The sequence below is a fragment of the Simochromis diagramma genome, unplaced genomic scaffold (genome assembly GCF_900408965.1).
Source record: "Simochromis diagramma unplaced genomic scaffold, fSimDia1.1 OVJJ01000753.1, whole genome shotgun sequence".
Taxonomy (NCBI): Eukaryota; Metazoa; Chordata; class Actinopteri; order Cichliformes; family Cichlidae; genus Simochromis; species Simochromis diagramma.
Window position 1 is genome coordinate 12,049,104 of NW_024387523.1, and position 67,987 is coordinate 12,117,090.

At 42.8% G+C, this 67,987-nt stretch overlaps 7 protein-coding genes across 13 annotated transcripts in view; 4 read left to right on the forward strand and 3 right to left on the reverse strand.

Moving 5' to 3' along the window:
* The first annotated feature begins 6,615 nt into the window (after window positions 1-6,615).
* Window positions 6,616-16,160, forward strand: arpp21 (cAMP-regulated phosphoprotein, 21). Of its 4 annotated transcripts, none has more exons than XM_040020198.1 (20): window positions 6,616-6,858; window positions 10,355-10,522; window positions 10,677-10,839; window positions 10,932-10,970; window positions 11,087-11,152; window positions 11,237-11,351; window positions 11,539-11,677; window positions 11,879-12,016; window positions 12,102-12,201; window positions 12,308-12,403; window positions 12,494-12,531; window positions 12,628-12,678; window positions 12,923-13,113; window positions 13,603-13,734; window positions 13,836-13,954; window positions 14,093-14,167; window positions 14,248-14,409; window positions 14,529-14,622; window positions 15,429-15,535; window positions 15,670-16,160. In XM_040020198.1, exons 3-20 carry the CDS (start codon window positions 10,681-10,683, stop codon window positions 15,826-15,828), a joined length of 1,980 nt encoding a protein of 659 aa, XP_039876132.1. In that variant the 5' UTR covers window positions 6,616-6,858; window positions 10,355-10,522; window positions 10,677-10,680; the 3' UTR covers window positions 15,829-16,160. The 4 variants fall into 4 exon arrangements, with proteins under 4 accessions (XP_039876132.1, XP_039876130.1, XP_039876133.1 ...); XM_040020196.1 differs by having other exon boundaries at window positions 6,617-6,858; window positions 12,305-12,403; XM_040020199.1 differs by lacking the exon at window positions 14,093-14,167 and having other exon boundaries at window positions 6,617-6,858; window positions 12,305-12,403.
* Window positions 16,161-17,319: 1,159 nt separating this feature from the next.
* Window positions 17,320-25,192, reverse strand: cyhr1 (cysteine/histidine-rich 1). 3 transcript variants are annotated; one of them, XM_040020203.1, is made up of 7 exons: window positions 24,651-25,192; window positions 24,047-24,381; window positions 22,877-22,971; window positions 22,055-22,198; window positions 20,798-21,009; window positions 20,459-20,637; window positions 19,217-19,429 (listed from the first exon to the last, which is right to left on the reverse strand). In XM_040020203.1, exons 2-7 carry the CDS (start codon window positions 24,332-24,334, stop codon window positions 19,217-19,219), a joined length of 1,131 nt encoding a protein of 376 aa, XP_039876137.1. In that variant the 5' UTR covers window positions 24,335-24,381; window positions 24,651-25,192. The 3 variants fall into 3 exon arrangements, with proteins under 3 accessions (XP_039876135.1, XP_039876137.1, XP_039876136.1); XM_040020202.1 differs by having other exon boundaries at window positions 24,047-24,396; XM_040020201.1 differs by having other exon boundaries at window positions 17,320-19,429; window positions 24,047-25,191.
* Window positions 25,193-26,052: 860 nt separating this feature from the next.
* Window positions 26,053-34,321, reverse strand: dclk3 (doublecortin-like kinase 3). Its single transcript, XM_040020195.1, has 7 exons — window positions 34,025-34,321; window positions 32,726-32,937; window positions 32,113-32,244; window positions 28,928-30,112; window positions 27,694-27,826; window positions 27,442-27,609; window positions 26,053-27,320 (listed from the first exon to the last, which is right to left on the reverse strand). Exons 1-7 carry the CDS (start codon window positions 34,089-34,091, stop codon window positions 26,623-26,625), a joined length of 2,595 nt encoding a protein of 864 aa, XP_039876129.1. The 5' UTR covers window positions 34,092-34,321; the 3' UTR covers window positions 26,053-26,622.
* A 9,574-nt stretch (window positions 34,322-43,895) lies between these two features.
* On the forward strand, window positions 43,896-46,991 carry fabp3 (fatty acid binding protein 3, muscle and heart). Its single transcript, XM_040020208.1, has 4 exons — window positions 43,896-44,092; window positions 45,495-45,667; window positions 46,315-46,416; window positions 46,506-46,991. Exons 1-4 carry the CDS (start codon window positions 44,020-44,022, stop codon window positions 46,557-46,559), a joined length of 402 nt encoding a protein of 133 aa, XP_039876142.1. The 5' UTR covers window positions 43,896-44,019; the 3' UTR covers window positions 46,560-46,991.
* A 2,190-nt stretch (window positions 46,992-49,181) lies between these two features.
* zcchc17 (zinc finger, CCHC domain containing 17) lies at window positions 49,182-54,661 on the reverse strand. Its single transcript, XM_040020205.1, has 7 exons — window positions 54,554-54,661; window positions 53,201-53,392; window positions 50,953-51,053; window positions 50,636-50,727; window positions 50,445-50,545; window positions 50,192-50,328; window positions 49,182-49,919 (listed from the first exon to the last, which is right to left on the reverse strand). The coding sequence occupies exons 2-7, from the start codon at window positions 53,337-53,339 to the stop codon at window positions 49,746-49,748; spliced, it is 744 nt and encodes a 247-aa protein (XP_039876139.1). The 5' UTR covers window positions 53,340-53,392; window positions 54,554-54,661; the 3' UTR covers window positions 49,182-49,745.
* Window positions 54,662-54,694: 33 nt separating this feature from the next.
* snrnp40 (small nuclear ribonucleoprotein 40 (U5)) lies at window positions 54,695-59,959 on the forward strand. The gene is made up of 10 exons (XM_040020204.1): window positions 54,695-54,919; window positions 56,782-56,911; window positions 57,025-57,118; window positions 57,241-57,406; window positions 57,529-57,651; window positions 58,477-58,597; window positions 58,683-58,765; window positions 58,890-58,951; window positions 59,334-59,437; window positions 59,674-59,959. Exons 1-10 carry the CDS (start codon window positions 54,809-54,811, stop codon window positions 59,721-59,723), a joined length of 1,044 nt encoding a protein of 347 aa, XP_039876138.1. The 5' UTR covers window positions 54,695-54,808; the 3' UTR covers window positions 59,724-59,959.
* Window positions 59,960-65,160: 5,201 nt separating this feature from the next.
* The window catches only part of nkain1 (sodium/potassium transporting ATPase interacting 1), an 8,758-nt gene continuing 5,931 nt past the window's right edge, over window positions 65,161-67,987 (forward strand). Inside the window, exons 1-5 of one of the 2 annotated variants that reach the window (XM_040020206.1) lie at window positions 65,161-65,438; window positions 65,765-66,159; window positions 66,985-67,122; window positions 67,230-67,310; window positions 67,850-67,987. The exon at window positions 67,850-67,987 is cut by the window's right edge and continues 60 nt beyond it. In XM_040020206.1, coding sequence (XP_039876140.1) covers window positions 66,106-66,159; window positions 66,985-67,122; window positions 67,230-67,310; window positions 67,850-67,987 — 411 coding nt within the window. In that variant the 5' untranslated portion in view covers window positions 65,161-65,438; window positions 65,765-66,105. The other variant, XM_040020207.1, reaches the window with a different exon arrangement.

Sequence of the window (67,987 nt, forward strand, 5' to 3'; positions counted from 1 at the left end):
AGCAGTAAGCAGCAGGTGTGTGGCTCTATATGTGTGTGTGTGTGTGCGCGCGCGCCTGCCAGGCTCGTTTACAAAGCAAATTTTAGATGATACACACACCAGCTGTCTGTGGATGAAATCTTGAAGTGGACAAAAAAACTGACCTTAAATTCTAATGTAAAGTCATCCTCTCTGTGTCATCAAAGTGACATGCAAATATGACAGACCTGTATAGATGTGTAAGAGTGTTTGAATGCCTGCTAGCTTTCATATGACGCACATCCTGAGGCTCTTGCACAGTCATTTCTGTAGCTTGTGGTTGTAACTGTGAGTCTAAACTTCTCTTTTGCCCCCACAGTTCTTCAATAAGTGTAGTCTATCATCTGTACTGTAAGCAAAACATCACAGAGGCCATACTGAATCTAGATATCAAACAAAGTAAATACACTACTTTTTGTTAATTAGACGTGGGCATGGTTATATATTTTTTTGAAGTGGCACATTATTCAGATTATTAATAAAAATCAAAAGAATAAAAATTCCACTTAAATTCTCTTCCCACCAGTGATGGATTAATAGTATCAAAGTTAATTCTTATTAATTAACAGCGCCATCATTTGTGGGAACCTCCTCTTTGTTCTGAATACTCTCCTTACCTGTGATTATGTGTTAAGAGGGAACTTGCTGTTTAATTCAGCTCAGAGACTCTCCCAAATAATAACATAGAGATCGGCTCAGCAGCGATGGCTTCAGATAATGCGTTTAAAAAGTTCAGACCAGTAATTTTCTATTTCAGGACAAAGCTGTGAAGTATTTTTTTTTTATCCTCCGAGCTACATTTATCACATATCGGACCGAGGGATCTACTTGTGTAATTTTCTCTTTGAATAATGGAGTCTGTGAATGACTTTGAACTGAAAGAGACTAGAATTAATGGAAAGCGAACGAGCAGACTCAGGACTCCATAATCCCATCTTCGCACGGATCTGTGTTTTCAGTTGATTCTTCCATTTGGTCCTGATTGCTTTTTCAACAGGACCTGTGAGATAAGATGCATAAAAAACAACAACAACAACAACAACAAAAAACCGGAAGATGAATCTCTTTCTAAAATCAGCTGCATGGATGTGCACATAGATCTGCATCTGCAGGAAGATGAGCATGTTATTCCAGTGTGCAGGAAGTCCACATTTCTCTTCCAGCAGGGCAAAGAAGGAAAAAAAACGTTCATAAGTGATATCGACCATATGCACCAGTTCAGTTCATATTCACTGCTGGGAGATCATAGAGAAGTGTAGAGCTGTGTATGTTAACACCATTACCACAGAATAATTTCTAATGATGAGGAATGCATCAAGAATCTAGAATGCATCAGCAAGACCACAAGGGTCAAAACATTTATAGTAGCAAGAAGAGGTGGTCAACCACATTATAACAGGGTGTTAGTGCAGATGGTTATCTTATTGAGTCTAGTCCCAAACAAAAACACATCTACACTCATGTTAAAAGAAAGATTTTGAAGGATTTTTTGCGGTGAGACATTAAATACTTCCGTAAGAAGGCAGGGGAACTATCAGCCAGGTGCTGCTAATTAAATCCACTTGATTAAGTGATCATCAGAGAGTGTGAGCACCTCTATAAAAGCTCATGTTGTGGCAGTTTGCTGGTCTGGAGCATTCAGGTGTGTGTTACCACAATGCCACACTCTTCCCAGGAGTGGGCATCCCCGTAAATTCCCCCAAGCTCAGACTCAAAAAAGTCCCAAGAGCTACATCTCGTGCTCTACAGGCCTCAGTTAGCATGTTGAATGTTAAAGGTCATGCCAGTACAGTATGGCTTGGAGAGTTGCCAGGAGAAATTATTTTCTCTCTAAAAAGAAAGTAGTAGCACAGCTTAGGTTTGCAAAGTTGCATCTGAAAAAACTGCAAGACCTCTGGAACAATGTCGTTTGGATGGAGAAGATGGAGAAGTGGAGAAGTCTGGCCATAATGGAGAAACACTTCATGTCTAAGGCTAGCACGGTGGTGGAGGGGTGATGGTTTGGGCTTGATTTGCAGCCACTGCACTTGGGCAGCTTGAATCAACCATGAACTCTGTATAAAAGTGTTATAGAGTCAAACGTGAGGCCATCTGTTTGACAGCTGACGCTTGACCCCAAGTGAGTAACGCAACAGAACAATGATCTTTGCACAAAGCTGCACGGCTACTCGTCTGCAACAGAATGACAGAAAAAGATAAGAATCAAGAGGTTGCAGTGGCTCAAATGAAATGATGTGGCGGGATTTTAAGATAGCTGTGGATAAATCAATGCACACAGACCTCAATGAACTGAAGCAACTGATAACATGGGCTTTGATCAGTAGTTGTTTATCAATGATCATGAGAATTTGCATATTAATGATCAAGGAACTGACTTTACAGCCCATTGTTCATTCAGTGGCGCTAGTTTCAGTCATTGTGCAATGTACTGGTTTAAAGGTTGGGGAAACCTGCAGTCAGCTCAGACTGAAGAAGTCACTTGGGTGAGTGACGAAACGTTTCTCGCACTGAAAACGCTACGTCCAGATGAACAGAATCAACCTTTCCTGGATGATTGAGCATGCATCAAGCCATGCAGAAAATGATTACTTCAAGTTGTCGCTGCTAAAGGTGATTAAATATGCTGAATCACGGGGTGTACTGTAGTTATTTTCAACCTTATAAGGTGGGAAAATACCTTTAAGACCAAAACTCCTCAGTCTAATTTGAAGAGCTTTTCATTTCAGTCCTTTGTGAGTTTACAGATTGTAATTTCCTAATGAATTTTCAGTCATGAGCTCTACAAACGATCAATCGGTTCACGCAGCACGAAAAATACAGGGTGTTTGACAGGGGAACTCAGGGACTCTTTTTTTGTCCTGGGAAACTAGCAGGCGGGGTCATCCCCCCAGTTCATTATGTTTGCAAAGATGACCTCAGTATCACTAAAACAGACCTGGGTGTGATATAAAGCTAGATGTCATCCACGTACAAAGATACCTTTTAACTTGCGTATCTTGTGGTGAAACCTTAGAAGGAGATGAGTCAGCCTGAAAGGTCCTCTGTGGTTAGCGCACACTGACATGTTGATAAAGTATACAAGCCTCCTGCAGCTAAGGCCTGTAAGGTCATATCTGCTGTGATGGCCAAACCATTTTATTATAAATACACAAATATAACTAGGGGTTGGTTTTCAGCGGCAGGTTCAGCTCATTTGGACATGTTATATTCAAATTTATTGTAATTTGCAGTTGACAAAACAGACATACCTGGGGAAAAGTGCAAAGGTGGTTTTAAAACACTTACACTAAACACAGGTGAACTTTTAAATGCATAAATAATAATGTGAAATGTTTGTTTACTTGTAGTTGCCATAGTTTATCTCATCTACATCATGTTTATTAGGTTTTTCACTCACTTGACATGTCAGGATTGTTATACGTCTAAAAGTGCAACAGTCAGACAAGTTAATGTCACGTGTCTGCAGAATCTCTATTAGATTGAGATCTGGTGACTCTGGAGGCCATTTGAGTACAATGAGCTCACTGGTTCAAAAAATCAGTTTGAGATGATCTGAGCTTTGTGACATGGTTTGTTAACCTGCTGCAAGCGGCCATCAGACGACGGGTACACTGCGGTCATAAAGGGATGGACAAAGTCTGCAACAATACTCAGGTAGGCTGTGGCATTTAAATTACACTTAGTTGGCACAAGGGGTCCAAGGTGTGCCAAGAAAATATCCTCCACACAATTGTACCACCGCCAGCAGCTTGAACTATTGATGGAAATAGATGGATCAATGCTTTCATGGTGCTTACTGCCAATTCTGACCTTCCCATCTTAATGTTGCAGATGGATACCTCGGTTGTACCAAGTGGTTATTTGGGTTATTTTGACTTCTTGTTGCCTTCCTATCAGCTTGAAGCAGCTCTGACCTCTGATATCAACAAGGCATGTTCACCCTGAGAACTGGATATTTTCCCTTTTTCAGACCATTGTAGAGATGGTTGTGTGAGAAAATCCCAGTAGATGACCAGTTCGAAACTATGAGTTTCTATGATGTGAGTGGCTGATTAGTTTTTTGTGTTAACAAACAGTCTAACAGGTTTAGCTAATTAAGTGGCTAGTTAGTGTAGCTCTCCTCTGTAAAACTCAAGTAATAACCATTTTTTTAAATACACCATTAGTTTTATGAAATGAAGATTTTGTATGAATGGAAACATATGAATTCATCCAGCTGGCTATCATGTTAAAAGGTTAAAACTATCAATAGTTCATGAATAAACCAAAATCACCCCCATTTGAACGAATTCAAACATCTGACTGAATCATCCAAGTACGGACACTCACTTTTGATTGAAGTACATGCTCTTGATAATAATTCAAGTATCAGTCTGAATTCACTTTTTTTTCTCGTAACAACCCACTTTTTGACATTTTTACTTGAGTAAATGCCATGAGTAGCACTAATGGTTAGTCCCAACGGACATGGTTGGGTAAAAGATACTCCAGTCTTCGGCTCCTGAACAGAAAACAAAAAGGAGGCAGCGATTTATTTGCTATTCATCAAGGTAAACTAACCAACGTGTGATATAACAGGCTGTCTAATTATTCTCACACAATAGGCCGTGCACACGCAGCTCTTGTCTCTGTAATTAAATGCTGTTTTGAATGGTCTAACATTGTACCGTGGCAGATTTTTAATTAACTGCACAATTCATAGGCCATATACCGTACGTGTAGAATATTTAAATTGCCCTACATACTGTAAACGCTCGTTATTGCAGGAGCTAAAACATACAGTCTGAATAATATACCACAATTGTTTTAATGCTTGTAATTAATGAAATTCTATTTAAATGTAACTGCTAAAAAAAATCTAAACAGATTGGAAGCTGAAGTGAAAGTGACATTCATACTTTCTTCTTAATAAAGAGCACAAGTAACACAGTTCAAATTTAAAAACAGATCCCCCCCATTCCTCACATTAACGCCAGTCTCCAAGTGACAGATGAGACGCTACCAGATCTGCTATGCAAATCTGTTCTGTACTCATGCTTGGAGATGTTGGGTCATTTATTAAGAAAGCATTTGCCAGTGTGAACTTCCTTTCAATGCATATCCAGTACGTATTTAGAGTCTGCAGTTAAAATGTTCTCTTAAACTGGACCCATTATGCTCATTTCCAGCCCCACATTTGTATCAGTAGACCCCAGTATGGTAGCTTTGCATTATTCATAGTAGTCCTTATTCATCTTATACTGGGCCTCAGTTAATCCTCTGTATGAACCAAGATGTCTTACCTCTATTTTCTGTTCGCCCAGGCCAACTTTCTTCCAATTGGCTGTCAGTTGCAAACAGAAGGTCTAAATGATCATCTATGAATTTCCTCTTTCTTTAAAAAATACTTTCCCCTACAGATTCAAGAGCAGAAAAAAAACTGCCTATAATTGAGTTTTTAGAGTTGTTGTGTATGTACATAGATGTTTAATACGAGCACCCATAACTGTAACAGCGTGCAGAGTGCAGTTATTTTATTTTAATTACAGCACTGTATGTTCTTTATATTTTGGTTTCAAAAAGCCAGACTTTCTTGTATTTTTTTAAACTGGTCTTGAGCAATAGTTCTGCAGGATTTCTTAAGGTCTCCCAGAGTTTTTCATTGGACATTTGCTGATTTTTTACGCAAACTGAGTCCAGGGCTTCTACCTGACCATTTTCAAACATTTTGTTCCTTGTTTATTAAGCTACCTAATGCTGAACCATGAATCAGAAGCGGTGTTGTGTTTACACATGACAGAAAGCTTAGCAAAGACCAATATTTAAATCGAATCTTTAGGCACTTTGTCACAAATCACAAATCAAATCCAGTGCCTGGACTGGATTGGACTGGACTGTGCCTGCAGTGTGGGATCATCTTGATAGAGAACAGAACAAAAGGCAGCAAACATCCAAAGAAGATCTTTGAATGTCCTTTAAGAAGCCTGGGGAACTATTTCTGATGATGACTAAAAGAAATTACAAAAAAGCTGCTTAAGTGAGTTTAGCGTGTGTTGAAAAGCAAAGATGGTCACACCAAATATTGCATTTCAGGCTTGTTAGAACTGTACAAACTCTGTTTGGTTTATATAATGTATTTACATGTATATTTGCATATTTCAGTAAGTTCCTGCACCTGTTTCCAATTTCCCTGGCAAAAAGAAATGAGGGGTGTCTCAAAAGTTTTGCACAGTAATGGCTATTATTTGGAAATGTACTATTAGCATAATATTATTAAGACTACACGAGCTTTAATGGAAGTAAGTTATCTTAACTATAAATAAATTATATGAAAAGCACAATCTCTTTTTTTCCTTGCTGTGATGGAGCAGCTTGGCCCAAAACGCTGGCTAATACTCAGCCAAAGTAGGCTACATGAGGTAACAGGGTACATGAGGCATATTTTTAGCTCCGATAGAAGAGAATTCAAGTGTAGTTAGTGATTATTGCGGTAGTTGTAAAGGAGGCTGAGCCGAGTTGAAAAGAGAAACAGCCGCTCCTGCAGCGAGGGAGACGCAGGGACCGAGATGGAGATGAGTGGGCTGTTGGAGGGCCGGCTCTCGTGTATTCCTTGCGCGTGTGTGTGGGCGCGTGGCTCAGGGTTCAGAGCTGTCGGCCCTCCTCCTCTCTCTCTCTCTCTCTCTCTCTCTCTCCCTCCCTTCATCCCTCCCTGCTCCTCTGCTCCGACAGAGACAGGCAAAAGGCGGAGGAGGAGCAACGGAGCTCACAATCAGCAGAGGCAGGGTGTACGGCGGACCGACGGTCTGTAAGCTGCTCCGGCAGAAGCACCGCGGAGGGAGTGAAGACATCAGCCTGCACACGGTAAGCTAACTGACGCCGTCACCGCGGCAACAATTGTACATCTCCGCGGTTAGCTCGATTAACGGTCACTCCGCCGGCAGACAGTGACGCTCCCCTCTCTCTTTTGATGCTGTTATGTCACCTCCGTTTCCTCTTTGTATCACTTACTTTTTTTTTTAAATCACACCGACTCATCTACTTGGGTTGAACATTGTTTTGTAATTTGGCTCTCCTTTTTGACAGCGGCTAACACCGGTAATCTGACAAGCTAACTGCGCCCCGGGGCGCACCTATCAGCCGCATTTCCCCCTGTAGCGACAGGGGGAAATGTTAGCGACACCGCGGATTGATAACCGCCGATAAAAGCCTCTTATTGTCAACTCAGTATGCGTATTATTACTTTAGTAAAGAGGTCCGTTATGCTCTAACAAAGGAATATCCGCCACTTTGTTAATATTTCTTATTTCCTCGTGTGTGTTTTTAAGTGTACAAATGTTAGTTTAAGTTGCCCCTCCTCTGTAACATCCACATTATTCCTCCTGCTTTACATCCGCCATCCTTCCGATTCACGCTGACAGCACGGTGAAGTCCCGGAGCAGGAGGTCCACTCCCTGCCCCTGGTGTAAAAATAGCCCCGGTGTGTCAGCTTAATGCGACACACGCTCCCACCGGCTTTCTAGCTTCCAGGACCGAGAGAGAGAGAGCGAGCCGCAACCCGAAAGTAGACCGCACATGCCCTATCAAACACCGGCCCGTCCCGCTATATGGGTCAACAGGATGCTTCGAAGTTGTGCATGAAGATGCCACCTGTTTCTTGCAGCCTACTTTTTTTCTTTTTTTTTAATGTGTGTTTGTTTTAACCCTCTATCGCCAGCCCTTTCCTCCCTGATGAGCTGCATGTATGTGTGTTTGTATCTGCATGTATGCACAGTAGGTGTTTTCCTCGCCTTTCCTTCGACTTCAGCTGCAGACCAGTGCAGCTGTCGTACCCGCAAGATACTTAAGTGATAAGACTGCTGTGGCCGCCCAGGTGCTGTAACCTAAATCTCACATGTGTAGCCTAGTTTCCTATGCATCTCTCACTGTCTTAAAGTGGAGGGTGCAGCAGCAAGGAGATGAAGTAAAAACCTGCAAGCAAGATGGAATGAATATATACTGTATGTCTAAACCAAAAAAAAGAGGCACCTTTATATTATGCAAGAGGGGAAACAAAAACAGCCCAATTAGGAGCTTGTGGGGGCAGAGGCTGTACACATTATGGATGAACAAAGCGGCGAGTTTGCCTCGAAATTTCTCAGTTATTGTTTTAACACCAGAGAGACTTGCTCTCTCATTTTCAGTCTGTCACTGAGCCATTTCCTAATGAGCTCCCGGGCTGAGGGAGAAAACATATGAAATCTTGTTTTAGATTCAGCTGCAGCCTTTAGAGACAAAACACAAACAGCAGCAGCAGCTCCTGTGGCCAGAGGCAGCGAGGATTTTTATTTTTTATTTTAGTTTTTGTAGGTTTTCTTGAGATGGAGGGATGCGAATGAATTCCTCGGAGGTGGTAAAATGTAAAGATAAATGTCTACAAGTGTAAAGAGCACACAAGCAATGATGTGGATCTCTGTGTTAAACGATGCATGGCAATTATAGCCCTGCTATTCAAAGGCAGATTTCTTTTCTCTCTTTCTCTCTTTCTCTTCATTGGCCTTAATTACAAACATGGCTGCAGCAGGCTTGAGGACTTAATATAACCCGCTTTAGCTGACAGTGGCCATCTAAAGTAGTTTCTGGACATTTTCCCCCTGGTCCGCCTGTGTCTCAGTGTGTATAAGCCAGGCAGCTTTTGGCTGGAGAAGAAAGGTGTCCTGGTGAGTAAGTGGCTCCGAGGTTGGAGGCTTCGGGGAGAGCAGCAGATGGATGATGATGTAGCGGGTACTGGCGCTCCCTGCCTCCCGCTGCCATCCGTCACACGCTAATGATCGTGTCACACCTTCTCCCCGGGCGGCCGGCCACTTTCTGCAGTGCTCAGCGCAAAAAACCTGGTAGCTCCACTCAAATCCTCTCTTCACGGCCGTCGGCTGAAAAGCCCGGAGACAGACTGCACGGCGAGCCTCTCCCTCGTTAATTCTTCACTCTTCTCGCTCGCTCTCCATCGCCTCCCGTCACCCCTCTTCACCTTTAAAATCTCCACAGACTGCTTCCTCATCTCTCTTCATCCCCTGCTTCCTGCACCTCCCATTCGTCTTGTTTTCCTTGTAGTGCATATCCTTCCCCAGTCCCGCTCTGTCTTTCCATTTCTCCTCTCAACGGTTGAGGTATAACGCAGCTCAACAGCAGCTTGCTCCCTCTCATTTAATACTCAGTTTGTCTTTGATTGTATGTCGTTTACTGCTCGCCGCCCCTCCCCTCTCCGAGGTGCAAGGTCAGGGTCGGCCTCAGGCAGCGCTCATGAAACTGGTCTGTTTTGGCTGAAGGACAGTTCAGCAGCAACTGGCCAACATCACGCTGGGGAGTCTCTGAAATGATGTCTGTTTGAGAGTGTGTGTGTCTCTGAAGTGCTTCTTCTTTCTTAGGATCACAATGCCAAGACAGAGAAGCGGCTTTTTTCCAGCTTTGTGTTAAGACATCAAAACTAATATCAGCAGATGGTCATATCAGTATATTTGGAACTATAATCAATACACATCAGTACATTATGATTCACCTTCTTTAAGTAGTACGTAAAATGTTAGACCAACACACACACGTTTAGTCTCCTGTGTGCCATACTGAGAATAATTCCCTTTCTTTTGCTGTCATGTACAGTGTTTCATTTCACTGGAGCATAAACACCACTTTGGTTGCACATGGACTGACAGACGATTTTTCTTTTTCTTTTTTTTTTTTTAACAAAAAAATCTGCCATCATCTCCAGTCGGGTGTTAAATAAGCATGCTGTGGGACTCTGCATCCTCTGAGCTCGTTATTCTGTCCCGGGTGTTACAGGAGTAAGTGTCCCCTTGAGCTGTGTCTTACAGCAGAATTCGGCCCTGTTGGGAAATGATGGAGGAATGCCACTGCGTCGTGCCCGTCTGTCTATCTCTTTGGTCTCAGCTATGTTCTCACCACTGGGATCAGAGACTCAGCTTGGTATTCTAGGAATATCAGAGCGGGCCGGATCGGGTGATACTCTCCACAGCTGCTGCTTCTAAGAAAAGCTCGCAGACATGCTCGAACGCAGACACGCGCACACACGTAAATACACACAGCGAATGCAGCTTCCGAGCACAGGGCTGCGCGTTACCGTCACGATACACAAGCGTGTTTACTGTAAAATGCTCGCTGGTGTTAGGCAGTGATTAACTGTGACGCCAGGAGAACATTTTGGAAGCAGAGACACACAAGCTCAGCTACTTGATCGTCTTGATGTCATTTCCAGCAGCTTTATGCTCCGAGTGTGTTCGTCAAACTGTGTAGTGCAGTTTCTGCTGTTAAATGACCACTAACAGTTTTTTTTCTCCTCCCCTCCTGTGTTATTTGAACTCTTCAGGCTATTTCCCCCTCTCCAGTAAAGTGCCGGCAGAGAGAGAGAGAAGAACAGTAGAGGAGGCGAGCAGAGGCGGAGACGATAATTGTGTTTCTGGCTGCCCCGTGGGAACATGGGATATATGACCTCATCATTCACCTGTGAGGCTCAACAGTAAACAACTCCACATAGGTAGGAAAAATGTGCCCCCACACACACAGACACACAAACAGAGACTCATGCAAATGCAGGCAAAATATCTTTAAATAGCAGTAAAATATACAAATGCAGACACCCACTTGGTAAACAGGCTCAGAGTGGAAGTTGTTTTTTTTTTCTGTTTTAGAAGGATGACTGAAGCAGTTGTAGCAAGTACAGATGTCCTCCTAAAGCCCTCCGTTGTCACGTCATGTGACGTCGTCAGCTGCCCCTCCCCTACGTCATGCTTGCCCCCGTGCAATCAGGAGGGCGTGGAGTGTCAGAGTGACTTTAAGAAGCTCGAGCAGCAGGTAAGCAACACTAAGCGTGGATCCACTGAAAATTATGCGTTCCCTCCGATGCCCGTTCACGCTGTTATAATAAATTGTATCCTTACTTGCAGAAACAGTGCAGCCAGGTTCAACCAAAGAAAAAAGTCAAGGTAAGCTAAAATAATTCTGCCTCACATTATTCATTCTTTCTAAAATATTGATTGCATTGGACTCTATGAATTCATAATATTGCTTGTGTGTGTGTGTGTGTCTGTGTGTGTTTCAGGCTAGACCAAAGTTAGTGCGTGCTGAAGCTGTCTGTGAGGACTGCCCACCATTTGAAGAAACCCAGGTAACACACATACACACATAAGCATCCACCTTCTCCTCATCACCATCACCACCACACTCAACTTATTCTTTCTTTCTTTTTCAGGCACCTCCAGACGCAAACATCTCATCGAGCTGCCATGACAACAGGAGAACTTCCTGTAAAGAGGAAGAGCAGGAGAAGAGCAGCACAGATCCAAAGAAACCTTCACTGTCCAAAGGTATGTGTGTGTTTTCTGAAATATCTCATAAAAGAAAGAAAAGAAGGAAGCAAATAAAATGTAATAAAATTGGACTCTGTGCCGCTATTTACATGTGGCTCTCCTGGGGTGTTTAATATTGCGGTGTAATTTTGGATTGTGTTTGTTGTCTTATAACACATCCTGCCTGTGCCCGTGTCGCTCTCAGAGTCCAGTGTGGAGTACACCGACTCCACCGGCATAGACCTGCACCAGTTTATCGTCGACACCCTCAACAGCAACCCCAGGGACCGCATGATGCTGCTTAAACTGGAGCAGGACATGATTGACTTCATCACCAGCAATAGGTGTGTGTGTGTCTGTGAAAGGACACCTTCACTGAGCTTTAAAAAAAACAACAACTCACGTTTTAAAGATTAGGTGAATATGTTATGATAGCGCTGGAGTGTTAAAGTCTATTCGTTTCTCTTTCACTTTCACCTTCCCACTCGCTTTCCCTCTTCCTCTGTTATTCCCGTATCTCTCCTTTTGTTTTCCCCCTCTCTCAGTCCCTTTAAAAAATTCCCTCACATGTCATCCTACCACCGCATGCTGGTCCATCGGGTGGCGGCCTACTTTGGCATGGAGCACAATGTAGACCAGACAGGCAAATCTGTCATCATCAACCGGACCAGCAGCACACGCATGTAAGCAAGCACAATGTGCATTTCTCCCGTAGTGCGCTACTTTTCAGTGCAAACTTAACAGCAGTCCTAACTTCTTTTGTTATAGACCCGAGGAGCGTTTTGTGGACAAGGTGCATAAGGACAAGACAGAGGAGATCCAGCAGTGGAAAATAATCCTAAAGAGAGACAACAGCTCAGATGACCAGGTCTGTCTGACCTCCTATATTGCAGTTCATTTGGGAAATTTCCATCCTAAGTGACTTTGATCCCATTGATGATTTCACCTGGCCTCTCTTTGCTTCCTCACAGCAGAGACGTCTCCACCCTTTCCAAGAGAGGCAAAGCAAGTCGGTGGAGGAGAGAGAGGAAGAGTACCAAAGAGCACGGGAGCGCATTTTCAACAAAGAGGTGAGAGAAAGAGAGCAAGGAGGACAAAACCGACACAGCGGCACGGGCACAGAAAGGATTTTCACTAATTTCTCTGCCATACTTTTACAGCCGTTCTGCACCCCAGAGAGCGCCCATGCAGAAACCAGGTAACCTTGCCTGCAGTGCAATTTTTCCATTTCAGCCTTTCAGCTTTTATATTTAGATGAGAACATTTATATATGTCTGTGTGTGTGTGTGTGCAGGCATGTGGACGAGTACTATCCAGATGCTGAGGCCCGGAGGAGACTCTTCAGGTAGAGCTTTGTCGGCACAGATGCACAGTCATTTATCATCTTAATTTGGTCAGCCTGGCTGGCACACAGCTTTTCAGCAGAAACAGGAATAAGACCCAGATTTTATTTTCATGAGTTTGTGGGAATCAGGGTTTAGGAATCTTGGCACAAACGAAAGGTTTTAGAGATCATTTCAGTGGCTTTTTAATGGTGCACCTCTCATGCAGTAATAAGACGGTAGGATAATTCTGGATGTGCCTCACAGGGGGAGCCGTGACAGCTCAGGCTCCAGCTGGACAGGCAGCAGCAGGCAGAGCAGCACAGAGACTGACTGTCGCTATAGCAACGACCCCCGACCTTGGAGCAGCACAGAGTCAGATTCCTCCTACCAATGGACAAGTGCCGCCCAGAAGACCCGCCAACCTACTAACAACGTCTGGGACGCACGAGGTGCAGGTGTGTCTTTTTTTTTTTTTTTTTTTTTTTTTTTTTTTGTACTTCGTCTCAGCGTAACATTTAATGACTTTGTGACACTTCCTGTGTCACACGTTCAAGGTGTAAATTCACTCATCAAAGGGTGAGACGTGTCGGTTCATCCGCACCTGAGCACTCGTGTTTGCATGCACAGATATCGGCGCGATCGCCGCACTTGGGAAAAATCACTGTTTATAAATTAGTGGTTGCATCTAATTAGCGAAAAGCGGTGGAAGTTGTGGTGTGAACATTTTTAACTCGGTCCATGAGCGCTCGCACACCATAGCTGTAAATTTTCACACAACACCTCCAGCCTTCTTCACATCTTCAGGAAGAACAAAACGTCACTGAGACTGCGCCGAGGGGCCGCGCGCTATGTCTGTAGCACAGACAGGTGGGGTGTGGAAATGTGGTATCTGTTAAGTGGTGTTATAATAAAACTCCCTCCTCTCTTCTTTCGAACGCTCCCAGGCTCCATCTCTCTGTACAGACTGCCATCCACTTGTCCTCACTCTTCTCCTCCCATCATGGAGGAGCAGGCACCCAGCTACATTATTGAGAATGGGATCCCGCCGGGAAGCATTTTAGTGAACCCACATACTGGTAATTGACACAAACGCAGGCTCACACACACGCACACACGCACACAGATATTATTTTAAAGAAGACAAGCACATTTTCATACCCAACCTTTGACCTCTCAGGGCAGCCTTTCCTCAACCCTGATGGAACCCCGGTTGTGTACAACCCTCCAGAGAATCAACAGCCAATCAGGAGCCAAACTCAGCTGCAGGGCTCCCCCCCTCAGCAGCCGCAGCAGCAGGTAGCACACATACACACACAAACATGCACACACGCACAGCAAGATGTGCTTTACATGCAAGATACGGTCTAGCTGACACTCAAGCACATGCCACTGTTTGTGCCTTTATCTCTGTCTCCATATGTGTGTCTCTCTCAGGTGCTTCAGTACTCGTCTGTCTCTTACACAGCTCCACAGATGTTACCTGTCACCCCCCCACAGCCATACTCTACAGTATGTATCGCAGCGCGGCACCTCCACTGCTGTGCGTTTGAAGTATTGTGCGCATTGACCTCCTTTCTTTTGACCTACAGATTGAAGAGCTCTCCTCACAGTTTGCTCATGTGAGCTGTCAGTCAGCGGGTGAAGCCCCGCCCCTCTACCCTTCCAGTCAGGGTTACATCTATGCAGCGCCTCCCCTTCATCCTCCTCCCCCTCCTCCCAACCCTGCCAACTACTGCCAGCCCTCACCTCAGGTAAGGATACACCAGCGCTTTATATCTCAGGTCTCTTCTTAGTTAAATACAGACATTTTAAAGGAATAATTACAGACAATCATACACCGAATAAAGCTACTCTTATAAATGTCCTATAGGTGCCTGTGTATTATTACCCTACCTCAGCTCAGCATGGATGCAGGCCTGCCTCACCCACTCAGCAAGTCCACAGCCAAGCTGTTCAGCCAACAGGTACATTCTTCCTGTGTGTGTGTGCGCGCGCGTGTGTGTGTGTGTGTGTGTGTGTGTGTGTGTGAGTGAGTGAGTGAGAGAAAGAGAGAAAACAAGCTGTGGCAGTAGAGGAGGGGGCCGTTACACTGTCAGAGATGTAGTCTGAGGGTCTCACAGTGAACCGGTCTCTTTTCCTGCTGCTTCTATTCATCACAGTGACAAAGAGCAAGAAGACACAATTCAGTCCCGTCATCTGTGGCAATTTACGAAATAAATTATTGTATAAAGTTGGCAGGAAATTTAAATGACTCCATCAGCCAGACTGAGTGAAGGATGGAGAACATGCAAGTGTAATTTCCCAAGCAGCACCAAGTGGAATAACCTGCATCCCACCAAATTTACCACAGATAAAACTGAGGAACAAATTAGATATTATTTTTAATTTGCTCTTCTCAAAAAGAGAAAACAGAATAATGAATGAGTGTCAAATAGAGGATATAGCTCCACTCACTATAATAAAACTCTTGTTTTCCATGAAAGTCATATTCAATCAGTTTAATTTCTTTATAATGACCACATTCTGAGAACCACTGATCTACACATTCAAGACTAATTATGTTCTATGTGTATTTTTATGGTTTCTTAAAGCCGTATCGAAGCCTCAAACCAGATCTTGCATTTCCTCTGACGTGTTCTTAAATATTTATAATGGTCTTATATGGTTAATTTCTTTCATTAATCCCAGTATCATATAATTAATAATGTTCTTTTTTATGTGTGTGTGTGTGTGTGTGTGTGTGTGTGTGTGTGTGTGTGTGTGTGTCTAGGAGGTTATGCCCCTGCTGTGAGGGTGCAGCAGTCTTCCCACACCCAGCCCCAGGCTGTTCTGGGCACCTACTCACCGGTTGCCTCCCATCAGTGTAGCATGGTTCAGGTAAACACCAGAAAGGTCTCATTGGGCATCAGTCTGAAGCTGCTTGAGCCCAGAGAAGAAACCCTCTCACTAAATGCTTCTTGTAGCTGTTCCCAGCACCAACTTTGCTTCTTTCTCTCCCTGTCTCTCTGCAGGGAGGCGTTCCGGTGTCGTTTCCCCAAAGTAAAGCTGTGACCGGGGTAGGTGGGGAGACTGGTTACTGCTGCGTGGTGCCCCAGCCCTCCCACCTCAGCGGCTGCCAACCTTCTACCTGCGCTAACCTCAGCACGCCTGCCTGGAGTGCACAGTACTGATCGAGCACTGATACATTAGTCAATGCGTGAACTCGCTCGCACGCACACATGGTTAACACATAAACACCTTTTTTCACACAACCTCCTGCCCCCCTTTCCTGCTAATGCCCCCTGGATATGCTGTATGCACACATGCACTCACAGAGATAAATGTTCCACTGTACCAAAGCTTAAAAGTATATATAAGAGCTGCTGTATTGAATGCATAATTTATATACACAAATGGAGTTTTATATTGATATTAAATTATATATATTGTGTTTTAAGCAAATGCACTGTGTGAAGAGAATAAAGTGCTGTGGCTGGACTGATGAGGTCACATTTCTATATCATCCTGACTCTCTGTTTCCTCTGAACTCGATGATGATGATGATCATGCTAATGACATTAGATGGAGCTGAGATGAGACGAGACACCAGGAAATAAAGCTCAGTGTAGGAGGACAGCCAAACGTACCACACACCCAGACATAAACAGTCTTGATCAGTGCGCTGTGGAAAAGTCCAGAGTTTAGAAATAAGAGACTGATGGCAAGCAAGTAAAGGATTTACATAAAGCATATTGACTGGTATGATCAATCAGGATATTGGCTTTTAGATCAAAAGGGCATTGGTGTTACTAGGAGACTAAAATGATCATGCAGTAACAGAAGAGCAGCTTACAGGGCGCAAATTATACCATTTTCCACACACTATTAAGCAAATGAAGGATCCCCAGTGTAAGACTTAGGCGCCCCCTCCTGTTTAAATACCCTCATTACACATCTTCAACAGTAAATTCTGTCTATTCAGGCCTTACAACAGCTGACTTACTCTTAGAAACCTGTGCAATAAAAAAGAGAATAGTGTTTGTTTTTACCTTAATCACAGAAGACAAATGTTATCATTTCAGAATGTGGGAAAACAGCAAAATTATCAAAAACAAATACAGATTGTTAATTAAGCAATAAAACAAACAACTACTTATTTCAGCTTTGTAAATAATCGCAGCAAGAGCCGCTCCACTCTATTCAAGTGTCCCAGTAAATCAGTGGCACAGCAGCAGTGCCCTGAATGTGAAGCAGCTAAATGGGATTCAGCTGTCGTTTATTATTTTTACACCCGTGCTTTTCCTGCAGCATCAAGTCAAATAAACAAATCAGAACCCAACTAATTACAGCCCAGAAATCAAACTAGTTTTCACAGACACACAGCACTCCTCTCTTTTTAAGTCTTCAGACAGCTGACATCTCGCTGTGATGTAGCCACTTGCATGCAGCCAATAACTGCCAATGTGTTATTGTTCAGGAGCTGAACAAGCCATTTTGTACTCAAAGTTATTCATATCTCCCCCCCCCTTTCAAATTCAATGAAACATATCCATCATCCACACCGGGCCTTAAAATTAAATTTAGCTTTCATCTCTGCGGTGCTGAATGCATAATTTATACGGGCTGACGCCTTCGCCGAGCCGGGCCTATTTTTTTGCCCCCAACATTCAGACACGCAGAAGCAGGTTCCATGATCTTTAATAAAAGGCACATGTACAGCCATAGTGAGATGAGTGAGTCCACTGGCATAGAGACAAAGCATTAAAACACAGAAATACAGGAAGTAGAGGTCAGGAGGAGAGAGATCTATCTGCTTTACAGTAGAATCTACTTAAGTAACGTTGCTTCGTTTTCCTTCAAGTAAGTCTAACACTAATATGTCACCATTGTTAGGTAAAACACCACCTCTCTACACACACACACACACAAACACGCACACACACGCACACCATCCATCACCACCTGAAGTCTGACCTTCAGAAAAAGCCTCTTGAGACGGCTGCTGATCTCAGAGCAGATGAATGAAGAAGTCCTGATCGCCCTGAGACTCTCTGAGGCTAACCCTGCTGCACAGATTTGGGGTGCGAGGGGGGGGGGGGGGGGGGGGGGATCGGGTGTAGAGACAACAGGAACTCACTCATGCTCCTGCTGAATCCCAGCACACACTTATACACTGTCCCTAGAAGTTCCTATGTGTCAGTCAGTTTGTGGTAATTTATTTAAACCCAGTGTGATCTAGTTAAAACGCAAAGGTTCACCTGATTTATAACACAAACACACAAAAATAACAAAAACAACGAGTTAACTTAACACAAAAAAAATCTCCAGAAATGCACAATGAGAACTACACTGATCCTGTGATAATCCATCTGCTAGATGGCATTTAATTTTAGAGATGTAAATAACAAATAAAGACGATAATTGACCAAAAATTAACTGACACACTGTGAACCCCTAGGGGACTTTCTTTTTTTTTTTTTTGGGGGGGGGCTTTGAAGGTCTTGTGGTAGTCCTGCCTTGCTAGTAATGTCCTCTAACCTTATACTGCTCACCTGGAGACACGTTTGCAAATAATCTCACAGTTTGGATCTGTCTACACTCACTCACTCATGTATGCACTACACAGGTGGCCGTTCACACGCTAAAACCCAACTAAAGAAAGAAAAAGTTCAGGGGTACTTAAATACTCGGGGTTAAGAGAAAATTAAAATGGTATTAGTGTTGAAGGTTAAATATAACCCCCAGCTGCAGGAATAAGTCGAAGAACTAAAACACATGCACGCAGCCAGGCCGTCTCTCCTCTTGATGAAATGCAGACCGGGGGGGTGGTGGAGGTGGGATGATGAGCTTCGCGGGGAAACTCAGGCGTACAGTGTGTAGAGGGAGGAGAAAAGACAACACAGATTAACACACACACTCCTTCACGTGCTCCAGCTCAGCAGAGTCGGTCGCTCTGTTTTCACATTATCACGCGTCTTTGGGACACCTGAACAGGTGAGCAGAGTTGCGGCTGCGCTCCGGGGTCCCCGCCACACAACTCTGTTTCCCTCTCACCCACACACACACACGCGCGCGCGCACACAACTGCCACACCTGTTTCGGTTGGTGTGTGTGCTACCTTTGGCTGTGGGTGTCAGGAACTGAAAGGTCATTCACGAACCACAGGTACACACCAACCATTTGGGAACTTCCCCCCGCCCTCCCTCCACTGCTGCCGACATTCCCACCCGTGCCTTCGCAGGCTCCACCCCCGCCATCACAATCTCATATCAATGCCCACCCATCTATAGCAACTCACAGCTTTCTCGGGCAAGGGGTCTCACTATCTTTTAAAAGCAAAAGGAGGTATGTGTAATTAGTGGTGTGTGTGTGTGTGTGTGTGTGTGTGTGTGTGTGTGTGTGTGTGTGTGTGTGTAGAAGCGTGTACCCTGTGTGAAGGTGTGTGTTCATGTATTTGTTTTTGTGTAAAGAGGTATCAATGGTTCTGCGGTGTCTCTCTTTAATCATCACATTCTCTCTCTGACCCCTCACCCCCACCCCACCCCTGCTCCATCTTCCTCCTCCTTCTCTCGCTCCTCTTTATTTTTGGACTTGGAAGATGAACAGGCGCAGGTTGATGTTTTTGGCGGCCAGCAGTTTGTTGCACTCCACCGAGTCGGAGATGGGCAGCGGGACGTAGTCGGTCTCGTTGGTGTCGTTGCTGAAGGAGTGGTGGTGGATAACCGGCTTGATCCACACATCGTCGTAGGGGCCCTTCAATAGCAGGAAGGAGCACTCCAGGACCGAGTTTACCTGTGGAGACACATCCAGGTTAAAGCAGGGGGCCGGCTCCAGCTCGTGAGCTCAAATTTTACAGTGAAAACTCATCTGAAAATCTCTGAACTTTGATCAGTCGGTTGGCGAGAATAAGCAACTTCAAAGTATCGCTGACATATACATTTATCATCAGAAATGCCCATGGGCTCTTCTATTACCTCAAATTTTCTTCTCCATAACTGAATTCCTCGCCCTCATAATGCAATAACTGGTGGTAATTTTAGATATTGCTGCTTTTTTCACAAAAAAAGAGAAAATATAAAAAAATGACACATAAAAACACTCTTGGTCTGTTCAGGCATGTCTCACTGTAACTGTAAAGGCAGCCATAATGCTGTGAAAATGTGCACATGTGTGGAGAGAAAAAAAGCCATTTTTTAAGCCTTATTTTATGAGACTGTATACATGCAATCCCAGTGACCGCTGACACTGACGTTACCGCAGCTTCTCTGTGCATTTAGACAGGGGTCTTGGGGTTGTTAACCTGCCTTATTTCTAACCTTTTGGTTAGTCTCTTCTAACCAAAAGTATTTTAAAACTAAATAAATGTAGACTTCCCTTAAAGTTTTAAATAACGAGATCATTGTGTGTACAACCAATCCGCCTAAACCCGTAACGCTCTTTTCTTGGCTCTCATCTTTCAGAAACCATTTGAATTTTCTATACAGCCCAAAATGGTTGACAAGTTTCAGTAATGTGAAGCGCACATGGTAACGTCTGTGTTCAAACAGAAGTACCTCGAGAATACTTTAATCTACCATGATAAACCAAATATCCCCTTAAGCTCTTCTTCTCTTCTTTCCAAAACTGTTTGAAATTTGTCTCTTGCACAAATGGTAAAGAGTCACGTTAGAGTCATGGTAACAGAGTTGATTATCTGTCTGTAAAGTCAGTTCCAGGACTTAAGTGTCTCCAAACCTCTCCATTCAAACCACATCAGGCGAAGAGTGAAATCCAGCAAGCGTGAAGAAACCTAAAAATAAAGTAAGTGGGTAGCGAGTGTACCTTGCTCTTGAGGATGAGCTGGAAGGAGAGGGTGCGCTTGCAGGAGAGGTTGGGGTTGCGCTCGGAGTCGTTCACGCGGGCCTTCAGCACCCACGTCTGGTTGAGGACAGTGAAGCGCGGCGTTTCATAGTACAGACGAGTGATGAAGTCATCAGTGCGGTACGGCCTGAACTGCACCTCTGGGTGGATACACAAATGCAGCATGAATTAGAAAGGAGGAGAAAGGCTGTGATGAGGACAAAAACTGAATTACAGGCACAGATATCACCAAACAATTTTATCCTCTTTTTTATTTTTATTTATTTATTTATTTGGGGGGGGGGGGGGGGGGGGTGTTACCTGTAAACCCAATCTTCTCGTAACACAGCAGGCTGAAGATGCTGTTGTACAGCTGCATGTCTCTGCGGTGGCTCTGGTCCATCTCTCCCAGTATTCCCATGAGTTCTGTTCCAGTCTTCGTGGGGTGCGAGCACTCACTCTCGTGTGCTGGTAGCTCATGAAAAGGACCCTGCCACGGGCAGCCGATCCTCTTGTACTTACACTGTGTCACCCTGGCAAGATAATGGTGGGGAAAGAGCTGAGCGCAAAGGAAGCAAAGGCGTGGGTGTACATAAACGACATCCTTTCCACAGGTCCTTTGTGATAAATGCGTGACACGTGTAGTGATTGGACGTTACAGTCACCAAAGGTATTAATTAATGTGCGCTGGGAACTAAAGAAAATTAATGCTGCACTAAAGATGAGACCCAACCACAAGGAATAAATGCATGTATTCATATTAGCTACATCCTTTATAGCGGTGCTTTTCAGCGAGAACATGTTGATGTGCACTATTAGTAATGTGAAAGGTACTAGTTAGTCTCTGCAGCGAGGCACGGCTAATTGAAGCCATGCTTACATAAGTCAACCTTCTGACTGGAAAGTTTTGGCCTACGCGGACATTTAAAAAGGATTCCCAACAAAAACACCTGTAATCATGCACTGTAATTATGCCGTATTAAACTTCATATCTTAATGAGCAAACGGCCCCGAGGGTACGAGCCAACGTCAGCGCCTCCTCGCGGGAGACCGCCGTCATTTTCTGTGTGACCCGACCAGGGGAAAGAAAAAAAAAAACAACAAAAAATAACACCTGGCGAAACGGCAGTCGTCATAGCAACACTCGCACAGATACCAGTATTCTAAGCAGGGTCACCTATCGCTATAGCAACAACCCCATAGGACTTCATGAGGAGCCATGAGTATCACATACAAGATAATGTGCAGTCTGTAATCATGTTAGTGGTTTTTCTCCTCTGGAGTAGCTGCTTCACCACATTAACCCCGTGTGATCCTGCAGCGCGTCAACACACACACACACACACTATCATGCTACTGTCACATGTCCGTATGTTTACTCTCCTGAGCCCACTTCATTTGATGCTTTTGGGGCCTTTTGTAAGAAAAGTGGCTGGAACTCATTTCTCACTTTCTCTGGCTACAAGTGCTGCAAAACTTGGAAAAACTGTCATTCTGTGTGTGTGTGTGTGTGTGTGTGTGTGTGTGTGTGTGTGTGTGTGTGTGTGTGTGTGTGTGTGTGTGTGTGTGTGTGTGTACCTGTCTTGGCACTCCTCTTTCTGGTGTCTCTCTAAGCTGGAGCGGGGGAACTGTTTTAGGCAGAAGGTACATTCTGTCGGCAGCTCACTGACAGCCTTCTCCACCGCAAGGTTCCTGCAGCACAGGTTCTTGCTGATCTCACACCTACACAAACAGGGAGAAAAAGCATAAATCACACCTCAGGGCAGGGGTATATTTAAGATTTGAGGTATGTAGAATATACTGACGCAAAGTAAAGCCAAGAGCCACTGAGTACTATGTCTTTTGTTGCCAAGCGTACTATAAGGCTGAGTAAAACTAATTAAGGTGTTTTTGTGTTTGTGCAAAAATTCAGATGTCAGACAAACATGCTTCAATAAACCTAATTAAAAATTCAACCGTGAGAATGTTTCTCTTATAAAAGGCCCAGTGCTAACAAGCAAAAGATGAAATATAAAATATTAAGCAGCAAATGTCGCTGGTTATAGTTTTGTTTAGCATGCTTTCTAAACATTTGGACCTACTCCAGCAGCTTCTTCTCACTATAATGATTGTAGATCCATAATAGCTGGGTACACAGGTGGCACTAAACTTTGTATGAACATTGTCACACATACAGCGATTATTAACATCTATATGTTTTCTTTTTTTAAATATTATAAATCCAAATTCTTTTGATCCTCATATATATTATATGTTTGTTTGATCATCTCCCTGCGAATACGACGTTACATACCCCTTTGCATTTCTTTCACGTGTTACGTTTAATTTATGTCACCCTTAAGCTTAACTTACCGGTCCCCAAAATCGGGATCCACACTGGCATTTTATTTGCTGGTTTACCTGCAGTTGGGACATGTGGCCTGTTCCTCCTTCAGACGGGAATCAGCCAGAAGGTGGATAAAACAGCCAGCGCACATCAGGTGTCCATTGGTACACTAGTAGGACAAAAACAGGATGCTGACGGGTCAATCAGAAGGTCTGAGGAAAGCGATAAATTATCTAGTGATGTTGTTAAACAGGAAGAAACCTAGAGAATAAATATTGACTTAAATGTGTCAAATATTAATGAAATAACAGATTATATGTTACATGGGTTTATTTAAATAATAAACTGGAACAACTTATAAATATGAAAGAGTGGCCAGTTTAATTTATATTCATATTACAACAAATAATTTAGTGTAAAACCATTCAACACGTTTGCTTAAATGTTTGGTTATTTATAATTTTGGTTAAGTTGTAATACTGAATTGGCTATATCTGCTGAACAGGCTGTCTGCCTCTTTCTATGAAATATCTGACAGATTATAACTCAAAGAAGAAACTATACTGAAAACCCTTTTTTTTTTTTTTTTTACATAAATGATGTCATTTTCTGTGTGAAACTGGGCTTAACAAACCTAGCACAATATATCTGGATGCATGTGCAGAATATTATGTATTGAAAGAACATAGCGTTGTGTTTATATTACCAATAAATGTTAAAGATTAACACTGTGTAGTCAGGCATGTAAATGCAGATGACTACCTGGACAATGATTGACTTAGCAAATGTGCTCCTTTGACATTGACAAGAGCAGTTTGGGGTCATTATGTAGAAAGCTGGGGTAAAGATCAAGGAAAGGACAAAAGATTATTCCGATTTAGGTTTTGGGAGTCTTATGAGGGGTTGGGAATGTAGTTTTTCTGTTTCTCTCTTTCTCTCTCTGAGGATAATTCACAGTATTATGTTATAAACTTGAGCCAGTACAGCTGACCACCTGGCCTGGTTGTGTCTGGTCTCTTGGCCTCATGGCTCAATCTGCTGTTGACACTTGGGGCCTTTGTCGGATCCAGTATCACTAAAAAGTAAATGGAGCTGGCCAACACATTCAACAGGTTGACAGTGGGGATTGAGGGCTGGGGACACATGGGCAACTTCTATTATGAGGTTGAGCTGGTGTGCTGATGTTTGTTTGGGGTTGTGGGGTGGGTGGAGGGGGCCAGATTTGTGATTGACAACATGTTTACCTGGTATACAGACGCCTTGGGCAAGTCTAGGCACACGGTGCAGCACAGCACTGAGTACAGTCTCTCCTCCAGCTTCCCTGCCTCTCCCTCGGGTAATTTCACCCTCTTCTTGGGTGGCTCGTCTGGGTCTGGCTCGGGCCCTTCTCGACGTATCGCGACCTCCTCTTGCATGGCTGCGACCCCAGCGACAGCCTCCACAGCTACCCCCACGGCCCCGACCCCTAGGCCGGCCGAGGAGGAGCCAGGGGCGGCCGCAACGCCTACGTCTCGCTCTTCCAGTGAAGACATGACGGTGGCTTTCTTGAAAAGCCTGTTATGTACCTGCCGCGACCAGGCTGAGCCCGAAATACCTGCAGGTTAGCTCGGGGTTAGCTTACCACCTGTCAAGCTAACGGTCAGCTGACAGCAAGCTAACGTGAGCTATGCTAGCGCTTCGGCAGTCAGGAAGGAATGCAGGCTAACTTATTGTTAACGCGACCCTACATTCACAAACTTGTATCTTAACACGCCAATTAATGAATAATAACGAGAGCATGTGCACAATGTAATCACGACTATCTGATAAATTAAATGTCGACTTTTTTGGGGGAGGGGGGTGACTTACAGTTAGGCTAGCAGACTATGCGGCTAGCTACGTTGACAAAAACACAGCAGTCCTCTCCCTCTGCCCAGGCAGAACAAAAACAACCCGGGCTCTCTCAGCTGTTGGTGCCCTCTCTCGACGCCGTTACTCGCAATGACAGCGGCTTACAACACCAGCGGGCCCGGCTCGGCTGCTCCCTGCGTCCCTGCTCCGGTACCGGCTGACTGTCCGCGGGACTCGCGGGACGTGTCGGTGATTAAAGCTGCTGCTGGAGACAGTTCCGTTGGGACTTGTCTCTCTAGCTACACAGCCATCTTTGTTTTTTTGGGGTTTTTTTTCTCCTGTCCGTCTCCCCCCGACTTCACCCCACACAGCCTTTTACGACTCCAGGTCAATTTCGTTAATACTCAGACAGGTTCTCGATTGAGATTACTAGCAGAGACGCAGATATGAAAGTAAATATTTGTCTGTCTCTGCCAGGGCCTCTTATGCGCCAGTAACTACTATAGCACAGCCGTGAATGGGCTGACAGCGGAATGTTTTGTTGTGGCAGATGACTTGGGGTATTTAAAGAGTTTTTAAAGGCGCATGCGTAGTGTGCACCTGTGGGTCAGCGTATGGCAGGGCTTGAAAGGTGACTAAAACCTGATATGCGACGAAATTAGGGTACTACACCAAAGCACACATGCTCTATATAATTTAAACTGTATATATTATAACACCGTGATAACATATTTACTAATAAGAGCACTGTGTAACAAACAAATAAATATAACTTTTATCAAAACCTTTTGACTAAAATAACCTCGTTTCCGGTACTCTGGTACGCCGACTTGATGTTTATATCCCTGCTGCAATCTATCAAACCGGGTTCATCTGATGTTGCTTATTAAGGATACATAAATTATTCAGCCCTAAACATGTAGTGCTCGAATAACTACCACTACGAGGCCATAAGCATTTATAAGCGTTTGCATGTCCTAGATATTTGTTTGAGGAGCACCGAGGGCTGGGAGGGTTTCATATGTAAAGGATGGGGGTGTTATGCCTGTGCTTTGGCTGCTTTGGGTGGGGTGGGCAGGATGTCAGAAGGTCAGCTGTTTGCAGTCAGGAGGGACAGATCTAACCACTCCCACTGGACACACAGATCTGCCTTATTTGGTCTGTGTGGAATGGCCTGCAGCCCCACTCAGCTATGTACACACACTTTACCCAGTAGCCCTATGTGCTCACCCTGTTCGCGGTGTTGGGCAATCTTCATTACTAGCTACTTGAGCTTACCACATACCCATTTGCCACAGATGGCTGTCTGTCATCACACAGGATCAGTAACATAAACTCAAATTTACAGAAGCTGGTTACACCCAACACACTGTATTGCCAACAGAATTTATTTGGACAAATAATATATAAATGTATGTATATTTTTATTTCATGAGCAGATAACAAACTAATGTTGCTAGATAAATAAGACAGATTTCTAGGAAAGAACATCTAGTATAAAAGTATATCGAGTATAAAAGGAGGCTGGATCAGCTTCAGCTTACAGCTAAAAATAACTACTAAAACCAGTGGCATACATGACCTTTTACTCTCAAAGTTAACCATAATTTGCAGAAGAAAAAGAAAAAATACCAAAAATTGACTAAAAAATGCATTTTTAATGCACCAGCATGTAAAAAAATCAGAAACTGCGCTTCACTATTTTCCTTTCCATCCTTCTCTCACAGTATTGCACAGACAGTGCCTTGGTCATTACTCGGTCATTACACAACACGGTGATTAGTTTCTGATTGCAGGATAAATGGATTACATACATTTATGAGATGTATCCAGCCTCATTAATCCGACCATATTCATCCCCAGAAGAGTAAAAATCGCTTCATCTGCAGGCCATTGAAGGATTCAGCTGCCAAGAAATCAACAGTATTGTCCGGAACAATGAAATTAATTACCCTGATCTCATCACACAAATGGGAGATTGACAGTAACATCAGGACAGAGTTGGAGGGTGGGCGATGGTGGTGGCATGTGCGTCTGGTTGGTTATGGTTTTGCGGTGCAGAAGTTAAGTTCTGTTGATGCAGAGAGGAAGCAGGGGTGGAGGATGGGTTGGTTGGAGGTGTAGAACCTGTAGGTGTCTGCATTCTGGTCTGTTTTGCTTGTGTCTTAATCTGTGGTAGAAGTTCAGTTTCAGCTGCTGTGGGGGAATCAAGGTGATTGAATTTAGAGTTCAGCAGCTTTGGACTTGGACACTGTGTTTCTCGTCTATCTGTAGAGGCAGCCTCTGGTTTATGTTGACCAGTCGAGGCCTCTGAGGGTGTGTGCTCTCTGTCCTGTGGGGATAAGTGGCTTGCCTCCACTAGATGTTGCTCTGCTGGTTTGTTCTTATCCTGTCCTCTTCCACTGCTCATTGCTGTTTGTCTCTCATCCTGTCTGCCGAGCTCCTTCAGTGCGCTCTCCTCATTGATGGCGCGTTTTCTTGTTTTGTCTGTCAGTGATTCTGTTGTGTTTGTTTTAGGTGGTTTCTGGACTGTTTCTGGTTCTGTGTCTCTCGGAGTTTTGTCTGTGAGCGCCCTCTGCTTGCAAGTTGAAGCCATTGCTTTCACCCAGGGATGCAGGAGGGTCTGCTCTGCTGTCAGCCTCACGGTGGGGTCCGGCTGAAGGAGAGCTCGGATGAGGCCTCTCGCTTCTGCACACGAGTGCACACAGAGAAAAAACACGCTGTAAATATGTGTGTACATATACATATTTGCTTTTACACTTTTACACGAGTACTTTTACTTTTACTTGTACACTTATACTTAACTCACCCTCTGATATGGGGTCCCAGTAGGGGGATGGAAAATTAAGCTGTGCCTGCTTTATTAGCTGGAACAGCTCTACCTGGTCACGATCACGACTGCGAAATGGGGGGAAGCCACACACCAGGATATAGAGAATCACACCCAGAGCCCAAACATCCACTGCTACACCATAACCTGACCGGCAAAAAACAAGTACAACTTTTCAGAATAACAAAACGCAACCCAAATTCAGGCAGAGGAGTCACATAAAGTCCTCACCTGTCTCACAGAGGATCTCTGGGGCTACATATGTGGGTGTGCCACATATGGTGAAGACTGGCTCAGTTACAACCATGGCAAGACCAAAGTCTCCCAGCTTCAGCCTGCAGATGCCAGCAGCGACTTGCTCTATCTGAGAAAGGGAGTAGGTGAAATAAAACACAGACAGAGTGAGCCATGGAGGCAAAGTTGGGTTTGAATTTTTTGAGTCTTTGAGGTCATCAAAATATTTATCCCGTTGACATTTTTGTGCATCTTGGAGTTTAAAAAATAATTGCACTTTCTTACTCTACAGACATTATATATAATACTTGTATGATGATCTGACAGCACAGTTGTGTTGATGTGGCTGTTTTGGTTTATGAAGTCAGAGAGTGTGTCAAACTCGAGTGTTGGTGGGAGAAAAATTTGAAGAATAGCTGCTATAATCTAAAGTCATTTTGTGGCAGTTCTCCTTCTAACCTCAGTTTGTGTAGCGTACTACAAAGTTCAGTTCTAGGCTCAGTCTTATCTGCTAGACTTAAAATTACTAGACACATAAAGGATCTCAACTACCATCTGCTTTTAGCAGTGTTTTTTTTTTATCTATATTTATCTCTGTTTATTCATTATTATTAAACTGTATCTATTTGCTTTGGGTTTTTTTTAATGGTCATTGTATTCTAACCACAAATCTAGAAAGGTATTAGTTTAACAAATGTTACTTAACATGATGGGCATGCGACAAAACTACAACCGAACTGTTTTTATTTCATAAAAAAAATACTTTGTACTTTTATTTTATGTTATGTTTTGCTGTGTGCATGCATGTGTTTTGTAGCAGAAGTATCCTTTCATTTGAGTTATTTTCATTTTGTTTTAGCACGCATGTATTGTGTCACACACTTGCCAGCTCATCTATGCACTGCTTCAAACCACTGATATTGACTTATGTTAGGTTTTATGGTGTGGGTGTCTCATTGGTGTAATTATTGATGTTACACAATATGTATGTTGTGAAACATAAATAACATGAGAAGGCAGACTTCTGCTAACTTAGTTAACAAAGTGTTTTTGCCAGGGGGTCCAATTGTGTTAATGTTTGTTGTCACCCTCCTTAAGGACCCTTTTTAAGCCAGGGAAAACCCTGAATAGTATTATGTTAAAATGAAAAAAAGAAGCTTGATTATCATTTTTTACACACAAGAACTTGAGAACCCAACAATCATTCTCACTAATCTACCGTGAAACCCACCAGGAGGTTCTCTGGCTTGAGGTCTCTGTGGACGATGCTCTTGCAGTGGATATAATTCAGAGCTTCACTCACATCTGACACCATCAGTCCTGCCTCTGCCTCTGAAAACTTTCCCCGGTCACTGATGGCCTCAAACAGATCCCCTCCACTCACCAGCTCCATCACCAGATAGGAGTGAGTGTTTGTGTGGTGGTGAGCGAACAGCCTCACTATGCGAGGGTGACGCAGACTCCCCAGGAGACTCAGCTCATTCTGCATCATGTGCTCTCGACCAATCAGTTTGGTCCGCTCTACTATTTTGATGGCGAGGGTTTGACCATTGTCACGACGGCGGCACTCTCGCACCACCGCAAAGTTCCCGTCTCCAACCACACGTCCAAATTCGTAGCATTGCTCGATGTCTGTCAGGGTGACGTCTCTGCCATCGGTGGGGGGGTCAGAGGTTTCTTTATTCTGTGATTCTTTAAGAGCTTCACCAATATCTGGAGCTGCACGTTGAATATGGCTCTTCTCCTCATCTCTGCTGATTGGTCGAGGAGATGAAGGGTTGTTATAAATATCCGGCTTTTTTGCCTCCTGCTCTTTTTGCCTCTTTGACACAGGAGGAAGTGGGACCCTCGCTGATAGCACACTGATCGGTTGTGGACTCTGATGTTTAAGTCTTCTCACTAAGCAGTTTTCACAAAGTGTAGGAGATGGTATGTCTGCATTTCTTGGAACCTCTTCATGTTTAAAAGGATCAATCAGAGAAGGCTGATGCACTCTGACTCCTCCCCTCACATTTAGCCTCTGCAGGTGGTTGGGAAGGTGAACAGATTTTCTGCATGAATTCTTTTTAATAAACTTCTGTGTGTCAGAATTATATTTGTCTGCCTCATGTGTGTCTGTATGTTGAGATGTGTGAGTATTAGTATAAGGCTTGGCATGTGTATTTGTGTCTTGGCATGTCTCTTGGTTAGTCCCACTGCTGTCGGTCCCTTCGCTGTACCCACTGTCAGCCTTGGCTGCTTTATCTGGCGGTGGCCTTAGTCTCTTCTCCCAGGCCCGCAGTGCACTTGATCGGTAATGTGAATGTTCTGGAAATAATTCCTCCAAAGCTTCCTGCACACTGCTCAACTCAGGACGAGCCTTACCAAGAGCCAGGAAGGCGACCTCCCCTCGGAAAAAATCACACACACCCTTAACCTGTGATAGACAGAGACAGTGGTGAAAAAAACACACTCACAGACATCAGATATTTAATATAAAATCATGTTTTTCTTTTTGATCTTTTCCACCTCTTTTAATTTCATGTACTGTGATTATGTGGCTGTAGCAACCTATATTAAAATGCTCTCGCTAATTATAAAAGCAAAGTTAATAGATTTTGTGCAATGATTTATTTGTCTGAGAAAGCCATTCTTCTCCTCAAATATATTATCAAGGTGCATTATTTTGCTCAACATTGTACAGAGCAAACTGTGAGGGATGCTTCTCAGATTAAACCTGTGAAAAATGTGCAACTTATTGTGAAAAGAAAACACTGAATATCTTTTATTCTTAGCTAAGTTTATATTGGTTCATTTGTCAGTCAGTTGTGGAGTACAGCAAAGCCTAACACAGTCTTGAAGACCTGGAACCCCTAGTCCCAGTCTTTGTCACTTTTTTCTACCAATTCAAATTAAAATAAAATGTTTGCATTACCCTAAAATAGCAGGGTACATACACACCATACTGCTTTATGTGCAAATGTGTTTTCTGTGTCCAAATCAGAGCATTCAAAACATTTTTGAACACAAAAGAAAAAAACAACAACTGTGCACCTTGCACAGGTTCTAAATGGGGTTTTATAGTTGCACATTTCCCCCCTCAGTCTGAAAGTCTGAAATATGTGCCAAATATAAATAAAATTCATATGAGATGATTTGCAAATCTCAGAGCCTTATACAGTATTTTATTAACAGATCTTTTTTAATTTGATAGCAGCAATGCATCTCAAAAGTTGGAAAACTAAGTGGTACTAAAAAGAAACAGCCAGAGGAATAATTTAGAACTTTAGGTTAATTGTGATCAGGTCAGTAACATGATTGGGTATAATAAGAGCATCGTAGAGAGGCGGAGTTTCTCAGAAGTGAAGATGGGCAGAGGCTCACCCATCTGTAACAAAAAGTATTAACAAATTACAGAAGAATTTCAGAACAATGTAAAAACACATCATTATCAAATAGTAAAAATTAACCTAAAAATATAAAAACTTTGAATATCCAAACATCTACAGTGCATAACATCGTCAAAAAATTCAGAGAGAAATTCTGGAAAAATCTCTGTGTGCAAGAGGCAAGGCAAAAAGAAATCAGTGTTGGATGTCTTTGATCTTAAAAAATGGTACATTTTCTGAGTTAAAACATTTTATATATTTTCAATGCTCTACTGTAAATAAATGTTCGGTTTATAAAATATGCAAGTCGTTCCATTCTGTTTTTATTTAAATTTTACACAGTTTCCCAGCTTTTTCAGAATTGAGGTTGAAATAAATGACCACAAATCTCTACATTGAACTGTATACTGGGCTGTATCCCAATTCAGGGTCTGCAGCCTTAAAGGCCGCATTTTAAGGCCGATTACGTCACCGCGACGCGACAAAGGCTGTCCCAATTCGAAGGCTGCTCGAAATGCGGCCCTCAAATGCGTCCTTCATTTCCCTGAATTTTAGACTTCGTGGCCCAACATATCCCAGAATGCATAGCGCGGCGGTGGGTGTGGATAATTTTGCCGGAAAAAAAAAGGGGGGCACCCGAAGAGTAAACTTTAAGTACTGAATATTATGTCACTTATTTATGTGCAAATGTTTAATAACGAAGAACATTAAAACATTACTGTTGACCACATGTCGGCAAAGTTATGTAACATTAGTGACGTTTGTACTAACTTGGTTTTAAAGCCTTTACTTTAAAATATATGCCGTTCAATAGCTGACCTTAATCTTACAGAGAATGATCAAAGCTCATGTAGAAACAAACAAACAAATGAACAAAAGATTTTCTCCTTCATTTCTGTCAAACAAAGCTGTATGAAACGTTTCCAGCTGTTAGTATCATGGTTGCTAGGCAACCTGGGCCCCTATTAACCTGGGAGGTTAATAGGGGCCTTCTGCACATTTTTGCCTGCTCCTTTTTCAAGATAATCTGGTCATGGTTGGGCCTCACCTCTCGTGCATGAGTTGTGTAAAGACGTGTGACTCTGGCTCTGTGCCAGCGAGGAAATCCCAGTGCCTCTGAGATATCCAACAGCAGTTGCTCAAAGGACACCACACCCCTGCGGTTCAACAATACTGTTACCTTGCAAGCCCAGAGACAAAAATCACTGTTAGGTTAGGAAATTCATCCCATCTAAATTATATTCTTAGAAATTGAAAACATCAAATCATCACTTTTAGAAGGGATTTATAAATCATCAATACTGTCTTTAAAGTGGTTAATAAATCAGGTTGATTCTAAGCTATTAATAAGAATCACTTTTAGAGTGTCCCTTCTTTTCATCTACTAACACTTCCTTTATCTTATTGGGTCTTCTCTTCATTAGATAAACATCTCCAGTGGACTGTATGAGCACTTCTGATGAAGAGTTGCCATGAATCAAGCCATCATTGTGTTGCATTATTATCAAATAGAAAGCATTAAAGTCACCACAGGGGATTTTTTGATATCGTTTTAATCCAAAAATGGTTGTAATAACATGTCTCATAAGTAGTCTGTGAGGCACTAGTAAGATTGTGCCTTATTTTAAAGAGCTACCAAAAACAGTCAACATTTAGCTCACCTTCCGTAGTGTGCTTTGGCTACATGGGCGGACAATGGTGACCAGATGAGGCCGCTCAGCGCTTTCCTCTGCATGCCGGGTGTGGAATAGGGGGAGGAGAGGAGGAGGTGGAGGAAGAAAGTGGGACCTGCGAGCATGTTCTGCAGGATGAGGGTGAATGGGCCAGGGCTGGGGGACCCCAACTGGACGTTTCGACATGGGTACAGAAGGACCTGAAGCAAAGGGAGGGGTAGAGGAACAAACACGGAAACCAAGTTGGATTTATGAATGTGTGCTATAACACTGACTGAAGTTGACATGGCTGGTAGATCTCTTGTAGACTTGTATACAATAGAAACTCATAAGTAACACAACACCCGCTCCTCATCCTGTGAGCCTGTGTGAGTGTGAAAGCAAATCCGGCTGATCAGATTTGAGTGTTTTCCATCCTACAGAGTCCAAAGGCCATTTGAGATTCCTCAAGCACCTTGCCCCGTCGGCTGAATTATTTAGGCTTCCTTAAGTCATGAAAAGCCGTTACAGATATACACACGCCCACACTAACAAAAGCTTGTGTGACCTATTTAGGGCTCAGCAAAATCTGCATGATTAATGAATCACTAGAGACCCACACAGCATCTTTGACATTTCACTTTCTGGCAATGCGGTGAGACAGAGAGATGTTATCCATTCACTCGGCAGGGCTGCGGGTTTTATGTTTTGTTTCCACACAAAGAACAACGAACAAAAACACAAGACTTTACCTTCAACGTGAGCAGCCCCCCCCCCCCCCAAAATGTGAGCAAACACACACACTCAAAAAGCTTTTCAGAGTGGACACAGAAAAACACTCATGTCCCATAAAGAGCCAGCTGTGACCAGTCAAAGAAGACTGAATCAGCCTTTTTTCTGTGTGTGTGTGTGTGTGTGTGTGTTTTGAGCTTAGGCCATATATATTGTGAGGTTAACTATTTTTCATGTCCTTTGCGGGCTAGCCTTTTTCAAAAGAGCCATTTTAGCATGACGTTATAACACAGGTGTTACTAATCTCATCAATTAAGCCCCAAATATATGAGGATATGAATATCAGAGACCATTAATATCAATTAACATAAAAACGTTTTCTAAAGCTTACCTCGTTTCAGAATGGTTTCTATGAAAAGGGTCTTTAAGATTTTAGTTAAATAATATTTGTATTTTTTAGTAGCTAAAAGCGAATGTTTCCCACCTACTTTTGTAGTTCAAAGTTTTGGCTGAGACACTCAGTTTTAACTGATTTTAGCTGTACGTAAACTCGATTCAGCCCGACCAAAGACTCACCTGACAATCTTAATTTAGCGTTACGCCCCCCTTCGCATCCATACCGTGCTTTCTGTGAGGGAGTCATGTCTTTCGAAACAATAACATTTAACAAAAAACAAAACAAAAAATACAGCGACTTAAATTAAAACACAAATGATAAAAAAAAATATTCAAAAACCAGCGACTCTTATTTCCTGCTCGGTTTTATTCCTCCATGAGCTAATGCTGTCATACCGCCTCTTAGCTTTCACGTAAAGTAACGGGATGCTCTGAGAGAGGGCCCTGTAGCTACTGTGGTTGCTATGGATACAGGTCAAGTTGAACGGATGGAGAGGGAAAAACACCGGAAGCTCTGCGAGTTTGACGTCAAAATAAAATACTTTGAATCAGTGAACATTGTGTTGCATCTAGATGTGTGTGTCTCCCGAACTTGATACTTAAAAAAAAAATCCACACATATTTATCACGGCAATTAATTACTCTACTGACATACTTTAAACAAACTAATAGCTCGAGCGGGCGCGTGGCTTTATTTTGAGCATTTTTACCGGAAGTATCCAGTTTTGTCTTCAAGACTTCACACCGAGTATTATTGATTTCTTTGAACAGAGTGGACTGATTCTACAGCATACATCTTTGATGACTTTGAAAAGAAAGAATTGGGTTCACAGGTTTGAATTTATTTTGGAATTTCTCTAATCCACACAGGCATGTATTTGTGGGTTGGGTTGTGTGTGTGTGTGTGTGTGTGTGTGTGTGTGTGTGTGTGTGTGTGTGTGTGTGTGTGTGTGCCTTAGCAACTTGCACCTAACCTCAGGGGTGAGTTTGGGATCATCAAGGGTTAAAAGCCAGACACATTTCTGACAGGCCAACAAAATAGTTAATCTTTTTCAGATTCATATCTTAACCTTAGATTCAGGCCTATATTTTCTCTTAAAAAGTCTACCTGTAAGTGATTGTCGCTATTTTATTTATTTTGCAATATTTCCCACAGTCCAGAGACTTTCATGTTTAATTTGATTAAGGTTAAATGGTGATTCTAAATTGGCCAGAGTGTGAATCTCTGCGTTAACCCTGTGCAGAATGTACCGCCTCTTGCCCTATGACAGCTGGGATAGGCTCCAGCTTCAGCCATGACCTTGAACTGGATAAGTGGAAGAAAATGGATGGATTGATAGGATTTGGTTGATCTAGTGGTTAAAAACACAGCATGGGCCTTATTGCTGGTTTAAATCCACATCAGCGGCATTCACTGTATGCCATTGCGCTCTCTTTTGCCCTTGTTTTCTTACTTTACTCTTTGTATATTTGGATTGTCAGTCCTAAAAGATGATGACTTCATGGCTTAGAGGTTTAAAACAGTGAACATGTAAGAGAAGAGCCATGTTTTTTTAATATCGAGGAGCTATGCTTGAATGTCTTTGCCAGTTTCGTCCTCCATTCATCTTCAAAATTCTCAGAAAAGAGAGAACATGAACTGACTCGTCTGTGCTTAAAGCCAGCTACTGTCCTTGTGAAATCACTTTATGTTTCAACCACAGAATGAGGGAGAAAAATGAATCCCCAAACAAAGCCTTTTATATCACAAAGACTGGAGTAGAGATATGGTGACAATTCACAGTGATGGAGGGGGAGAGGAGCTGCCAGTCTCAAGGGGGTTACCAGAGTTTCACAGATGGAATTTAACACACATACACAATGAAACACACAGTTTGTAGTTGATCTTTAGATACGCTGCCCCCACCCCCACCCCCCACACACAGCTCTGTCTCCCAGGATACCGTTGATATTGGATCAGGAAGCATCAACTTCTGTTCCGGCTCCTGATCCTGGACGCACCACTGAAACGTAACAGTGCGTGTGTTTTCTCAAAGAGAGGACAAAAGCTCAGATGACTGCTAGGACTATATTTATTATTTATTTTGCCTTTATATCAGGAGGAATACCAGCTTTTTTAATATTTATTGTTATTTTATACACTTTAACTTCAGAGTACTTCAGCAGGGAGCTCAGAAGAGCCGTACCTGGAGCTGAACCAATTTTTTCTATTAAGGGAGAAAGAAGTGGAGACCCTGGAGGGTTAATGTGGATAATTTCTCTGCCATTTGTTGCTAATTTTCGTGAAACTTTGTTAGAAATGTGGGTCACAGGCAAAATAATATCCAGTGCTTCACTTTCTTCATGAGGTTTTGCAGCACGACACTTCCACTGATGCAATCACATTCACACTGATTCAGTCTTTTGGATCGAATCCTTGGCCAGATAATATTAACAAGTTTAAATCAGGGTAAATATCTCAGAGGTGGTAATTTTTGATTTACGTGTTCACATAATTGCACTTCATGTTTCTGACCAGCAGATGTGGCTCCTGTACTCACTATATCTTCCTGCCTGCAGAGAGGGCTTGGTTCCATGTGGTTTTCTTGAAAAGGGCTAAGCGATTCCTTGGAAGAGCCATCCAGCTACAGAAACCTGAATCAGCTGTAAGATGCTGCGGTGCAGTGCTGTGTTTCTCTCTGACTGCTTTTTGCAAAACATACAAATTCCAAAGAAGACGACAGGTTGACTCAGCACTCTGTCCTTGAGTGACTCAGTCTGTTTTTCCTCTTTAAAGCTTGTTGATAGGTACTGGAGGATATGCAGAGCAAATCTAGGATTTTGAGCTTAGGCGTATCAGATGCGGTAAACAAATCATGTCAGTGCTGGTGCTTTCTAATAAGCTAAAAGCCTTTCAGAGACGAACTTTTGGGTTGGCACGCTTTAAGAAATCTTATTTTAATTATGCTTTCTCTATCTTTTTAACTTACTTTTAAATTAGCCAGGATGCTTCTCTGCATGGACTCTCTGAACCCAGTGTCTAAAAGAGTTGCACTTTATTAGTGTTACTGGTTAGTAACCATTAACGAGAAGCTGCTGTTGCGCATGTCATAACAGGCACCACACACCCTGGATGCCATCTGTTTGGGCTCCACTCATCCAAACATCCATGACATTTAAAAGCTCTGACACAGTCAAAGTCAGGCATCTTTTGACGAACCCAGGCATATGCAAACGTTACTGTCAAAGGAGCCATTTTTCATCTGTATGAACCCCATAATCATATTTAGGTTAAGTATATACTAACTTATCCGTATTATATGTGTAAATATTTTCTTACTATTATCTTTTTGCCATGTGTGAACTCTGCAGCTGCAAAGTTGCATTACAGAAACAACATGTTTTGTGCCGATTATTAAATTATAGAACCAAATCAACAACAGTTGTTTTTCCATTATTTTTTTTATTATCAACATAACAGAACAATTATGAAGTGGAGGAAAAACAACCCATTAGCATGTTTAGGCCTATTTTGAAAATGGAGTAGCTATAAAGCCACGCAGGCCACTTTGAACCCTACCAGTGTTTGTGCAGATGAATCAGAGTAAAAGTACTCCACTGTGTTCACAAATAAAAAAAATATAAAAGCATTGAAAATAGAAACATTTAAAAACAGCCTTCAGCTAATCAGGAAGAGCACTGATTCAATAGTGTTGGTGGAGGAAGCAACATACTGTTAAATTCTTCATTTTCTACAGTGACATCCACAGCAGGACTCCAGATGAGCCATTTGTATACATGCATCCATGTTAACCACCGCTACTAAAGTTCCTCAAAACTACAAAAGTCAGGCACCAGGTCATAAGTGTATGGGGTGACCCACAAAATTCTATTTACCAGTTGAAAGCTGGAGAATAAGTCCTGTGCAAAAACTAAAGAAAAAAATCATCATTACCACGTTCATATTCATCTGGCTTTTGCCAAAGACTGGAAATGATCACAGACTGGTCACATGAAGCCACATGTCCGTGGCTGACTAGTCATGTGATGCCACACATGCCTCAAACTTAGACACAAACCACAAGTGACAGTCGGGTCATTACAGTCTGTCTCTCTCCCTTTCTATCGACACTTTATTAGGTACCCTTTTGTAGCACTGCGTTGGACCCCTTTTCCCTTCAGAACTGCCTTCATTCATGGTAGATTCAACCAGGTGCTGGAAAATCCTCCGAGATTTTGGTCCATTTTTACATGATAGCATCATACAGCTGCTGCAGATTTGTCGGCTGCACATCCGAGATGGAATTTCCCGTTCCGCCTCATCCCAAAGGTGCTCTATTGGATTGAGATCTGGTCAATGTGGAGCTCATTTGAGTATATAGAACTTGTCGTTTTCAGCAAACCATTTTGAGACGATTTGAGCTTTGTTATATTGTGTGTTATCCTCCTGCAATCAAACTTTAAAAGGTACAGTGTGATCATAAAGGGATGGAATGGTGAGCAACAATAATCAGGTACGCTGTGGCCCAAAGTGTTCCCAAAATTATCCCCCACACCATCATATCCCCATCAGCAGCCTGAACCATTGATTCAAGGCGGGATGGATCCATGCTTTCATGTTGTTGTTGCAGCAGAAATCAAGACTCATCACACTAGGAAATGTCTTTCCAATCTTCTGCTGTCTACTTTTGGTGAGTCCATATAAATTGCAGCCTCAGTTTCCTGTTCTTAGCTCACTGGAGTGATACCCAGTGCCGTCTTCTGCTGCTGTCCATCTGCTTAAAGGTTTTGCATGTTCTGCATACCTTGGTTGAAACAATTGAACAATGACAAACTTCTTGAATCTTGAATCTCATAAAACATGCCATGCTGAAAGGTGGGTGCACAATAAATAACACGTTTAAAAGTCTGTCGCTCATTCTGCAATCTGAGTCATGCTGATTTATGATGTTCATAATCACCCTGTAATTTTCTATCCTGAGCGCCGCATAGACAAATCAGTGTGAATAAAATTATATAAGCATTGCCGAGAGAGAAGCCGACATATGAACACACTACAGAAGGGAGTGGCAATTTCCAGATGTTTATTTAGTTGTAAGTTGTAAGGCAGCACGGTGGCACGGTGGTTAGCACTGTTGCCACACAGCAAGAAGGTCCTGAGTTCAATTCCAACATCAGGCCGGGGTCTTTCTGTGTGGAGTTTGCATGTTCTCCCCGTGTTTGCGTGGGTTCCCTCCGGGTACTCCGGCTTCCTCCCACCATCCAAAGACATGCAGCTTGTGGGGATAAGTTAATTGGATAATCCAAATTGTCACTAGGTGTGAATGTGCGAATGAGTGTGAATGGTTGTCTGTCCTTGTGTGTTAGCCCTGCGACAGACTGGCGACCTGTCCAGGGTGTACCCTGCCTCTCGCCCTATGACAGCTGGGATAGGCTCCAGTGCCCCCCGCGACCCTGAAAAGGATAAGTGGAAGCGAATGGATGGATGGATATTTAGTTGTATTATTCCCACACTCACATAAAGTTCTATAGAAAAACCCCAAAACACCCTTCTATGCTTGTGAAATTGGTTTTAGCCTTGTAGTTATGTGAGGTCAGCATACATGTATGTTCACACACGCACTCCAGCACACATCCCTGCTTGTGCTGTGTTTTGAGGACAAACACTCTGTGCAGGCTTCTCCTAGATAGCTATAGGGGCTTTATCTGCAGTTGACAATGCAAACAGCAGTTTAACTGATTTTGCTCTGTATTCAGATTGAACAGGCTGAACCCAAAAGAAGCTTAGAGGTGATAATTATATTAACCAAGATTAAAATAAAGACACGGCTCATGTACCCGCTAGTGCAAATGTTGGTATGCTATCTCTGTTTACTTACGCTTAATAGTGTTTATACTGCACTTGAATTTATGGTTTTACCCAGCACGGCTAAAGTTTCCAGCACACATATGTAAGTCTTTATGAAGAGGGGATTTTACGCCTCAGACTCCCAGAAAATACTCTATGTGAGTTATGACCATAGTGGCATCCCAGAGCACTATATCACAGGATTGCATAAGATCAAACACACACCCACACACATTTGGAAAGATATTTCCACAGACACTGACAGGACTGACGTGTTCTTTTTTAATTTTAGATTCTAGCCTTTATAGGCAGAAGAACCCCCCCCACAAACAAATAAAATAATCTTTCTATTTTTAACCATCTATCCATACATATATACATATATTTGAGTGACATGTTCATCTGCGCAGTTACCACCTATGTAACTGTTTAAATAATAAAATCCAATGTAGGCAAACGAGGGTAAGAGGAAAAGCTGGAACTAAACGATTTTAACCTTTCACCTCCTCTCTCTCTGTCCTCTCCTCCTCTCTTTTTTCCATGTGTCCCTCTCACACCTGTTCATGTCAAGTGTCAGACCCGTGCGCACCACTGATTCGTTCCAGCGCGCACACATGTGCCAGTTTAGACACACTACTTGACACCAGCAAAGGGAGGCCGGTGGAGGACAAGGGCAGTAGGACAGAGTGTGTAACATGGTTCGATAAGTATTCACTATTGACTTTTGTTGCCCACTCTGTCTGCCCGTGTGTGTGTGGTTTGACAGTGTGGTAGTTTTAATGCATGTTTGCTATTACACAACGTCCACAGATCTGACCATGCATTAGCAGATAGGGGAGAATTTCGTCACATTGAGAGAGACAGATAGATAATAAGTGGACATTTGTGCTTCTGCACGGAGGCTAGTTTATGATGCCCCTTTGGGGACTTGAACCTGACTGCACACCAACCCATAGGGACTTATGTCACAGTGAGGATGAAAACAGGTCTTTACATCTGTACTTGTGAGGAGTGATTTGAATTTTTGGTTTTTTTAAGTTTTAGGCAGGAAATTATACTTGACCTGTATACACATCTCAGAGTGACGTTTTCAGGACTGGATGTTAGTGTTAAAGTTAGAATTAGTTTGAAAAGATTTTTGACATGGTGAGAAATGCTTTCATGCTAAGAGTTGAATTAGAAAATTATAACACTCTCATTCAAAGTAGTCTCTCTAATACAGTATATATAAAAGTAGGGCCTTATTTTAGGAGCGTACTTGGACAATACCAGGAGCGTTGTCAGCTAAGACTACAGCTGAATCCACACAGGAAGCAGCTAGCATCCAGAGCCGTTGGAAGGATGGTATTGATAAGAGCTGCACCGTCTTCAATCTCTCCAATGGAGCATTTTCAGTTAAAGCAATGGTGGCTCATCACAAGCCTCGCAATATTTCTGAAGGTTTCCAACATATGGTGACAAATATAGCAGCACAGAAGTGTGAGATACATTTTTGAAAGGTGGGAAGTTAAAAAAAACAAAAAAACAAGTCTGTATGTTATCACCACACATTTCAACTGCCTGCTAAGCCTTTGCAGGAACTATTTGAAAGCTACATGAACCACATAACGACTTTGATTTCTGAACGCCCGCTAACAGGACTCTGACTTACTCAGGGGCTCTGCTTGCATCCATGTAGACCACAGAACGCTAAAGAATTAGCTTTGAAGGAATTATTTGATGTATGGTTTGTGTTTTGTGACAATATTTGGATAACACCAGGAGAGTTGCCAGCAATTGGGGCCTGGAACATCCACTAGGGACCAACTGTCAGCTTCAAAGCAATGTGCTTCTTCCTGCTTTCTGTGGGGACACAGCCTAACACTAGTTAGCTAGCTCGGTTAGCCTAGATACTTCACAATGGTATTAAATGAGACTAATCTACCAAAAACTGCGTTCTTTGAGTAAAAATGAAACATCAACCATCTGTAACTCAAAAGCTTAATAATACAGACCTGAGTACTATAAAAAAAACACATGAGTACTATTTTTAAAAAAGGAGGAGAAAAAACGCAGCTGTAATGGCAAACCTTGGGAAATATTCCATTCAACCTAGTCCAGCACAAGCTACAGCTAAAAGTTTTTCATTTAAGCTTTTTTCTTTTCTGGAAAAAGAAAAAAATTTAACTATGTTAACTAGAGAGGTTTATATGCGCTCCCTGGTGTACTTTTTTAACTCCATTATCTCCAGTTTTATTGTGACTACAGCATAAATGCTCCAACTATGCATGTGTCCATCAAGCAGACTCCAGTGGACTTGTAAAAGTATAACTAGAATGACTGCTTGTGCTTGGCATCTGCAGCTGTCTGAACTTATCTTTGGACAGATGCCTTGTCTAAATAGTTACTCTAGGTTCTGTGCTAAGCTATTTTATTGCCTGGATCTCTCCGCATATTTCCTAAAATGCTGCTCTATTCCTATTTAGCTTGTTTCTGCTGTATGATCAGGAACTACGAGAGCAATGAAAAGACCGAGGAACAATGTGCTTCCATCAGTGAAGTCTTGCCCTCTGTGTTCCTGTTTTTAATCTCCCAAATGTGTTCCCCAAAAGTGTTTCAGAAATGGATGGATGGATGGATGGTACCTTTTCTGTCAGGAAACTCCACATTTGGTGGAGTATTTGCATTTTCTGCACCAGGAAGATGTCTGACTCCAAACATAACAACAAGGTGTATTTATTGAGTCTTACAATGCAGTTATTATGCTATAACATCTGGATCTGATTCTCCGGACTCTGCAAAGTTTCCCTTTCGCACATGCAGCAAACTAAGGCAATCCACTTTGTCAGATGTGTTGTTGCAAAAGGCCAGAAATTCTCATTTAGCTTGGTAGAGCTGAAAGAGAAATGACTCATGACATCCACTAACTTGCTGTGAAGTCTGCAGACAAGGACCTGCTCTGTCCTCCAAGAGGTCTACCGAGATATTACGTGGACTTTGTAGCAGGGATCTGATAGGGATCTGAATCAGAGTGGTCTGCTTTTACTTTCACCTGTGCCACGTCTAACAAAATGAAAAAAGTGTCATGGGGGGGACCCTAAGATAATGCTGCCAATTACAGAAAAATCTGGAATTTAACAAAAGGAAAATTCCTAAAAATAAATAAATAAATAAATAATGACACTGGAAGGCTGGTCTTTGATCCACCCATTCCTGGGACATTTGAGACTTCCCTGGTGAAGGCACAGTCTGCTCGACACGCTAACAGCTGCAGGAAAGAGAAATCATGTAAATGTATTTGCTCGGGTGAAAATCACCCAGCGATAGTGTTCTGGGGTTAATACAGATCAATTCAATAGCAACAAATCACAGCAACAATCACCTGAAGGCGCTTTGTATTGCAAGTCGTTTGAAACTGTAATCAAACAACCCTATGAACAAGCAATTTGTCAACAGTGGGAAGGAAAAACTACCTTTTAACAGGAAGAAACCTCTGGCAGAACAAGGAAGGGGCAGCAATCTCTAACCGGTTGGAGGCGAACAAGTTTTGTATTTGTGTCTAGAAAACAAGCACTATAGTAACACACCAGCACTCTTATCTTCACAGTCATAACTGCAACACACGTCTGCCAGCATACTCGGACCTGTATCTGTGTTTACAAGCATTCTCACAAACACACATACACATTTGGTTACACTTTTCACACTTTGGTGAGCCACATTTAGGTCATCAAAATAACCGGCAAACCACACAGTGCAGGTGGATGGAAACCCCCCAGGTGGAGAGACCAGAGATGAGGAGAACAACTAGGGAAGCACGACATTTACAACCAACAGCTGCAAAAAAAAAAAAAAAGACTCAATGGTGGGCCTCTTTTCCCTCAGGCTCACCTCCTCGTACTCCTCCACCTCCTCCCCATTAACTTCTCCACTCTGCCCTTTCTCCCTCTTCTTTGATTTCTCTACTAAAGCCCTCTCTGATCCTTCTCTTTATTAAGGCTGATAATACGCACAGAAAGCAGATGCAAACAAACCTTTCAAGCAATTCAAACACAATTTATTTGCATGGCGATCACTTTGACAAAACCAAGGCTATCACGTGTTCTCTTTTTGCTCCCCCCTCTCCTCCCCATCCCCCGCCCGGCAGTCTGTGGGTGACACAGACTGATGACATCACGAACAGCCGGTACATTCAGCCAGTAAGATCACAGCAAAGCTGGTGGTGCTTACATTACTCCCCCTGTCTCTTTCTCTCGTCTCTCATTCTGACGCTCCCCTGCTTTGCCGCCTCTCTCTCTCCCTCACACACACACTCACACACACACACCGTCTTTCTCTCTCGCCCTCATTCCTCCGCACCGCTGCAGACATGGTCGATGCTTTCGTTGGCACATGGCTCCTCAAGGAGAGCGATAAATTTGATGATTACATGAAAGAGCTGGGTAAGTGTTCCGTGTATGTCTATTTCTTTCTTCTTCTGTTTTTTTTAATGAATGCACATTGCGCAGGGGAGTGTGCGCGCATGCGTGTGAAACAGCAGAGGATGCAGCAGTAGTGCCAGTGCTGCAAGCGAGCACATGTAGAGACGGGTTTGAGGCGAGCTAAATGGTATAAGGTGTGTTTCATATGTAAACTGTTTTAAGTAGCTTGTTGATACAGGGTGTGGGAAAAAATGTTCAATCATGGGAGCAAATATGGGAGGCTTCAAATGGAGAAATAAAGGGGTAGGCTGTAGAGTAAAGGGTGGAGCGAGGCGTAGGTTGGGAACAGAAAGAAAGCAGGAGAAGATGGGAAGAGGGAGGGAGGAAAAAGAGGAATCATGGCTGACCACATGGGCCAAGTGCTGGAAAGGAGGGAGGACCCCCCCCCAACCCCCTTTTTTTTTTGAGTGAAGAAAAAAAAATCAGCCCCACTGTGGGAATCTCTGAATGGCATTCATACACACAGACACACACACACAGTGTAGTATAATGTGGGTGACCTTCGCTGAAAGCTGTTCATTGTGTGAGGTCATGGGAGGAGCTGAATATCAAGCTGGAAGGAGGAGCTGGTGGGACGGGAACATGGAGATATAGTTTGGCTCCTCGCACACACATGGCTGTGGAGCGTGGGATGGAGGCAGGTGGATGGAGTTTGTTTTACAGCTGTGTAGAGCCACATCACCATCGACGTATTTCCTCTGATCACGGTGACAAGCAGACGCCCTTTAACCTCTAACCCCAGTCCTTTTAATCGATGAGGCATCTACACACACATGTGCTATGGGAATGTCGCTGCTGTAAATGAATTGGGTTGTTAACTTCAAACAGAAGCAGATTTTTTTCCCTTCAGTAAAAGAAATGGTGCGAATCACGTTTACCCAGAGAAACAAATTCACTCAATCCCTCATACACACACAAACGCACACCAGGAAAGCAGGTAATAATTTGCACACACACACATGCCCAAACAGGCACTCTCCCAGGTCGGAGGGACTCTGCAGTGTTTGAAGAACGTGCAGCACGCTTAAGTGGCTGATAAAGGAGAGATTAGAGGGCATGTCAGATGAAGGGCAGCCGGGGGGCAAACCAACGGCTTTTGCTCTGGATGTGCAACAACATATTCCTTTCGGTATCTGTAAACACTCCCAGGACGTTTCCTTTAAGTCGGGTTAGAATATCTCAACATCTGCTTGATACACTGTTACAACCTTTGCCCCTATGTGAGAGGATCAGTGCCAGCGGCAGAGAAACAGGTTGAGTCTCTGCCTCACTTTTAGACTTGTTTATTTCCCGCGGGGATAATCCACCCTCAGCACACCTCACCTGACTTACCTGGTTGTTTTAAATTTGTGTTGTTACACAGGCGTGGGCTTCGCTACACGGAAAGTGGCCAACCTCACCAAGCCCACCACCATCATCTCAGTGGACGGCGACACGGTGACGCTGAAGACCCAGAGTACCATGAAAAACACAGAGCTCAGCTTCAAGCTGGGAGAGGAGTTCGACGAGACAACCGCCGACGACAGGAAGGTCAAGGTGAGAGGTCAAAGGTCCAATTTGAACAATGCAAAACCTTGCATTTAGACTTTTATGAAAGAGGTTTTAAGCAGGCTTCGTATGAGGTAAGGAGAAGTCTGCTGGAACCTCCCTGCACACTGGAGAAGTAACCATACAGAAATATGGTGTGATAATTAAAGTGCACAGGCTGATGGATCGCCGTGGAAACAGTCGTGATGGGATGACATAAAGCTTTGGGAAAGAGATAAAGTTGAGTGCGCGGTAGCGTTTAAAGGGAACGTTATGGGGGAAAGGAGCAAGGAGCATACACTTTAACTAAATGTATACTGCAGAGTGTTTGCTGATGGCAAGAAGCTGTGGCTATTGCGAGCTCACATTCAGACTGATGTCTCTGTGGGCTGTTGCACGAGCACATGAATTACCCAACAAGTCGTTGTCGTCCTCTCTGATTGCACAGTTCCTTTGCGTTGCATTCTTTAATATGTAACTTTAGGTATTTTTTTACAAGCTTGCCATGAGATGGGAAAAGTGCGGTAGCTGCCTATAAAGATGTCTGCGCAATGGTGAAGCGCACAATGAAATAACAGAAAGCCGAACCACTGATTTAAATGATCCTCACTCGCTCGCTGGATGTGTGTCTGACTCTCATTTCTGCTCCCCGCCAGTCTATTGTCAAGATAGAGGACGGGAAGCTGGTGCACATTCAGCGGTGGGACGAAAAGGAGACCAGCCTGGTCAGGGAAGTCAACGGCAACGTTCTCTTGCTGGTCAGTAACCCACCCCCCCCAAAAAAAGAATAATTCAAATGTAACTTCTGTATGTATGTGTATGTAACTTCTCTTCTCTCTTCAAACAGACACTCAAACTCGGAGAGGTTGTTTGCACGCGTCGCTACGAGAAGGCAGAGTAAAGAAAAAGAAATCCCACAACATTTCAGCAGCTACTTGCATCAACTAAAATCCCGCATCCCAGACTCCTTAACACTTCTTCAAAACAGGCCAAAAAGAAAAACAACCCCACCTCCTCATATGGCTGCTATCGACCCCCGTCATTGTCCCTTTTAGTATTAATTTAGTATTGACTGTGACCTCCGACTCTTTTTCTTCCTCCCCACCTCCTTTATACGTTGTTCATTCTACTGTAAGAAACACTGAATAAATTCCATCCATTTTTTTGATGTTTGTTTCTCTGTAAGACTCCAGGTCTGCATTTCTTCTCTTTTTTAAGAATGTGGCCTGGAAGAACATGTTGCCTGGAAAAGTGTTTGAAAAGTTTTCCTGTGGAGTTCTGAAACGTTTCAAATAAAAGTGTCTACACTGATGGACAGACTGGAGGAAAAAAAATGCTCCCTGGATGTGTTTTTCTTTGTTTTAATGACGGTCCGTAGCCCAGAGGTACAAGAAACGTTGCTCAGGAAAAACTGATCTGGGATCTAAATGATCAATTTAAAGCTTTATTCGGGGAGGCTGATTGCGAGGTTGATCTCGTGCATTCAGGGCTGTATTCGAGGCGTATTGAGCGTGAAATTGTTCCAATCTGAGCTGTACTTTTAAACAGGAGGGTTGAAGAGTTCAGTAGTCCAACACAACTATAGACTCGAGATGTGTGACCACATTTTCCATCACAGTGGGCTTTAGAGGGACTCACATGGAGGTTAATTATAGCCTCTTAGCAGCTCCTGTGTGTGTGCACAGATGAGTGTGGATCTTGCCTTTGCCCTGGTGAGGTTAAAGGAAAGTTGAGGTAAAGCTTGTAGTTGTGTGGATAATGTTATGTCCTGTACTTGAATTAGGCCTGTGCATGTGCTGTCTAAATTCATATCATTCCTTCCTGGGGTACACTGGTGTCATGTGCTAGTGACACACTGCCAACTAAATGCAGGGTAAAGGGGTGAAAGGGCGGAGGAGGAGCCCGGGCCACCTCCTGCTGCGACTGCCTCCTAAAGTTACCCGGAGCTGAAATGGTTGAGGAACGAATGGATGGAGTAAGGGTAGAGATTATGGATGCGGCTGTTTTTGCGCACTGTACCTGCAGTGTGTTGAAAATTTTGCAGAGTAAACACAAACAAAGCAAATGAGCAGAAAAGCTGTTTCCAGGACCTTGTTGAATCTCTGCCAAGAAGAATTAAGGCAGCTCTGAGCACTAAGTGACACAGTTTGAGCCACTAACATACAGGTGTGAGAGGTCCTCTTGCAGGGTAAACCTGGTCTGAATTTTCTTCACGTCGCCATGACACCATGTTGATGTGGCTTCACAGCTCCTGAACAGAGCACAGTTGATTTTATGCAAAGCTCATGCAAAACTGTAATCACGCTGGAGCCCTTAAATAAATAACTATACATTTACATTTTCAAACTTTGGATTTTTACTACATTTCTGCAGAACAGCTTTTTTATTATGCTCACTCACGGGGCTGTTTTTCATTTTATGATACTAACCCAAACACATATATCATATATAGGTATGTACAGTGCATGTGCAGCGTAGCACACTGTATAAACTATACAGTCATAGTGCTCAGTGCTTTGTGGATTTGAAACATCACAAGGCTGATACAGTACCTGGATCATACTAGTAATTCCAATTTGAGCAAACAATAACGACCAATGTGTCACAATCATTCGGCTCATGCTTGAAAATCTTTTCACGGCTAGTTTGAAAACTGACATCTGGAGCTCAAATGTGTTCTCAGACAAATTTACAGATAACAACTCCGTGCTGTAAAACAGGGAGGGAACAGCCAAGAGGAACAGCCGTCGACAGATACACTGTGCAATCAGGATCAGACATCAAAGTGTCTGCTAATTACTTCAGAACTACACTGGATTGAAAATCAAGAATAAGAACTAATAAAAATGCGATAATAACTCTAAAACACAAGGTTTTTATTTTAAAAAAAAGTTTCCTCTAGCTGCCTTTGAACAATCTTTTTCCAAATCATTTAACATCTTAAAACACAATGTGTCACCTATTCCAGGAACACTCTGCACAGAAAAAAAAACAACATAAGATCAACCCAAGGTTAAAATTAAAGCCTGCAGTTCATTGTAAATGAATGCAGAATCCACAGTTTACTGCAGTTGTAATCCAGGTATGTGTATTAATGCAACACTGTCTCATACGACTGTCAGAGCAGAGAAAGGAAAAGAAATAGAGAACATTTTTGAGATTAAGCGGTAAACTAAACCCGCTGACGGTGGATCGCACTGGAGCCGTTTCAAACCGCCGCAGCTGGAAGCGATCTCTCTCCGCAGCCTCACAAGCAGAAGCTTGAAATTGAGTCAAAGCAGCAGAGAAGAAGAAACAAGATGTTGGGCCTCTAACCCTGATAAAAAACAAAAAGTTGTGTGACATAACCTGGGCTCTATGCTGTGTAGGGGCGCCTGTCCAGGCTTTAAAACATTAACTGGTTATGGGTGGACCAGAGCTTGAAAAATTCCACTGTGTGTGCGTGTACATGTGTTTTGGTCCTCCAAGGACGGCAACATTAGGAGTTCAAGGTCCTTGAACAAAGAGATCATGAGACATTTTGTTACCTTTACAGATAAAAATAGTTTTAATGGAGCAAACAGTGGACATGCAGGAAGACGGCTGGGTGTACTTTAAAGCGTCTCCTCGAGGTGAGACTCGCAAACACACACAAAAAAACAAAACAAAACCAGCAGACAACCTCAGGCTATCGTGTTATTACACTACTCTAAAGTTCATTTGTGGTGCCTTACACTTCCTGTTTATGTCTTAACTATTTCTTGTGTATGTGCGTGCGTGCGCGCGTGTGTCTCCCTTCTCTTTTTTTACCCTCTCGCTTGTGTTTAATGGATTTCCCAGATCCTAAACAGCTTTAAACAATATCGGGGTTTTGGAAAGGGATAGCCACTTGCCGCCATATCGATTGCACCTATCTGATTACACAGTGTGGCAGACTCCTCCCTTTATGGAGGGGTAACTTCAGGACAAGTGGAGATTATCACATGTTTGTATTTACAGCGCTTCCCTTCAAGTTTTGAACTTGACAGACAGTGAATGAAGGTTTAGATATTAAAGCTGGAAGTCTTTCTCTCAGTCTGCTGCCAACCACGTTCACCCTGTGTTTGTCTCAGCTGTGTTTGTGCGATTTGTGCTTTTTGTGTTTCTTCTTCTTCTTGTCGTCTCTGTCACGCTCGTGTTCTTGCCGCCTCCTCTTGGATTTACATTCACTGCTGCTGCTGCTGCTGTCGCTCTCAGACTCCTTCCTCTCCCTTTTCTTACTCTTCTTCTTTGCTTTCTTTTCCTGGAGAATAGGCGTTAAAAACAAAGAAGTTGCACAAAAAAGCAGTTTCAATACCTAAAAACCCAAACACTGAAGTATGTTCCTCTTAAATCAGCACAAAAATCATTTTTCCAGGCAACAGACTCCCAATGTGGTCACAACCGCATGTCATGCAGAGAGACATGTGGGGGTTGTTGCATCAGATGAAAGAGAGAAAGAGAGAATCAGCAAAGGAAAGGTAGAGCGGAAAAGGAAGCGAGAGCTGCGCAGGGCTTTAAAGGTCACATTGTCACCTTCTTTTTCTTCTTTTTGTCTGAATCTTGATGTTGTGCGGCTGTAGATGGTTGCTGCTGTGGCTCTTCATCGTCCTCTTCAGGCAAGAGAGCGTACTGCAGGCCAGGAGCAGAGAAACAGTCCTTTGTAAAGTGACCTGAAGAGAGTAATAATTTATTTAACAACTGCAGTGTGAATTCAAACAAATCAGCCATCTGTGTGAAACAAGCACAGTCTCTTTGACACATCACATGACTCATGATGTCACCTCACCCTTGCAGCCGCACTTTGAACACGTTGTGTTGAGCACAGCCTCCAGCGTGATCCTGTTGCTGGTTTGGTCTCTAAACTGCTTACGCCGCCTTGAATCCTGCCTATAAACACACACACACACAGATGTTAACAACACACACACACCTGTTCAGACACATGAAAACACACACAATGAATCCGTAAGCACTTACTCTGCCATAACATTGTTGGGGTCCAAGTCCCGCCCTGTTCCCTGATTGACAGCTTTCATGGAGAAAGACAGCTTCACCTTGTCACCCTGAATCTGATGAGCAGAGGAAGAAGCTGTAAACTTTCTGCTCTGTGTGTGCATTTCTGTGACTATCTTTATGAGAACCAGGTTGAGTTTGAGCCCACTGGAGTGGCAGTTTCTGACACCTTTTCAGGTTTAAGGGTAAAGGAGGGCTTTTAATGGAGCCTTTCTGGGGTTTGGAGTTGAAGAATACCTTCATTTAACGAATGTTGTCCAAAACACGTGTGATATTGTTACCTCTCTCCCTATGACTTTAATCCACACATGTTCTCCCACATCCACAATTTCTGAAGCGTTCTCCACCCGGGAAGCTGACATCTCACTCACATGTACCAGACCTGTGAAAGCAAAGGACAAATCTCATTTACTTAGATATCACCTAAAATACATTAATACTTTCAAAAGTCTTAAGCAAACCCTCATGTCTTTATATTTGGAACCAGACTTTCTTTCGTAATTTATAAAACGGTCTTGAGCAACAGTTCTTCAGCCTTTTCTGAAGGCCAAATGCCACATTACACAAGAAGTGGATTGAAAATCAGTTGCAACGGGTCTTATTAAGTTATGAATCCAAAATTTATTTATTTTTTTGTTCATATCGTTGTCAATATGTACAGAGGAGGTCATGAGAAAATACAAGAGTGTCTACAGCCATCTGTAAAACATGATACCAATGCAGCAAAAGCATACCCAGATAGAAAAACTTATAATGCATAACCATTATACCAGTCATGGATTAGCCTCCCACGAGCTCAGATTTCAGCATTATTGAAACAGTGTGGGAGAATGGAACAAACAGCAGCCAACATCCAAAGAGGAGCTTTGAATGTCCTTCAAAAAGCCTGGAGAACTATTCCTGAAGACTACCTAAAGAAAGTTAGGTAACAGAGTTAAGACTATGTTGTGAAATATAAATGTGGTTATAACAAATATTAACTTTTGAGCTCATTAGAATTGTACAAACTCTGTATTTCCATTCATGTTTGCACAGGTTTGAATAAATCACTGCACCTATTTTCCTCTTTCCCAGCAAAACATAAAGAAATAAGGAATGGCTCAAGACTTTTGTACAACACTTCATGGTGAGCATTCATGACCTACAGAAAAGGTTGACACATGAATACGTGTTGGATGACAAATGAAAACCCAAATACTAAATTAAGAATCAAACTTATTTCCGGCTGTTATCAGGCTTCAATAACATTTGACCAACTAAATCATATAACTGTGCTTAATCATTACATCTACTTCAAACCACTTTAACCGACTCTCACTTCAAAGGGACTGTAATTTAAATAAAGCATACAAGTTCTCTCCAAATCGTTTTTTAGGCTACAGGTTATGAATGTGTGAGCACAAGTTGTTCGGTTCGCCCTCCGGTGGTGAAAATGAACAGCTGCTGTTTAACTGGACATGTAGGTCAAGGCCAAGCCACAATAAATCATACTTCATTATCAAAGAGGTAACCCAAGTGTAAATATAGATACGAGTCATCCCACTTCATCAACGTGTCCCACTTCTTATCAACCCCGCCCAACCATCCTCCCACACCTCCTGTCTGTACACACACATCTTCAATTTCTGTTGCTATGAAGATAACACAAATGAATTATAATAGAAGAAACTATGATTGTGCTAATAAGCCAAAAAGAACAATTTTTTTAAACATAACAAGAATGTGAAATATCTTACTTTGACCTGTGTCTTTGAAGTCTTTCAGCCTTGTCTTCTTACACACAGTGAGACAGTACACTAATTCAATTCAATTCAATTTTATATAGCACCAAATCATACCAGCAGTCACCTCAAGGTACTTTGTATTGTAAATGGTAAATGGACTGATTCTTATATAGCTTTTCTACTCTCCAGGAGTCCTCAAAGTGCTGTATACAACATGCCACATTCACCCAATCACACCCATTCTCCCAAGCACTGACTCTAAACTGAGTCTACAGTTTAGACGGCGTGTGAACAACATTCACACGCCGATGGATGCATCGGAGAGCAGCTTGGGGTTAGTATCTTGCCCAAGGATACTTGGCATGCAGACTGGAGGAGCCAGGGATCGAACCACCAACCTTCCGATCAGTAGATGACCTGTGAGCTACAGCCACCCATTGTAAAGTAAAGACACTACAATAATTAGGGCAGGCTTACCTACTATACTTACATGTATGTCCTTTTTTAAGGGTTTTGTTGTTTTCAGGTTTATTTACATAGTACCAATTCACAACAACAAGTATAACAGTATAAAGTGTTTTGTTTGACTCAAGACACTTTGTACTGTAAGGTAATGACCTGCAATTTTAAAGGAAAAACTCCAATAATATTACTGCCCCCTATGAGCAAGCACATGGTGACAGTAGGAAGGAAGAACTCCCTTTTAACAGGAAGAGATCTCCAGACAAAACAACACTTTGTTTTTTTTCTTCTTCAACCTATTTTTCTTTATTTTTCATCTGAATAATCAAATCTTTTCACTGACCTTCCTTCCTGTATCCCGGCAGTCGAACAAATGCTCCATAAGTTTGCACTGAAACCACCTCTCCTTTGGCAATGCTGTACAGTGGTGGCAAACCATCCAGCCCAGCCGGCTCTGATGGTCGGCGGTCACGGTCGGACATCGTCTCAAAACAGCCACGGTTAACTGAATCTTGCGCTTGGATTCCCACAATCCCTGAAATGGCAGATCAGGTGCATTTATGCTCTCTGTTTTAATGTTAGTGAGTTTAAACTCTGTTAGCTCAGAATAAACTAATTCTAATTTGTTTATTTGTAGGTCACATTCTTACATGGCGGGTATTTTTGCATTGTTTTTGAATTTATACATCAGTTTTCTAGTCTTTATGACCACTTTAGACTACAAGCACATTTTAACTATACATTCATGCAGCACTGTTAAGCACTTTATTCACTTCACATCCACAGCCAATTTAGAATCACATAACATGTATGTCTTTGGAGTGTGGCCAGAAGCCCAAGTACCTAGAGGAAACTTCACACCAAAAGGCCACTGACAGGTTCTGAAACAGGAACTTTCCTGGTGTAAGGCAACGGTTCTAACTACCCCATGATCATGGCATCCTATTTCAGATCTTGTGTCTGTGCCAAGGCACCCTCTGACCTCTGTATGACCTCAATATATAAATACTTCTATGCCAATTTATTATTCCATGCATGGAATGTACCATTTTAAAATTCCCTTAAACCAAAATTTTCTGTTATTTGAACCACACCGGTGGATCTAAAATCCATCTGAATAGATACGACCTAGAACAGCCTCATTGTACAAACACTATGAATTTTTAAACATTTTCATTTTCGTGTATTTTGGGTCACTTTAGGAAAAGTCATGGAATTTCATGCTAAAACAAAGACATATATTTTTACTGAAGTCAAATGTCAACACAGTTCATTTGATCCTAACAGTATACAAAAGCTAAATCTAAAAAGAGATTGATTTAATTTATTATGTTCACTGATTATTTTACCCCCACTCGCATGCTGACTTGCTATTCAGCCGTGTCATATTTTTGTACCCGAAAGTGATTTTTATGAGCTTCACAGCTATGTGTTGGATCTCTTGGATAGCAATAAAAACCTATTAGACTCACTTTTTAGCTCAAACACAAAAGCTGAATGGAACAGCAGCTCCTCGGCTAATGTTAGCCACACTAAAGAGCTATAATAAATGAATAAACAGATATTGAATAAATAAAATATGAACAAGAAAATGGGCCCGCGCCTGCTTAACGTTCTAGTTTATAATAAACAATAAACATAACCTCATGCAGCAATAATTTCAGAGAAAATAATTTTAAAATGATATCAGCGTTACCTTTCGGATTGATACGATGGTTATTTTACATCCGGTTCAAAACGTTTCAACAACAAGCGGAGCGGCTAATCTACCAATCATCTTAGCCGTTACAAACCTCGACCAATAGTATTCCTCGCGCTCACAGGAAGTACTTCTTCTGTGTTGATACGTTGGTGCTACTTCCTCCGACGTCTCGTATGAAAGACGTCCATTCATTTTTTGTAAATTGTAGCGTTAAAGCTTTAAATTTTTGCGGATTTTTGTCCTGTAAAGATGATTGAGCCTATGAAAAGAGCGGCAGACATGGCGGTGGTTCCTTCCGCCGTGAAGCGGCCCCGGACGGAGCTGATAGCGGCGGCGCAGTCTCAGCAACTCGTGGCCACGGTACGGAGGGTAGCTGTTACTACAATCGGGAGGGGTGGCTACTGAAGTAGACTCAAACACTTAGAACAAGTAACCACACTATACTGTGTACGCTTTGTGATTAATTATATATAAAGCCGCCTGGAAAAAAGTCACATTTTCCCTTTGTGGTGATTTTAGGTTCATTATCTGGGCTGCCAGCGAGACAGATAAACATGAAAATAAAATTAGCACAGCATTAGCTCTCACTTTGATGCTTTTTACAATGTCTCCATCTGGATTTGGGTAAACGATTGTTTAAAAAGAGTTTTTAAAGCGATCACAGAAAATGTTCTTTTGTGTTCTGGTTTAATGTTTTATCTTTTAAGGATAGAAACTCTCAGCAACATTGATAATACCAGCTCCAAAATAACGGGGGTCGCGCAAAGAGATTTGTGTTTACACTGAGAAACTCGGGTGATAAAGAAAGTAAAAGACATCATCAACTATCTTGACCACCATTTCTATTCTGAATTCAGGAGGTTACTCCCAGGTAACCCCTACTTTGTATCTCAGTGTAGAACAAATAGATACTTTTATTCCTTTGGCTGTTAACTCTGACATTTCGACTATTCAAGGTGGGGGTAGGATTATGTCAGCGTTCGGCTCTGTGCCCCTTTCTTGTTTGCAGTCTTGATGGAGAGGCTGAAAGATGAGGCCAGGCAAGAGTGCCGGTAGACTATGATGTCTGCAGCCGATCTGTAGTGAGAGGAGGGAGCAGGGGGAAGAGAGCCTGGTGAGGTGGAGGTATGTGGTGGAGAGAAGAGGAATGAAAGTCAGAAGACACAAAACAGAACTCGTGTGTGAATGAGAGGGAGACGCATCAAATTCCAGTCTGATGGGAGGTGTAACAGTGAGGGTATATGAGTTTACATAAATGGGTTCAAACATCCAAAGCAACGGACGGGGCATTAGATAAGGGAAGAAGAGAGTGCAGCCAGGATGCAGTCCATGGATTGGGGAAGAGCAGCTACAGGAGTGAAAGGGAAGATGGTAATGAGACCTGCTGTATGTATGGTTTGGATGGTGTATCATGGCTCTGACAAATTGAAAACGTTCAGATTTACATTGGGAAGGACCCGAATGGACAATACTAAAGATGCATGCAAAGTTTCATCAGAGGGACATTGCAGATTGAGCAGTTAGAGAGAGGGCTGAGATGGTTTGGACATGTGGAGAGGAGGGATAGTGGATGGGATGTTGAAGATGGAGGAAATGAGGAAGACCTCACAGAAGATCCTTTGATGTAGTGAAGGATGTCATGCAGAGGGTTGGTGTGAGAGAGGAGGATGCTTGAGATGGAGGTAGATGATCCTTGCAGATCGTCTTTATTCGCATTAAAACACCAGCATTTCATTAAATATGACCTTGACATTTGTTTCTGAGACTATTATATAAAAAAAAAAAAAAACAACACTTTGACCCACGTTCACAGTCCATATCTGATTTTATAATAAATTATAAATACAAGCTAAAAATATCCAGTATGATTAAACTGGATAAGTTACCTGAATATTTAGAAACAAGATACTCAAACCTTTAATCGTCTGCCTCCAGATGTATCTACCCTCCCAGGTCACCTGGCAGGACACGTTTCTATACCAACAGCTGCCTTTGATCCCGGCTTTTGTTCCCACAAAGAAAACTGATCAGGAATCAAGAAAGAATTGATAATGGGGAAACATTGTATTAGTTATTGTTTAAAGTGTTACCATATAAGTTAAAACCCATGCCACTGACTGTACTGCAAGGTCCTCTTGTCATAGCCTCACATCAGTACATTTTTTCTGAAATTCCCTCCTTAACCTCAACCTCTGTATTAACCACGTATATGTCTCCCATAGGGCCCCCCACGGACCTCCAGCCTCCAGGCTCCCATCATGCTAATGTCTGGCCACGAGGGTGAGGTGTACTGCTGCAAGTTTCACCCCAATGGAGCCACCCTTGCGTCTTCAGGATTTGACAGACTCATATGTAAGTTCGTTAAACTCCCAGTAAATCTCTGCAGTGAGGCAACAACTTCTTCACTGTGAATAACTTGGTGTGTACCGGTGTTTTGTGTTTTTTTTTTTTTTTTTTTGCTGCAGTGCTCTGGAACGTGTATGGAGATTGTGAAAATTACGCCACGCTGAAGGGACACAGTGGAGCAGTGATGGAGCTGCACTACAACACAGATGGCAGGTAAGTAGGTGGAGATCTTTAGCAAAGGACACATGCAATCAGTACTTCCTATTAAGGGCTTAATAACCCTGTGCTCTTTATAAAGGGTTAACTAACTGTTATTTCCTGCTATGTAATTTCAGCATGCTGTTCTCAGCCAGCACAGACAAAACTGTAGGTGTTTGGGACAGTGAAACGGGCGAGAGGATCAAGCGCTTGAAGGGCCACACTTCCTTCGTTAATACATGCTACCCAGCTCGCCGTGGACCCCAACTCATCTGCACCGGCAGTGACGACGGGACAGTGAAGGTGAGTTTTCCAGCTTTATTTTTATCCACATCTTTAGGTCTGGATGCCACATTTTTGGCCCACAGAATTAAACATGAAGGTCTGATTGTGCTTTCTGTTTGATGTCACTGTCTGCTCTGTAGCTCTGGGACATTCGTAAAAAAGGAGCCATCCACACTTTCCAGAACACCTACCAGGTGCTGGCTGTGACTTTCAACGACACCAGCGATCAGATCCTGTCAGGAGGCATCGACAATGACATCAAGGTAGAATGACGCTGGAAACACGTTACTGCTGATGGAACTTCTTGTCCATGTTCTTTCGAGGGTATCCTGAAAAACGAGATTGTTTATGCTGTGGATTTTATTATCACAGCACACATAGTGTATTAGTGAAATTAAATCTCGGCTGGGCCAATTTTTCACTTCATGGCGCCGCTTTAATTTCAAATAATTATCTTGGATGCCTGTGGCCAAAGAAGGCAAAAAGATGGAATTTGATTAGCAGAAGCGAGCAGGACCTATGGACTCAGCACAGCTTGCCAGAGTGGGCTGTTTATCCTTGCCACCTATCAAAGTGTTACATGCTTGACAGGCATATAAAGCTGTAATGGGTTTTCATACATAACTATTTTCAATTATTCCTGGGAGCACTGTGTCGTTTTGGAAGAGAGGGAGCCTCTAGTCATGTTCAAGAACACAAGGCTGAAAAGTGAAACTAAGGTTTTACATGTAGTTCATGCACAGTTTAGAATGTATCCAGGACAAATTACTATAATTTGTTTTTTAAAAATAATTTCCCAGTGGTTGTGGCTCTTAAATTCTGGAGCAACATGAACAAAAGATTCCATAAATACTTTTGGTTTTATCTTAGTTTGGAGCGGTTTGATGCTAACGTGTAGCTCAGCGCTGGTTATTTTTCATTTAAATGCAAATGAAAAAGTTGTTTCTACTCTGTATTTAGCCACTGTTGGGACGCTGTTTCCCTGAGGTACTGCAAAGACCATAAAGCAGTGAATCATTTTTTACTTTTGCACCTCGTATAAAATGTTCGAGAATGACTTTGCATGGCGTTGCATTGTGTTGTTGCAGGTGTGGGATCTGAGGCAGAATAAGCTGATCTACAACATGCACGGACACGGTGACTCAGTGACTGGGCTCAGCCTGAGCTCCGAGGGGTCATACCTTCTCTCAAACTCCATGGATAACACAGGTACTATCAGACATGTTTGGCTCATAAACGTGGTTGGCTGTATGGGTGAATCCTGTTCTTGAAGTCTCCCTGTGTCTCTGTGCAGTGCGTATTTGGGATGTTCGACCATTTGCTCCCAAGGAAAGATGTGTGAAGATTTTCCAGGGCAATGTTCACAACTTTGAAAAGGTAAGTTGTATCCCTCTTCCTTGAAGTGACAAACAGCTGGAGTCCTGCAAGCGTTTTTGTCTTTCACCTCAGCAGCTCACAGATGTAATGCTTTGTTTCTAATTCATCTTTTCCTGTCATTCAGAACCTGCTGAGGTGCTCCTGGTCTACTGATGGCAGTAAGATAGCTGCAGGCTCGGCCGACAGGTGAGAAGCAAACACACCGACTTATACTGTACATGAATATAAGCTCGCACACACACACAAACACAAAGGACAAAGGGCTCAAGTCACCTTCAGGTTAGCTGCTGTACTCTGAGTGCACCATCGAATCTGTATTTCTGAAAGGAAACTCTGTCCCGTTGCATCTGCAAAGTACATAATTAAGAAAAATGCAGTGACGAAAATGTGATTTCTTAACCAGCTGACTTGTTACCAGTAAAAATAAGATTAGATTAGATGTTTATATTAACGAGCAGATGACCAGGTTTACCTAATGAAGTGGTGAGTGACTGTATGACATATATAGTTTTTAACATATGGCGATTTCAAATGTAAACACCTTTTTTTTCTGCATCATGTTTTACAGGTTTGTGTATATTTGGGACACCACATCACGCAGGATCCTGTACAAACTGCCGGGCCACGCAGGCTCGGTCAACGAAGTGGTCTTCCACCCAGAGGAGCCTATAGGTGAGTGAACTAACTTCATCGGTTAAGGTGTATTTCAGGCCTAAAATACACTTTTTTTTTTTTAATTAACACAAGAATTAATTAAGATAACTTGAAGGCACATTGGGATAGGTGGATGTCAGTATGCCAGAATTATGTTAAGTTAGGCGCTTATGTCGCTTTAAGCTTCGTTATGAAACATTAAACAAAAATCAAAGTCGAATCCTTTTTTTTTTCTCCTTTGTCTCTCTACACAGTGCTGTCTGGTGCCAGTGATAAACGTCTGTACATGGGAGAAATTCAGTAGGGGCTGCGTGTATGTGTGTGCGTGCATCCGTGTGTGTGTGTGTGTGTGTGTACGTGTGTTCTGCCTTGGACGTGGATGGGTGGTGTTCGACAGTGGTCTAGGACTCTCTGTAATTTCAGCCTGTTTCAAAAGAACCTCAGGATGCGTTTGAAGATTATTAGGCTCAGGCACAAGAACCTCCACAGCGACTTCTTTTTTTATTCTGGTGTACTGCTTTATAATAAACTTCAATATTCTGAAAAAAGAAAAAAAAAAAGCTGTCAAATTATTTTCTGACTGAAATGCTTTGTTGTGTTTGTGGAGCCTTTACAAGTATTTCTAAACTGATTAACCAGAAAAATGATCTAATCTTCATTTAATTACCACTATAAACACAATCAGGTTAAACTTATACAATAAACAGGGAGTGAGCAATCAGGATCTAGAAAAGTTAGTGAATAACGTCTCTTGGGAAAACTTTCTTTAGCAGCAGTAAGCTTGATCAGATGCCTTCTTATTTAACTTATGTAACCTGGGAACATGTTGACATTCCTCTAACAAAACTGTTGCAATTCCTGGAGATTTCTATTATTAGCACTGAGCAACCATCTGCTAATCCACAGCTCTCAGTGAGGGCAGTTCAGGTTCAGATCTGAAGTTCACATTCACTCATCATGGGCACAAATGATATGGTAATTCTGGGATTTTACACTGTTCTTTTTTTTCCAGGGTGAAATAATAGTACAGCATTACTATTTTCTTTAATCCACACAGAGCCAAAAGTATGCATACTCCTCCACACATACTCACCCAAATCTTCTAATAAGCTCTGCTAAAGGTTACGCAATGTCTTTTAATGTGGAAAGGCCAAATTCTATCAACTTGTTAGTGATCGTGCTTGACTACAACTGGTAGTTTCTTTTTGCCATCATAAAAAGGATTTGTGTGACATCACTCATTGGACTGACTAATATTCAGAACAACGGAAAAGTCCAAGGAAGTCAGTGAAGATGTAGGAAAGAGAATTGTCGAGTTACGCAGGTTGGAATGGTCTCTTGGAGCCATTTCTAAACAACTGCAGGTTCCAAGTTAATCAGTGAGTACAAGTAATTCTGATGTGTTACCACTTTGTGAAGGTCTGGACAAGACCCAAACTGTCACCCTCAGTGACAGGAAGTTGGTTATGATGTTCAGGAATAACCCAGGAACCACAAAAACTCGAGCCTGCAAAGAACTGGAAACTGCCATCACATGGACTAATAACATGCTTACAAAGAAAAAAGCAGACAAACCAAATGCCATCTGGAGACAAGGTTGATGGGTCATATGAGACAAAAATTAAGCTTTTTTGGCCACAGTGACAGGACTCCCAGCAAATTCTTCAACTTCACCGCAAATCAACAGGGAGACAGTTTACACTTGGAAGTACCAACAGGAAAATGATCCCAAATACATCAAAACTGGTTTTCGGATGCATAAACTAATCCATGAAAATTTGTGAATTAATCTTAAAAGTTGGGTCCAATCCATGAAACCAACCAACTAAATGAACTTTGCCAATTCTGCTAATAAGATTGGTCAAATATCCAACCAGAATTATGCACAAAGCCTATTGATGGATACCAAAAGGATCTCTCTGAAGAGGATTTTGTGGATGTGTTTATTGGCACTTACCATGTTTACATGAATCTGACTCCGCTGTCTTTACAGAGTGTTCTTTTTCATATTTTAATATCAATTCTGAACTTCTTAAATAAATATTCCCCTGACAAATATCATGCCTATTATTGTAATGAAAACAAGACTAAAACTAACCCCAAACTAAACGTGAAGATTGCACTTTTATCATAGAAACAGGTCTGAATTTCAGCTGTTTGTAGAGAGTTTTCTTACTGTGGACTGATGAACAGAAACATCTTTGGATGCTGGTTTTGTAGTCTCCAGCTTTGTTCGTCTCTGTAATGTTTTTTAGGGAACTTGCGATTTAACTTTGTGACTTTGCATGCATTTATCTTACAAGGATTTAAAGGGATTAATATCTGTTATCCTATCTTGTTAACTTGTCTTGTTCGGAGTATCTTTTGGAGAAATCATTACTGAGGTATAGATGCTGACTTACTCTTTCCAGCTTGGACTTACAGCTTGTAACTTAATGTGTTTAATAAAGACATCCATCCATTTTCTTAACAGCGTATTCAGGTTGCCAGTCTATCTCAGGGCTTCATAAAGACATGAAAAATGTGCTATTAGTTTGGTCCCGTTGTGACTGTCTATAATTTTACAAGACGTCAGAGCAGAAATCTCAGTAAAGGGTTCACAAATCACTTATGCAGTGGTACAATGGTACAAGTTAAATGTGTGGTTTGGAGGTTTATGGTGCAGTTTTACAATCCACTCCAAGTTGTTTGGGATTCATTATGCGTGCAGTTCGAAAACACCATAAACTGGCTGCTAGCTCCCCACACAGCTTTGTTTTTTATGTTATCCTGTGCATTTTCTTATTGGCTGCAGTTTTCCTAATAAAGCTTTTACCATTCTTAAGAGAAAGTGTGCTTTACATATTTTATAAAGCCCTATTGTGTAACTGCGTGTGCATTTGTGTGTGTGTGTTTTTTCAAAGACCTGAAATGAACTCATTATTTCACAGATGAGTAAGACCAGTACTACTTGTAGACAGTGCATTTTTAGCTATTAATACCTCAGCATAATTTATTTAAAAGAATTTAATTTTCTAACTGTCTGTAGTGCATGACTTCAATTCGGTCTCACTCGGGGTACTCCAAAGAATCTGAATAGAGTACTAAATATTTAGCATGACCACCTTTATTCTTCAGCACAGCCTGAACTCTCATAGGCAGCTTTCTTTCTTTAAGTAGTCTTTAAGAATAGTTCTCTGGGCTTGATGAACATTCAAGGCCCTTCTTTGGATGTTGGCTGCTTTTTGTTCTGTTCTCTGTGAAGAAGATCCCACACTGCTTCAATGATGTTAGGATCTGGGCTCTGGGGAGACCAGTCCATGACTGATAGTGTCCCACTGTGTGACTCGTTCCAGATGGTAATTCATGATGGCCTCTTGACAGCCACCCTTCCACTGATACCATTTCTGTTGAGGCTTTTGTGAACAGTGGATGAGCTGAATGAACAAAATACATCTTACAGGTCCTTGCTGGATTTTGTTTCCTATTTCTTAAGCACATGACCTTTAGACCTCTGTTCATCTTCTGGGACGGCCCTATGGCGGAGAAGAAGATTTCCCTCCGAGGAGCTGTTGGTGAAAATCATGAGTCCTGCTTGATCCCTGCGATGAACTTCACTCTTCCCGATGTTTCTGAAATGATTGGTTTCAAATGGTTACAGTGTGCATGAATGTTTCATTTTTGTTTTATGTAATTAACACTGTTACATTTCGTGTTCTCTTGGGGGACCCCCCTGTTGGTGTGGGGGGGCTCAGAGCAGCTGCTCTGCCAGCTTATGCCCAGGGCTGGTTCTGGTAACAAGGGTGAATTTTTGAGTTAAACATGCCCAAAATTTGAAATAGTGATGTCATCTTATGTAAAAATAAAATAAAATAAATAAATAAATAAAAATAAAAAAATATCTGTGATGCAAAACTCAAACTTCAGGCTGCTCTAAACACTCTGTGTCTGGCACTTTTTTCTACTCTTGGATCTCTATGACATCAACGAAAGATGACACCCTTATATGGTCATCACAGACACAGCAACCCCACCCAACTGCTGCTAAAACCTTCTGCTTGAAGGAGGCAGCCAATCAGAAGAAAGTTGTCTCAAAGAGAGAGATTGGCTTGAAAAGCTTATTTCACAGAGCAGATGAAGTGAGGGGCTGCCCTAAGGCCCGACAGAAGTATGTGCTTCGTTCCTGATTTCTTAGGTTTTAGCTTACGTATTTTAGATCATCAAGCCAATTTAACATTTGACAAACATAACTTGACTGAATTAAAAAATGCAGTTTTAAAAAAATGATTTAATTTATTAATGGAAAAAAGAATTATCCAGATCTACCAGGCTCTATGTGAAAAACTAATTGCTCCCTAAACCTAATAACTGGTTGTGCCACCCTTGGCAGTAAGAACTACAATCTACCATGTGTGATAACTAGCAATGAGTCTGTCACATTGCTGTGGAGGAATTTTGGCCCACTCTTCTTTGCAGATTTGCTTTAATTCAGTCACACTGGAGGATTTTTGAACATGAAAAGCCTGTTTAAGATCATGCCAAAGCATTTCAATCTGATTTAAGTCCAGACTTTGACTCAGTCACTCCAAAACCTGAAGCACCAGACCGCTGTGTAAGTTTTACACCAGATGTAACAGGACTCACACTTTCCAAAAAGTTCAACTTTTGTCTTCAGAATATTTTCCCACAAGTCCTGGTGATCATCACAATGTTTTTGGCAGCTGTGAGACAAGCTGTCATGTTCTTTGTGGTTAGCAGCGGCTTTCTTCTTACTCTCCCATGGATACCACTTTTGCCCAGTCTTGTTGAATCACAAACTCTGACCTTAAGTGACACAGCTGAGGCCTGCAGTTCAGATTTTATTCTGGGTTCTTTTGTAACCTCCTGGATGAGTCGTTGATGCGCTCTTGGAGTAACTTTGGCAGGTGGCCCACTCCTGGGAAGATTCTGCAATGTTCCAGGTTCTCTCCATTTGTGGATAATGGCTCTTACTGTGGTTCACTGAAGTCCGAAAGTCTCAGAAACAGCTTTATAACCCTTTCAGGACTGATAGATGTCACTTTGTTTCTCAGCTGTTCTTGAGTTCCTTTAGATCATGGCATGTTGTGTTGTTGTTGTTGTTGTTTTTTTGTTTGGTTTTTTATTTTTAGATCTTTTAGTCTACTTCACTTTGTCCAACAGGTTCTGTTTAAGTGAGTTCCTGATTCATCAGGTCTGGCAGTAATCAGGTCTGGGTGTGGTTAGTGGAACTGAACTGAACCACTTAAAAAGTGGTTACGACTGGGGGGCAAATACTTTTGTACCGCACTTAGAATTATATTTGACTGCATATCTACTTCAGTAGAGCCCAAAGGAGTCTGTGCTTTAATTTATCAAAACAGGACAACTCAGAATTCTTTATTTGCAAAGATTTGACACAAAAACATGGTGAATTACAAGTCCAAATAAAACATTTGTCTTGCTCATTGATTCCTGCGTGGCCCTTTGCAATAGCCGCCTCATCATCTGCCTCCTTCTCTGATATAGCTTGTGTGCAGCTCACTGTATTGTGCTGTCGCGCTGCTCGTGGTAAGTAGCTGAGATTAAACAAGGCTGTTAATTGTGTTTATTTCCGCTCCGAATAACCACAAGCTGAGGAAAAGGGCAGCACCTCCGGGGGCCAGCCTCCCCTCTCTCCCTCTCCTCGGTCTGGATGGTGGTGCTGGAGGGAGGAGGCGATTTTATTCCTCCTCCTCCACAAGTCTGAACCCCCTCACCCACCGCGGGCCCCCATTTCTTTTGTGATCCTTTCAAAAGCCTCGCGGGGCTGCTCGCTCGCGCTCACTCGCTGACTCCCTCGCGCGCACGGATCCGCAGAATCCATGCAGCTCCTCCTCGAGGGGTCGCGGTGACTGAGAGCCTCCACCCCCTCTATCTCTCTCTCTTTCTCTCTCTCTCTCTCTCTCTCTCTCTCATTCTCCCCCCGGCTCCTCCTGCTCCTGCCCCGGCACCGATTGTTGACAAAAGGCGCTGCGAGACGGAGCAAAGGAGCCCGGTATCGGTAAGAAAAACCGCCCGCTAACTTGACTTCTTCCCCCGCGAGCAGCTCGAGGAGAAGACGATCCAGACGACGGAGGTTGGGAGAGGAGGAGGTGGGGAGGGGGGCGATACTCTTCCGCTCCTAGAAAACCGTGAGTCACAACGGGCTGCTTTGTGTCCGTAGTGTATGTGGCCAAACGTTAGCTGTAGTACCACCACTGCGGGGTCGGTCTCCTCCTCCTCACCGCCACCACCCCCGTGTGATCCGGTATCATATGATGCTCATTTCTGCCTGTAGCCCGGAGCGGATTATGACAGCTTTCCGTCTCTCTTTGTGTCTTTGTGTAGCCCCTCTTCGGAAGGTGTGGCCGAGGTGATTCTGTGGTGGTCAGACCGCAGCAGGCGTGAACTGGACCCTCTTCACCTCCTCCTCACCTCTCTCCTTCTTGAAACCCACCCGCGACTGTTATTTACAAAAAACAAAAACAAAAAAAGCAGAGGCCAAGATGGGTCATCCACTGTGAGTGGAAGAGCCGGACCAGCGCTGCTGGAGGAGGCGGCGGCCTTGGGCACGTCTATTCAGCCGGGAATGTTGTGAGCTGAGGCGACCAGGCAGTCTGGATCTGACCGGGGACCCATCTTTCCCCCGGAGCCTCCGCGGCTCCAAGCCGCGTCCTGAGCCCTCCAAAATGGGGAAGTGCGACGGGAGATGCACGCTGCTGGTGATATGTTCACTGCAGCTGGTAAGTGTGTGTGTGTGTGTTTCTACTCACTCACCATGAAGATATAATTAGAGCAGCGTGCTACAGACCCACACATTGTAATCAGACATGTTTGTCTGGCCTCTTCATGCAGTCACACAAGGAAAAAGCTTTGAGCTGCAGCTGCTGGGGTGCCATGCCACATTACAGGCTAGGGTGTGTGTATAAAGCAGAAGGGTACAGGGTAGGGGGGTCTTTAGTGTCAGGGTCGTCTATGTTTATAAAGAGAGGCTTGATAGCTCCATATAGAAAAAAAAATCATCTGAATGTAAAGAACAAAAATGCTCTTCTCACCACCTGGTCTCTACTGTAGAGTGAAAGTTGGATGTTTGTTTTCCTCTGAAATAGCTCAGGACTGACACTCTCAAGGGTGATGACTGTGTTATAAGAGTGACTGTAACATCTCCCTGCAGTGAGTGTGATGCAGGCGTGGACAGCAGCAGTGTGAGGAGCAGTTATTGAGGCTATTGTTTGCCCGGCTGATGAGTTGTTGTGCGGCACAGGGTTTTGGCCCATAGATTCTCATTAGTTTGGCGGAGCTTTTTGGGGGTGCTCCTCTTTTTTTTTTTTTCTTTTTTTTTTACAGTCACTGGACTGGCTGGTGCTCCAGGCAGTTACCATGGAAACAACTGCGGCAGACCTGTGTATGTGTCTCCCTGTCACTGTATGTGTGTGTGTAGCCTTCACTACTTGTGTGTGTGTGTTGTGTTTTTCTGTCCTTTATATTTGCATGTGTGCTTGTTTCTTTCCTAATATGCATATATACGTGTGTGTGTGTCTGTGTGTGTGTGACCCACCCCTTCCCAGGTGGCAGCCCTTCAGAGGCAGGTGTTTGATTTCCTGGGCTACCAGTGGGCTCCCATTCTGGCCAACTTCCTGCACATTATGGCCGTCATCCTGGGCATGTTTGGCACTGTGCAGTTTCGCTTCAGATACCTCATCTTTGTGAGTAGTGTATATCCATCATCTTGCACCGGAGTCCCAGTTCCTGCACTAACTGTGTGTGTAGCTTACTGTCCCCAAACACCGATCCCTGTGTCTCTGTTTGGCAGTATGCAGTATGGCTGGTCGTCTGGGTGGGATGGAACTCCTTCATTATTTGTTTCTACCTGGAGGTTGGAAACCTCTCTCAGGTAAGTTGTGTTTTGTGTGCGACCCCTGTTCTGACTTGTATGGTTTTGTTGTTATATTTAAGTACATTTTTATAGATCATTTTACTTTGCATCAACTACCAAATATTAGCAGTTCTCTGGCTCTATGTCGCTATTTTCAGAAGTATTTTTTAGACGTAACGATTAAGGCAGACCTACTGCTCTTCTTTTTCAATCCTAGTAAATTAGCCTTGAGTGATTTAAAGTTTAAAATAATCCGTATTGATACGGGGCCTCAGTTCAGCCACTGTGTTCATTCACTTGCTCCTCTGCTTTTAAGACAACTTTTTTTCTGATTGTCCTCCCTTTTTACAAAACCAAGCAAAGAATCTCAAGTTTGATCTGTATTACTTCTACATAGACTGACCTCATTAATAACTGGTTATGTTTAACATAACAGTGTAGATATGGCAGAAGACAGAAGAAAAGCATCACCGTATTAATAACAATTAAAAGAAGCTTTAAGATGCAGTAAGAGAATGACAATTAGCTCTGTGTCTACTGTATGCGTGTGTGTTTAGGATAGAGACTTTCTCATGACGTTCAACACATCCCTCCATCGTTCGTGGTGGATGGAGCACGGTCCTGGTTGCCTGGTAACACCAGTATTAGACTCCCGCATGGCCCCCGATGACCACCATGTCATCACTGTGTCCGGG

Coding starts and splice junctions, on each gene's coding strand:
- fabp3 (XM_040020208.1), top strand. CDS start 44,020: ATGGTCGATGCTTTCGTTGGCACATGGCTCCTCAAGGAGAGCGATAAA. Junction 45,668..46,314: donor CCGACGACAGGAAGGTCAAG/GTGAGAGGTCAA, acceptor GCTCCCCGCCAG/TCTATTGTCAAGATAGAGGA. Junction 46,417..46,505: donor ACGGCAACGTTCTCTTGCTG/GTCAGTAACCCA, acceptor CTCTTCAAACAG/ACACTCAAACTCGGAGAGGT.
- zcchc17 (XM_040020205.1), bottom strand. CDS start 53,339: ATGTCCGACCGTGACCGCCGACCATCAGAGCCGGCTGGGCTGGATGGT. Junction 51,054..53,200: donor GCCGGGATACAGGAAGGAAG/GTCAGTGAAAAG, acceptor TTGCTTTCACAG/GTCTGGTACATGTGAGTGAG. Junction 50,329..50,444: donor TTCAAAGTGCGGCTGCAAGG/GTGAGGTGACAT, acceptor TACTCTCTTCAG/GTCACTTTACAAAGGACTGT.
- cyhr1 (XM_040020201.1), bottom strand. CDS start 24,334: ATGTCTTCACTGGAAGAGCGAGACGTAGGCGTTGCGGCCGCCCCTGGC. Junction 22,972..24,046: donor CCAAGGCGTCTGTATACCAG/GTAAACATGTTG, acceptor TTGTCCTACTAG/TGTACCAATGGACACCTGAT. Junction 21,010..22,054: donor AAAGAGGAGTGCCAAGACAG/GTACACACACAC, acceptor TTATCTTGCCAG/GGTGACACAGTGTAAGTACA.
- snrnp40 (XM_040020204.1), top strand. CDS start 54,809: ATGATTGAGCCTATGAAAAGAGCGGCAGACATGGCGGTGGTTCCTTCC. Junction 58,766..58,889: donor ATGTTCACAACTTTGAAAAG/GTAAGTTGTATC, acceptor CCTGTCATTCAG/AACCTGCTGAGGTGCTCCTG. Junction 58,952..59,333: donor GCTGCAGGCTCGGCCGACAG/GTGAGAAGCAAA, acceptor CATGTTTTACAG/GTTTGTGTATATTTGGGACA.
- dclk3 (XM_040020195.1), bottom strand. CDS start 34,091: ATGACTCCCTCACAGAAAGCACGGTATGGATGCGAAGGGGGGCGTAAC. Junction 27,827..28,927: donor TCAAGCCAGAGAACCTCCTG/GTGGGTTTCACG, acceptor TCCCTTTCTCAG/ATAGAGCAAGTCGCTGCTGG. Junction 27,321..27,441: donor CTGGGACCCCATATCAGAGG/GTGAGTTAAGTA, acceptor ACTCGTGTGCAG/AAGCGAGAGGCCTCATCCGA.
- arpp21 (XM_040020196.1), top strand. CDS start 10,681: ATGACTGAAGCAGTTGTAGCAAGTACAGATGTCCTCCTAAAGCCCTCC. Junction 13,955..14,092: donor CTCAGCAGCCGCAGCAGCAG/GTAGCACACATA, acceptor TGTCTCTCTCAG/GTGCTTCAGTACTCGTCTGT. Junction 14,410..14,528: donor ACTGCCAGCCCTCACCTCAG/GTAAGGATACAC, acceptor AATGTCCTATAG/GTGCCTGTGTATTATTACCC.